General features: G+C 37.9%; 7 protein-coding genes across 7 annotated transcripts; 5 read left to right on the forward strand and 2 right to left on the reverse strand.

The window, feature by feature from the left end:
• Window positions 1-8335: 8335 nt before the first annotated feature.
• LOC117784306 (otefin) lies at window positions 8336-9958 on the reverse strand. Its single transcript, XM_034622005.1, has one exon. The coding sequence runs from the start codon at window positions 9900-9902 to the stop codon at window positions 8586-8588; it is 1317 nt and encodes a 438-aa protein (XP_034477896.1). The 5' UTR covers window positions 9903-9958; the 3' UTR covers window positions 8336-8585.
• A 256-nt stretch (window positions 9959-10214) lies between these two features.
• Window positions 10215-10891, forward strand: LOC117784308 (gamma-secretase subunit pen-2). The gene is made up of 3 exons (XM_034622007.1): window positions 10215-10421; window positions 10483-10587; window positions 10659-10891. Exons 1-3 carry the CDS (start codon window positions 10361-10363, stop codon window positions 10796-10798), a joined length of 306 nt encoding a protein of 101 aa, XP_034477898.1. The 5' UTR covers window positions 10215-10360; the 3' UTR covers window positions 10799-10891.
• Window positions 10892-11681: 790 nt separating this feature from the next.
• On the reverse strand, window positions 11682-24546 carry LOC117784304 (serine-rich adhesin for platelets). The gene is made up of 10 exons (XM_034622002.1): window positions 24181-24546; window positions 22876-23167; window positions 19839-22620; window positions 18520-18637; window positions 17262-18459; window positions 16130-17201; window positions 15804-16062; window positions 15466-15725; window positions 13239-14533; window positions 11682-13173 (listed from the first exon to the last, which is right to left on the reverse strand). The coding sequence occupies exons 1-10, from the start codon at window positions 24229-24231 to the stop codon at window positions 13100-13102; spliced, it is 7401 nt and encodes a 2466-aa protein (XP_034477893.1). The 5' UTR covers window positions 24232-24546; the 3' UTR covers window positions 11682-13099.
• A 5590-nt stretch (window positions 24547-30136) lies between these two features.
• On the forward strand, window positions 30137-30829 carry LOC117785977. The gene is made up of 3 exons (XM_034624278.1): window positions 30137-30181; window positions 30237-30389; window positions 30454-30829. The coding sequence occupies exons 1-3, from the start codon at window positions 30137-30139 to the stop codon at window positions 30787-30789; spliced, it is 534 nt and encodes a 177-aa protein (XP_034480169.1). The 3' UTR covers window positions 30790-30829.
• Window positions 30830-32057: 1228 nt separating this feature from the next.
• On the forward strand, window positions 32058-32725 carry LOC117784307. Its single transcript, XM_034622006.1, has 3 exons — window positions 32058-32108; window positions 32164-32316; window positions 32367-32725. Exons 2-3 carry the CDS (start codon window positions 32248-32250, stop codon window positions 32700-32702), a joined length of 405 nt encoding a protein of 134 aa, XP_034477897.1. The 5' UTR covers window positions 32058-32108; window positions 32164-32247; the 3' UTR covers window positions 32703-32725.
• Window positions 32726-33729: 1004 nt separating this feature from the next.
• On the forward strand, window positions 33730-34400 carry LOC117785978. Its single transcript, XM_034624279.1, has 3 exons — window positions 33730-33798; window positions 33854-34006; window positions 34065-34400. The coding sequence occupies exons 1-3, from the start codon at window positions 33730-33732 to the stop codon at window positions 34398-34400; spliced, it is 558 nt and encodes a 185-aa protein (XP_034480170.1).
• A 467-nt stretch (window positions 34401-34867) lies between these two features.
• Window positions 34868-35575, forward strand: LOC117785979. Its single transcript, XM_034624280.1, has 3 exons — window positions 34868-34927; window positions 34983-35135; window positions 35186-35575. The coding sequence occupies exons 1-3, from the start codon at window positions 34868-34870 to the stop codon at window positions 35519-35521; spliced, it is 549 nt and encodes a 182-aa protein (XP_034480171.1). The 3' UTR covers window positions 35522-35575.
• Window positions 35576-70602: the final 35027 nt, after the last annotated feature.

A 70602-nucleotide genomic window follows, 5' to 3' on the forward strand; every position in this document is an offset into this window, starting at 1 on the left:
ATTTGGCTGCTGTTGTTGCCGCATGTTGCCGCATTTTGCCCGTTTGCCTTTCACCCTGCCCTTGGGGCATAACCGCAAGTCAGTGATTTGAATTGCGTTTTGTAGCTTGATAGCTGTGTGCATGTGTTTGCGATAGTTGCAGAGTTGCATAGCTGTCCTCACATTGCGGCTTTTACTAGTCAAATTACGCTGAAAACAAAACGAAAAGAAAGTGGGCGGCATTCAAGCGCTAAAGCAAACCACTGAGCTTTCTTGTTGCCTTTTCCTTTAGCCACCGACTCTTTCCCTATCCGATTTCAGCCTCTCACTCAACTCAAGAGTTCGCGTATTAAAATACATTTTATTGTTATTTAGAGCAATATTGTTGTTAATAATATAATTAGTTTGTGTCGCTGTTTTACGATTTTCTGAATGTTATGAACAATATTTCATATAAGTACTGAGTCCTACCTCTGTTTAGCTATTTTAGCTACATTATTACATTATACTATTTATTGATCCGTTTTTAATAGTGTAAAGTGAGAGTATTTTATGAGCTATGTTTATTACTCTATAAAATACTCTCACTTTACACCATTAAAAACGGATCAATAAATAGTGTAATGTAATATATTTTTAATTCATACCTCTCGAGATTGTACAAAAAGGTTGTAATTCTTTTATTTTCAATTGAACTTTGTCAAAAAATATCTGTTATCTCATTTTGATCATGCTTTGGCGTATAAAATATTTCTGCATATAAATATTACTAATTTGGAAATATTTAAATTTTTCCCAATTTACTAAGTATTTTCATATTACACATAAACATATTTTTGAACTTTTATAGCTTTGTCAAAAGTTAAGCCATTTTCATGCGGGTTGTTTTTCTTTTTATTTATTGATTCTTCTATATATTTATTTATAATTATATATTTATTTTTAAGAAATATCAATTTTAGCGAAAGTTTTCCATAACTTATCCTTATAATGAAATAATGATATCAAACTAAGTTGCAAATTTGTTGCTTTCAAAAATATAAAACTCCTACATAAATCAGGAAATTATTTGTTATTATATTGTTATTATGTCCATTCATACACGCAATGCTTGTCTACAATTCTACAAGTGTATACAATCTTCGGCTCACACTAAATGCGTTTCTTCTTTCATCTTTTTAAGACTAGGCCATAAAATTGTATGGCCATAAAAATTCAGCCGCTTGGCTTCTCATTTATATTAAGATAATAAAATATGCAATGAGTGTAAAATATATTATTGCTATAATATAATTAATATGTAAAATTCATATTGTTTATTGAATATTAAGAAACTATAAAATACATAGTGTGTAGATGAGTATATGAGTGTGAATCTCTGCAACATGCCGGCTGAATTCACTTTTCATTCATTAGGGGCAACATTTTATGGTTTGCACTTAACACTTGCGAGTATTTCGAATAACTTGGCTAAATTGTAAATTATTTGCAATTTCTCAATTTGCAAATTGCTTAAATTAGCCAAGGCGACCGCAAAGGGGACAACGACAGCAACAGCAATAACAGCAACAACATTGCAGTTGCTTGTTGCTTGTTGGCATTGGCACCCACCCAAGTGATGGCAAATGTTGCCGCTGTTGACCGCAGCAATGAAGAAGAAGAAGAAGACGAAGAAGAGGCGAACAGTCGCAACATTTTGATGGCGCATGGCGGCATTTATGCTGATTATGTTGCATATAAATTCCGTGGCATCATTTAGAGAGAGAGAGAGAGAGAGTGAGAGGAGTCTGCTGCTGATCGCCTTGGTCCTTCTACTTGTGTACTTGGAGAATGTTTACACGCGTTCGTTGGCCGTTGTCGGGCTTCTTATTTGTCCATGGCCATGGCCGAACTGGGACGGTTCATAAATTTAGCTGCAGCTTTGACTTTAACTCGTTCAACGCACTTCAGGCCAAGACAAGGCAACAACTAAACAACCATGAACAACAGCAACAACAACAACAGCAACAACAACAACAACGACAAGCCAACGAGGTAAAAGGAAATCTCAACTGGGCAACTTGAACGCGACGACAACGAAAAATAAAGTTGCATACAAATTGTTGTTGCTGTTGCAGTTGTTGTAGCTTTTGCACCGCTTCTTCTTGGCCACTTGTGTCACATCAGCTCCCCTTGCCCCTCCTCAACTCTGTGTTCCTCTCCTCTCTCTCTCTCTGTCTCACTGTCTTTCTGTGTCTTTCTCTCTCTCTCTGTGTGGAGTGTCACCTTCTCTGCAGCTCCATCTGCTGGTCGCTGGTTAACGCAAACATTTTAGCCTTTCTTGAGCGCGTCTTGACGACAGATTTAGACGTTAAGCAGCCGCGTTAAGTGTCCCCTGGGAAAACGCGGCTAAGCATTTGCCGTGTTGACAAAACGAGCCAACAACTGAGAGATGCTGTTGTTGCTGTTGTTGCTGTTGCTCATGTTGCTGTTGTTGCTACTGCCATGTTGCTGTTGCTCAAGTGCTGTTGCTGTTGCTGTTGTTGTTGTTGTCGATATTGTGCAGCCGCTGCAATTTGTATAGCCATAGATGCAATCGCCGGCACCAAATTTTAACACCATTAGCTGACCAGCGGCAAGTTTTACCAATTTTTTGTATATTTCTTTTTTTTTTTTTAATAATTTGCTTGAGTATTTTAGCGTTTCGCTTGTTTGTCTCACTTTGCTGCATATTTTCGCGCCTAATTTGCGGCTAACCACGGCCACACCCCCAAAAGTGCAGCCGCCTCGCCGCCGGACGCTGCCACAGTTGGAATCTGTGTCCGTAACTTCGTGGGTGCATGTGTTGCATGTGCATGTGCATGTGCATGTGCAGTTGCATATGCATTACCAGGTTGCCAATTCTCAATTGCCAATTGCAATCTAGATTGGCGTTTGCACACAGCTGCACAGTGGGGCCATGTGAAGTTGGCTAAAGCAATCGATTGGCCTGACCAATTTTGTCATAAATAATTCTAAAGTAGCTGCAATTTGTTTAAGCGCACTCAACTTTATTGTTATTAATCTGTCGATTATTTATGCGGCAAATGCATGTGCCACACATTTCCTGATTTCTGAACCCGCCGTCATTCTCAATAATTGCGTTAACCGCAAAACGGGGCCAAATTACTCATGCGCCATGTGTGCCGACGAGATCGAGATCAGAGACTCATTTCAATTGTTAACCGACAATTGGCCACGTTGATTGATTGCCAGCTGATATGATAGCAGCAATTGTGGTTGGAAATTCAATCGCCCAGCCACATTAGCCACATCAAAAGGTAGCCTCATCACTCCCTGCCTTTTTACTCCTTCTGTCTGTCTGTCTGTCCGTCTGTCTGTCTGTCTGTCTGTCGCTGTCAGCAGAATTAAACACGCCAGCGCCAGTGGCAAAAGTGACAAAACAGCAACAAAATGTCATAATTGATAGCGACTAGCGACAGTTGCTGTTGCTGTTCCTGTTGCAGTTGCAGATGTTGCCGTCTTTTGAGCTCTCCGGGAATGGAAGCAGAAAGGCGTCTGTTGCGCGGATTAAGCGCAAATTGTGTTTATGTTCAACACATAGAAATTGTGACAAGTTAATATACGAGTAGCAACAAATCCGATTATAGGCATGACTTGATTTCATTTGCATGTGCTGCTTCTCATCAGCAATTTGTTGCTGTTGCTGCTGCCGCCTAATTGCAACGCATTGGGACGAGACATAAAAATTAATTATAAACTTCATATTTAGCTGAAATATGTCGCGAGTGTGGTTGACCAGTTCATCAAAACAAAAGACTTAGGCAACGAACTCGTTGTTGCAGCTCACATTTCCAACAGCTATTCGATTTAATTTAAATTAGTTTATAATTTATTTGATGGCTCGCAGACATAAACATCCATACGGCCATTATATGAACATATATACACACACAAACACACGATCTAGACCACACACAAGTCACAAATTATCTCGTAGGCTATTTAAAAGCGTCGCTTAAAATGTTTAATTTAACATAAAATCAACACACGGCGACGAAGACTGTGGCACATTTACGGAAAAAGAGAAACACATAAACAAGCACATTATTGAGAGTTAAAGACAAACAAGACAAACAACACAACACAGCAACAGCAACAGCAACAAAAATAGAAACCAATAAGACCCAATGCGATAAATTTGTACAATAAAACAAAACTGATTTCCGTCTAATGCGATTGACACCTAAAACACCAAAAATTTCAAATTACAATAAGTATACAAAATCGTCTCTATCTCTACTCACTCCCTTATCCCTTCTCCTGCTCTCTCTCACTCTATTGTTTTCTTAGTCACTCTTTCGCTCTCGTTGTTTGTGTCTTTGTTTTACCTCATTTCTGATTCCTATTAAAAACAAATACATGCACATAAATAATGTTATTAAAATAGAGACACGATGTGATTTCGGTTCTGAAAACTATCAAGGGAAACTGTGGTCCGGGTCAGTCAGTTGGTCAGTTAGCCAGTTAAACAGCTAGCTGGCCGGCGGGGCACTTGATTAGCTCATCACTTAGGCCACTGATTAGCTGTGGTCCACAACTTGACAACGAGTAGTCACCGCAGTTCGCATGCTCATTTTCAAATTATCTCTGTATATACACACACACACACACACACACGCATTACGCTTATGCCAATACCTTAACAAGTGGGCAGCCAAAAAGAGTCAAGAGTGTCTGTTTATAGGCGCACTGTCATTATTTATGGAATTAAAATGTTTAACTCAACTCTCTGTTGGCTGTCTGTCCATCTGTCCAGTTAAGCATCGACCTTTTGCATATACGAAAATAAATACGAATATCATCCCAAACGATTAATTATGTTGAAGACTTGTACCTAATGCCTCATTTAAATAGATTGCACCTCCATTCAGATTACTCGACATATTTCTTTTTATTTATTTAATTATGCAAATAATTCAACAACAAAAGCTTCACGCTTTAGCTATATGATATATGCTAAGATTTCTACATGAACTTGGAATATATTAGAATTATTATAGTTTATTCTTAGGCCTGTCAAGTGACAGGCGTTTCCAGTTTTGTCAAAACAAATATTGCATCAATTCGCAGCTCACAGCTATTTTTGATCATTTTTAGAGTTCATCAAAGGTTAAAATGTGATCATATGAAAGACTTATTAACACAAAAAGGGGATTGAAAAATTTAGAAGATATTTGCAAAATAACTAAGTTCAAAATAAATAGTGGAAGCTTTTCTTATTTCTGACATTTTTTCAAAAACTTTGATCTCTCATAACTTCATCAAATATTAACCGATTCTCATGCGGAATGTCATTTTGATCATGGTTTGGTCCCTAAAATTATTCTGCATTTAAATTTTTATCATCTAGAAAATTTGATATTTTTTCGACTCAAAGCCATCTATCATCCAATTTTCCATACCTACCCCTTGACAATTTTTCTAAAACTTTGATGTCTCATATCTTCATCAAAAATTAACCGATTTTCAAGCGGAATGTCATTTTGATCATGATTTGGCCTCTTAATTGATTCTGCATTTATATTTTTATCATCTAGAAAATGTAATATTTTTTTGCTCTTGGTCTATAAACAAAATAAAATAAAACAATCATTTAGAGTTAAATAAAAATTAAATAATTATTTTTATACTGTCCATAATTACTATACCTAAATATTTATACAACTTTAAAATTCTTGAGCAATTTCTTGACGATTTTATGAGATTTCAGTTAAGGAGTTCACATTGAGTTCAACTTTGCTTTGGGCTTCTTTTCACAGTCGCAGTTCTCACACACCAATGTGGGAGGCAAAGGGGGCGAGTTGAGCAATTAGCTGGGTGATTTATCGATTTGGAGCAGCGTCGCGTCAATCGAATGGCGAATGGCTCAAACGAACTCAAACGGAATGGCCAAGAGACCGACTCCGTAGCACGGTGCAACGGCCGCCATCGGTTACAATTTGATTTGATTTGATGTGCGCCTACGAATGTTGCCAGGTTGCACAGTTGCACAGTTGCAGTTGCAGTGGCAGGCGCTGGCATTTGTCGCCATCGTTGTGAACTGCTTCTTTTTGTTGTTGTTGTTGTTGCTGCATTGCTGTCGAAACGCATAATCGTAAAATTTGCTGTGGAATGTTGCAATATTTTGCGAGTGGAGCAATTTGAGCGTGAATTATTCCAAACGTTGCATTACAAATGATTTCGCTGCGTTTGCCACAAACAACAACAAACTTTAATTGGCCCAACAAGGAAGTGCTTGACAACCAGCAGCAACAGCAACTGCAACAGCAACAACAACAGCAACAGCAACATCCCTGCTTAGAACTGACTCTGCACAGTTCACACCCAGATTCTGTTCAACGCTTGGAAGCTTCATTTTGCATGGTACGTGATGCTGACAAAAGGCGTTGTTGCATTTGCCATCCAACAGTTGACAATTGTGTCCAACGACAGGCCATAAAATCATATTCCACTCTGTTTTCCATGAATGTCACACTTGAGCTGCGTTGCCGAGTTGCCGAGTTGCCGAGTTGCCAAGTTGCCAAGTTGCCGGTGGGTGCAGCGTCAACAATGTGTACGTCAGCGTCTACACAGAAAAAAATTATCTATTTCAAATTGCTGATATTAGCATTTACTTTTTGAACTATGTATTTAAGACATAGTTGTAAACTAAGACTCAAAATGAATGAATCAGCATTGAAATAGTAAAAAAAAACCTAAAATAATTTATTGAGGCATAAAAAATATTCATATAGAACCCCGATAATGTTAATATTCTCTAAATTCTATAAATTGCATTTGATTTTTATTTTCAAAAACAAATCAATAGTGATAATTATATGCGGTTTTTATTTATTTTTTTTTCACTCAAATATAAAGATTACTGTCAGATTTTTATGAAATAACTCAAAAATAATCATTATTATTACGGGAAATTTATAAAAATCCATAATTTTAAATCATAGTGAAACTGCAAAGATGTCAACGAAATTACCATTATTTTGTTTTTCTTTTTGAATTAAAAAAATTAAAATAATCATTATTTATGAACTTTGTAAATTTTCTTATCTGTGTTTTTTTTTTATGTTTACAAATAATAGTTCGATGAAAATTGTTTTAAGTTTTAAATTGTTCTAAGAACCATAGACAAGAATAATAAAATAAGAATCAAATGCAAAAATATTTTTCTTTTCAAGAGAAATTATGTAAATCAAAACACTTTCTTGACTAACTGTATTTCGTAGTCATTTTAAGTGATTCCGGAATGCCGTATTTGTATTTTGCAGTGCATGTATGTCTACGTCTCTATTATTGGCGTGGAGTTACGGTGTGAAGTCATCGCGTGAAACTTTTGCAGGCTTCCATTTAATTTCCATGGCCAATGGCTGGCAAATGCATAAACTGCAGCTGCTGCAGCTGCTCGCCATTGTTTAGAACGAGGACAGACAGACGAGGGCAGACAGTCGCCAGAGTCGGAGTCGGAGTTGGAGTCGGAGTCAGAGGCAGACCTGGTAAAGCAGCCATGTAGGTAATTCCTGGAAGTTAATTTCATTAAGAGCAGCTCGCAATGCGCGTCGTAGTCGTATTTATTAGCCACACGATATATTGCATAGGCATGGCTTGGCTTTGTTTTCAAGGAATCTGCCGCGTTTGCCAGACTGACAACCATCCATGTATTTGTGGAATTCATCATCGCCGCCACCGACAGGCGATTCCTGCCCCCGAACTCCCCTCTTAGATTGGCATTTCCCCTGCGTTTAGTTTTGTTTTTGCAATTTTCATAACTTATTACATTGTGGACATGAAGATCCGGTTGCCAGCTAAATAAGGCGAAAATTTCCTTAAGAAAATGTACGCGCAAGTGCGATTTCCAGTTAATAAAATTATTGCCACCCCGCCCCCCTCACTTTGCCACCCCTTTGCCATCTGAAATTCTTATTAATTCTTATCGCAAAAACAAAGATTTCTTTTGCTTCGAGCTATGCGTGTTTCAATGCCGACATCGGTATCGGCATCTGGACATGCACATGCCCACCTGTATATGTATGTGTGTGTGTGGTGTGTGTGTTTAGTGTGTGTGTGTAAGCGAGTGCGCCTTCATTTGGTCACAGCGATGCCGACAAGTGTTGTACACGCATTCCAAATACTTTTCTATCATTAGCGGCTGCTGCACGCGCAAATGTCAACGCTGCTGTTCTTCTTGTTCTCCATCTTCTGGTCTCATACACACTAACACACACACACACACACAGAGAGCGACACACAGATACTGTCAGAGAGAGAAAGATACATTGCATACCTTTGGCTATAGTGAGACACTGACAAATCTTTATAATAGTTTAGCTACAAATGCGCTTTATTTGAACTTGAAACAAAGTGAAACTAACACAACCGAATTACAAATTTAAAACATACGACTTACAGTTGTTGTTGTTGTTACAAAGTACAGACAGAATACTATATCTATTTATATATGTGTGTATGTATACTAACAGCAAATTGCTTACAAATTCGAGTATTATTTTCTAATCTATTGTTTATGTTGATGTGTTTTGCTTTATGGCACAGCCGCATTTATAAGTTCTTTAGTTAAAGTACTTATAAACAAAGTATAAGAGTATGAGCACAAACAATATGAACAGCTTGGACTTGAGATTGTAGGTTCGATCAAGGCTCTGGATCCAGCGATTAAAAGCAACAGACACGGGCACATCCTCCGGCCGTAGCGAGCGACGGGCAACGGGCTCATAGCCGGAGCCGGAGCCGGAACCGGTGCCAGTGCGAGTAATGGAACGTCTATTGAAGGGGCTACTGCGATCGCCAATACGCTCGGCGCGCAAAGTCGCCAATTTGCGAGCGAAATCGCTCTCGAATTTGACGCCCTGCGATGGAGCAGGCTCCTCATCCTCGGCGGTGTCATCGCTAAACTCGTTGGCATAGGTGCGCGGCGGAGAGCGGCGATAGTTGGCACCAATTGACGAGGATGTGGCTGTGGATGGCGAGCTCACATAGCTGGTATAGCGACCGCTGCGACTGGCGCTGGAATAGTCGTAGCCACCCAGTTGGGTGCGAGCAGCAGGAGCACGGCTAAGTGTAGGAACCTGGCTAATAGCTGGAGGAGCACGGGTAAGACTGGATGTCTCATAGATCAGGGCACGACGTTGCGAGTCCTGAATGGACTCTGTAGCGCGATGCAGTGGATTGCCAGCATATTGACTGATAAACTGGTTGTGGACTGTTTGCCTGGCTTGATCCTCGGCGTTCTGGACAGCCCGAGCCAGTTGCTCGTCCTCTTCCTCATCGGACTCCAGTATGATCAAGGAGTTGACTTCCAACACGTTTTCCGGACTGCGTTGTTTAGCCACTGCTGCTGTTGTTGTTGTTGCCCTCTCAGCAACTGTTGTTTCCGGCTTCTTAATCATCAGCTCGCGATGCTCCGTGTTGGACACGCGACGCGTCTGTATGGGAGCAGCTGCCTTGGGTGCAGACACTGCAGCAGTCGCGGCAACTGGTTTGGCTACAGTCGCCTCTGGCAGCCGTGGCAGAGCTGCAACAGTTTCCGGCTTGCGACGACGTTCCGCCTCTTTGGTGTCGCTGGGCGTGGCGGCAATTGTGCGGCGTGCCTTGGAAGATGTGGCGCCATCTCGCTTATCGCCAGACACAGGAGCTGCAGCAGCGACAGCAGCAGCAGCAGTCGCTGCCGGCTGCATCGTTTCACGGCGACTCGAAGCTTTTTTTGGGCTTGACGGCAGCGGAGAATTGCCGCCAAGTGAGGCACGCAAACGTTTTACCAACACTTTGCGGCTGCTGTCTGTCACCGGTATATTGGGCAATCCTTGGGCCAGCATCTGCGCCCGCAACTCGGCATTGGACAAGGCATCTAAATTGTCAGCATCAGCCATAATTTCAGTTTTTTAAACACAATTTCGTGCAATTCGTTGAAATTGAAAGTTGTTGCGCGTCACTTTTTGCGCGTTGCACTGTTGCTTGACGATATGCGATATGTCAGAGCTATCGATATATAATCGCAGACTTGTCGGCCAAGTAGAGTTGTTTGCTCGCTGCTTGAATTTGTAATGGTAATGTAATTGTGTCAATTTATGTCAATTATATTTTTAATTATAATAAATAATAAATTAATTATAATAAATAAATTTGTAATTAATTGTCTGGCAGCGCTGTGTATTTTTAGAGTTTGCAATGTATCATAATATTACATTTTACAACACTAACAAAATGGAGATGAAAACAAATGAATAATAGCTTAATAAATAAAGTAATACTCTTCAGATATTACGCTTATTAACGTGTAAAGTACAAAGATTTAAACTAAAGGGCAGAGAGAAGAAGGTTAACCAATATGGATATTTCAAAAGCACCAAATCCACGCAAGCTACAACTGAGTCGCACCTACTTTCTGAGTAAGTTTAGTTGTCAAAGAAAATTGAAAACTGATTTAATAAACTTATATTTCCAATTTAGCTGGTTTCGCCTTTTTGCCATTCGTTTGGGCCATAAATGTGTGCTGGTTCTTCGAGGAGGCCTTTCGCAAGCCACCATATCCCGAACAGAATCAAATAAAACGCTGTAAGTTTGCATTGGCTTTGTCTCTTTTGCACACACTTAACACTTACATCCTCTTCCCTCCTCTCTTGAAGATGTCATCTACTCGGCAATTGGGACACTTATCTGGACAGTTATTTTAATTAGTTGGATCATCATATTCCAAACCAATCGAGCAGCTTGGGGCGCAACTGCCGACTATATGAGCTTCATAATACCGCTGGGAAGCGCATAATGTATAAAACTAATTAGATAATAGTATTAAATTAACGATTGATATTATCAAAAAGACATACTAATAAATAAAACATTTTGTCAAATAACTCAATAGCCCAAAGGACAAGGACAAGGGAGTCCCCATAACTCATTAAATTACAGTTATTTAATTTTTTAAATACACTTTTTATTCACATCTAAAGCTTATTTTTTTTCTTTTGTTATATATATATATATATCTATATATGTGTACTATATTTTGAAATTTCTTAGCACTAATTATGTGTTTTGTTTTGTTTTGTTTGTTCATAATTTGTTTTGAATGCCATTTATCCATTTGTTGTTTTGTCGCTACCGCTTCGTCGTTATTCGTTATTGTGACACTTGCCGGCATTTCCGGCTGTCGGATTTCTGGTTGCTTCTTCCGGTATCCGGATTCCTTGTGCTTACATACAATTTCATTGTTTAGAATGTCATTAAGTTTGCTCTTGCTTTTGCTTTGTTTTATTCATTTAAAATACATATTTGTTTTGTAAAAAGATCTGCGCTTTTACCATTTATTTTGTTATTAATAAACTAAGCTGTCAATTTGCGATTAATCCACATTTAATCGTTAATTTGTGTCTCTATGCTGACTCCACTACGAACATTATTTTTTTACGATAATTGTGAGATGAAAATTGTATCGTCGTCAACGGGGAAAATAGTAGCACAATTGAAATATTTATATTATTGATTTTTAATATGTATATCGGTAATTCCCCTTTTGTTTTGTTTTTTAAATACATATGATGCTTTTGTGTTTATAACATGCCGCATGCCACATCTAGTGAATTGTATCTTTAATTCACGTTTGAACATCAATCGAAACTAATTTACAGTGTATATATAAAAAGACTTGATTTAAGGTATATTTACATGCAATACTTTGTGTTTTTATTGATAAATTCTAAAGAATTGTGTGTTCTTAATTTTGTTTTGTTTTTGTTTTTTTGTTTGTTTGGAGCTTAGGCTATAAAACATTAAGTGCCATTAAATCACGCGTGTAGTCTATGAAGCGGCTAGTGAACTACAACATACACCACCCACATTCATTCACATTCACATACTAGAATATAGTAAATGTAAGTTACACATATAATTATAATAATAATATTTCATCATATCATACACATACATATGTATATATATATATATATTTTTTTTTTGTATTTATATAAATATATTTAAAGTACACGTTTGATACTTAGAAACATTTAAATTAGTGGCGGCAACTGGGGCCGAGAAATTCACAAAAGGAAAATGTTTTTTTTTTTTTTTGTGGTTTTAGATAAACTACGGATACGAATAGTACACACATTACATACATACATAAGATATAAGAATGGGGCGCGCCCTTTGTCTTTTAGATGCAAATTTTGCGCTAGCTCCATTCGCAACACAGATAGGGATTAATTAATACACACTGCTAAATGCTAAATTTTGTAAGATCTACATTATATAATTGGTAATTTGTAATTGGTAATCCGATAATAATCGCTAAACAATATGCAATATTATTATTAAGTTTCGTTTTGTTTTCCATTTTTGTTTGTTTTGTTTTGTTTTTTTTTTTTACAAGAAATCAACACACTACAGGTTTTATACGTTTTGTTCATGTTCGATTTACGCCTCTCTCGTATAATATATATATAAATATATGCAACTATTATTATATTACGTTTTTTGTTTTGTTTTGTTTTGTTTTAAATGTATAATAGTAATATATGTATATAATTATATATAAATTTATAAGTATATGCAAAATACACTTAGGAAAAACATCGCTAATTTGTAGTTATGCTATATTATCATCATATCATTAATGTTTATATATATATATACTTGTATTTATATGTTTTATCTGGTAATAGTAATGATAACTTAGGCCTTACAACTACAATTATAGTTAACACGTTAAACGAAACATACAAAAAATACTTATGCATATAAATAGTCGTTTCTGTTTGTTGTTACTAGTTGCTGTGGTTGTTGTTGTTGGGGTGCTTGTGGTTTTTATAACATTGTAAAAATAATCTATTTACTATATGTTTGTGTCTGTGTGTGTAAGTGTGTGGGTGTATCTGTGTGCACACCCAGAACAATTTGCAAATGCATTTTCAGGACTATCATTTATCCTCAATCAACCACTGCCTCCCCCACTCCTCCCACTGCACATCCCATCCTGGACATTCCACCAGTTCTAGTCCCAATCCGAGTGTTCGCGTTAATTGTTTTTCACATTGTAGGCCTTCTTCTCATTGCTGCCGTTCAGTGGTTCTCATTTTGACGGTCCCGGCGGAAATGGATTTATCACAGCTACTGCAGCCGCCTGTTGGCTGGCCAAGACGGCAGCTAAAATCAAGCAACAACAACCACAATTAGCAATTAGGTTAGTCGAATCGCTGCCAATTACATACCTCCATAGGGCGCTGGGTACATGGGATACCCGAGTCCTACATGTGTGTGATGGTGTGTGTGCACATGCCTTTGAGGCGGCGGACTGCGTGAATCGGCGGCACCGGCACCACCAGGAGCGCCATTCCCGGCACCGCCGACCACACCAACGGCAGCACTACCGGTCGGACCGGCACCAAGTGGCGGCGCTCCAGGCAGTGGCTGCTTGTGCGCATCTAGCGCTGTGCCCGGCGCCACACCATGTGATTTTTGGCCAGCCAGATCCGATTTGTTGGACGGCGGACCGCCCAAGCTGCCCGGTGGTGGCTGCAGATTCAGTGGCACGCCTCCGCCACCACCTGGCGCCGCACCCGGCTGACTGGGTCCATTGCCGCCCAGGACGTTGGGCCCAGAGCCGGGTCCACTATTGCTGGGCCCGCCACCGGGCTGCGGGGGTCCAAGACTGGGACTACTGACGCTGACCTTGACGGGACCGCTGGCGCTGGTCGGGGATTTGAGAGCGCGTTCACTCAGCTCGTGTATCTTGTGCGTGGTGTAATACTGGCTGGCAGCGTGATGCAGTGCGTCCAGCGCCTTGGTGCCCGTATTCCGTGACAGATCCTCGGGCGCATGATAACGCGGTATGGGCAGATGATACGGCCCATTATAGGGACCAGCGGCCGACATTAGAACATTGCGATACATGGGATGATTGGGATCAAAGCCAAAGGGCGTCGGTGAAATGTACGAGGGATGCAGGAAATATTGCGAGGTGGGCGGCGGAGGCGGTCCCTGTGTTTCCATTGTGGGCTTCTGACCCTCCTGCTTCACCTTCAGCTGCTGCTGCTGCTGATCGTCGTCGGTCGAGTTGCCCTTTTGCTTGGGCGAATCCTTTGTCAGATTTGTGGCTTTATTGTTGGCCGAAGCGCTTGCTGCTTGAGATTGCTTAAGTTTCTGTTGTTGTTGCTGCTGCTGCTGTTGTTGCTGTTGTTGTTGTTGCTGCTGTTGTTGCTGTTGTTGTTGTTGCTGCTGCTGTTGTTGTTGCTGCTGCTGCTGTTGTTGCTGATGCTGCTGTGCCTGCTGTTGCAGATGCTGATGATGTTGCTGCAGCGCTTGCTGCTGATGATGGGCAATGGAAAGTTGCTGCTGCTGTTGTTGTTGTTGCTGCTGCTGCTGTTGTTGTTGTTGTGCACTCATGCTGGACTCATCCTTGTGCTGGTGCGGCATACCTGGATGCGGTTGCATGCCAGGTGCACCTTGTGCTGCTGCCACAGCTGCCGCATTCTGGCGCCGTTGTTGATCCGTAAACATGTAATAACTGTGCAAAGATACAAATTAATTAGTATACAATTTAATACAAATTAATTTCTATAGTAGGTAATTTTCATTTGAACTCTTATTTTTACTTCTTAATTAAAGAGTTATGAAATAAGAATTAAAATTAATATTTGTATTATAAAAATTTAAAATATAAGTTGTTTTTTTTATATAAATTGATAAATATCTTGAATATTTAATTTATATAATGACAAGTTTCTTTTGTTTAAAATTTCTTTAATAAAATAAAAATAAATTATTTCAAGATATTTAAAAACAAATTAATATTTCATAAATATAGTTATTTTTCGGCGCTATTTTTTAAAAACTACTCACCGCCGTTATACAAATTTAAAATAAAAGTGGTTTTGATTATGTAAACTGATAAATATCTTGAATTTTAAATTTGTATAATGACAAGTATCTTTTTTTTAAAATTTCTTTAATTAAATTAAATAAGAATTTTTTCAAGATTTTTAAATACAAATTAAATTTTTATAAAGACAGTTATTGCTCGGCATTATTTTTTAAAAACCACTCACCGCCCTTATAAAAATTTAAAATATAATTGGTTTTTAAATTGATAAATATCTTGAATTTTTAATTTGTATAATGAAAAGTATCCTTTATCTAAAATTTATTTTAATAAATAAAATAAGCATTATTTCAAGATATTTGAATACAAATTACAATTTTATGAAAATAGTTTTTTTTCGGCTTTAATTTTTAAAAATCGCAATTACAAAAATTTTAAATTTAAGTAGTTTTCATTATGCAAACTGATAAATATCTTGAATTTTTAATATTTAATGAGAAGTATCTTTTGTTTAAAATATCTTTTGTTAAATAAAAATAATTTCAAGAGATTTAAATACAAATTAAAATGTAATCAAGATAGTATTATATCAAGTGTGTTTTTAATTAAGCACTCACCGTCGCAGCTCCTCTTCGCGTGCTGCCGCCGCCAGACTCATGGAATGACGCTGATAGATGCTTGGATAGGCGCCCAATGCCTGCAGATCCTTTGGATGCAATGCGTGTGGTTGTTGTGGCTGTGGCGGCGGTTGTTGTTGCTGCTGTTGCTGCTGCTGATGCTGTGGCGGCGGCTGTTGTTGTCCCGGATTGGAGTTGGGCTCCTGTTTGATCTCCTGCTTGATCATTGGCTCCTGCTTGATCAACTTGTTGGCCAGCAGCTGTAGAGTATTTAATGTTAGGATTAAAGTGATTAAAGTGCTGTTTCGATGAGGATTCATTGCTGTGGCTTCACTTACCTGCTGCTGTGGTGGCAAATGCTTGGAATTCTCATGTGGACTGGGACTTTCCTTCATGCGCTCCTCCTTAATGCTGATGCCAGATAGCTGTTGTTGTTGTTGTTGCTGCTGCTGCTGTTGTTGCTGCTGCTGTTGTTGTTGCTGCGAGCTGGGCGGCAAACCAGGATGTCCACTCAACTTGGCAGCCTCCTCCGAGGCCACAATCGAAACTGGCCCAAAGTTCGGATCTACACTATACGGATAACCGGGGGGAATAAAACTGTGCAAGATAAACAGAGTTTAATAATATTGAAATAACGTAAAACTTATATATAAAATATATTTACTTGTAGGGATAAAAGTGACCCAGTGCCTTGGCCTGCGTCGGACCGCCTAGACCTGCCAGGCCGGCCATGCCAGGCGGTAAGCCACCTGGTGGCGGTCCAGTTACCGCACTGAGATTAACCGGCGGTGGTTGTGGCACTTGCACCGGCTGTGATGTTGGCGGACCCGTGTCCTTGCCATTGTTATCGGGCTGTCCAGGCTGTTGTTGTTGCTGTTGTTGCTGCTGCTGCTGTCCAACTGTTTGAGATGGCGGCTTTGTCATCAGATCCAATGGCGGCTCTTTGTTCTTGTTGCTGTAATCAGTGAGATGACCAACCGCCTGCTGTGGTGGCGGCGCCAACAGATGCGTCTGAGGCGTCTGTGAGGTAGCTGCTGGAGCGCCCGGTTGTTGCATTTGTTGTTGTTGCTGCTGCGACGGCTTATCCGGACCAGGTTGCACCATATACTGTGGCTGCGGTTGCTGTGGCGGCGGCGGTGGCTGTTGTTGTTGCTGCTGCTGCTGCTGTTGTTGTTGTTGTTGCTGGGCAGCCGGATAGAACTGATACATGCCATAGCCAGCTAGAGAGGGTGGCATATTTGGCGCTGGCGCTGCTGGCACGCCCACCTCGCTGGGCTTCTTGCCCAGCAGCTCAATGTGCTTGACCGGCTGCACCTTGTCCAACAGCTCCTGCTCTGCCACGGGCGTCGAATCGTCCGATATATCACTGTATGCAGGACTCTGCACATCCTCACGCGACACGCTGCCATCAAAGTCATTGGGACCCGGTGATTTGCGGTTCTTCTTCTGCTTGCTGCCAACGACACCAACTGCCACGGCGTTGGGTCCAAAGCCTGGCGTGCTCTTCAAGCCCGGAGGCGGCTGTTGTTGTTGTTGCTGCTGCTGCTGTTGTTGTTGTTGTTGTTGTTGGGCATAGCCAGGAGGCGCTTGTTGTACATCTTGTGCGAGGCTAGGCGGACGCAATGGACTCTGTCCAGGCGGCGATTGTTGTGTTGTTGCTCCCTGCTGCTGCTGTTGTTGTTGCTGCTGCAAAGCCGCCGCATCGGGCGGACCAAAGCGCAAAACTCCCGCTTTTACTGTAATTAAGAAAGGAATTGAGTGGAGTTCAATTTGAAGTTGATGCCATTGCTACTTACATGCACCCTGTTGCAGCAAGGCCTGTTGCTGCTGCTCGGAGAGCATTGCCGGCAGCCCAAGACCGCCCAGCAGCTGCTGCTGGTGCTGTGAGAGCGCCTGTGTCGAGATGCCAGCGGTGATGCTGCCACCAGCCACAGGCTGATTACCAGCAACACCAATTGGCGCCGTCAGTAGCGCCTGCGGTTGTGCTTGTGCTTGTGGTTGCGGTTGATTTTGTGCTATTGGCGGCTGTTGTTGTTGTTGTGCTGCAATAGCAGCGGTTGCTGTTGCCGCCGCCGCAGCAGCGACCAACGGCAGAGCTGGCAATGCGGCATCTGCAACTGCGCTGGCAACCGGAGTTGTAGTTGCTGCTGCACTTGTCTCTGCCACAGCAACTGCAGACGCTGTTGCCACAGTTGCTGCTGCTGCAATTGCTGCTGCTGCGGCTGCCGTTGCTGTTGCATTGCCATTGGCCACATTGACGGTGCTGTTGGCAGGCGGCGATGTTGCGGTTGCTGTTGTGCATGTTGCTGCTGGAGTGGCTGCTGCTGTGACAGTTGCTTGTGTCGTTGCAGCTGCTTGTGCTGCTGTTGCTGCTGGAAGCGGAGATGGTGGCGTGGCTGGCTCCTCGGGCGCCTGCATAGAGTCCTCGTCCATGGAGCTGGCGCCACCGCCACCGCTGCTGCCGCTGGCGCCGTGCGCATGCGATTGATGATAGCGCAGTCCATTGGCATGCTTGTACTTCTTGCTGCAATCCTGCTCGGGACACTCGAGCAGCACTGGTGAGATCGCGCAGGGCGAGGCAGTCTTACATTTCTTTGTGTTGATTTGCACATTCAGTCCGGTGACGGGATTGAGCAGGCTCTGCGGTTGGGTGGCCAGGCCACCGCCGCTGGCCGAGATTGGTATGCCACTGGCATTGACCATGCTCACCATGCCGCCGGTTGCATCGGTGCCATCACCATTAAGCGGTGACGGCGCCTCGTCCTTTGATTTGCGCTTCTCCGGTCGCGGCGGCAGAAATGCTGTTGGTGATGTGCTCGGCGTGGCGCCACCGCCACCACCCGCACCCCCACCCGCACCACCAGCAGCACCAGCGCCATTAGCCGAAGAGCCGCTGCTGTTGCCAGCATTACCCGATGCACTGCGTGTCGCCCCGCGTCCCTTTGTGGCGCCATTGCGCAACTTCGAGTGCACCTGAGCATGTGAAAAGTAAATCTGCCAGATAATATTCACAATTTAATGACAATTCTTTCACAAATAATTATCAGCACTTACCGAGCTTCTGGTTTCCGTAAAGTTGCTCAGATCGGGCGTTAAACCAGCGCTGCGTCCGCGCTTGCCGCGTCCCTTTGGAGTTCGAGAATCTAATTCTTCAGTTGGTGAATCACAGAATCTGCAAATATCAGAAAAACATTAATTAACCATAGAAATCGAAAAATTGTATGACAACTACATTGATTTCATCAATTGATAGTCTTCAATGCAAGTATATTCTTCAGTTATTAAATATTCATATTCATATTGAAGCAATATCATTATTTAAATTGAGACTTTACATTTTTGAAGAGCCTAGACTAGACATATTTAATTGATTGATTGACAGGCTTAAATAAACCTATATTTCTTAACTGTTTATATATTTTAGAACAAGAACTTCATCTTAAAATGAGAATTAAATTTAAGCAAACAAATTTATTTGCTTGAAGAATTTCTAATATGAATAGACAAAAATAAATCATACAAACTACTAGATATTCAACTGATTGACTGATAGATTCTTTAATCTCTATAATGGAGAAAAGATATCTGAAGATATCTTTAACAATTATGTTTATCATATGCAGATAAATCTAATGATTTTCAGAAATATCTCAGAATCTTTTTTCATTTCATATAAGGGATATTTTCAGATATCCAGAGATATAATTATTAATAATCTCTATAAATCTATCTTTGAAATTGCTCTAAATATATTTTAAATGATTGCTATTTTATGTACCAAAATTCCTAAGAATTAAGGGTTATTTTAAGATATCCAGAGATATAATTTATAATTATCTCTTTTTATATATCTTAGAAATTGCTTTACATATATCTTAAATGATTTATATTTTATGTACCAAAATTCATAAGATTTAAGGTGTTTTTTTTAAGATATTCAGAAATATAATTAATAATAATCTCTATTAATCTCTTTTAAAAATTTCTCTACATATATTTTAAATGTTTGCTATGTTATGTACCAAAATTCCTAAGGTTTAAGGGTTATTTTAAGATATCCAGAGATATAATTAATAATAATCTCTGTTAATCTATTTTAGAAATTTCTCTACATATATTTTAAATGATTTATTTTTTTTGTACCAAAATTCCTAAGATTTCTCCGAATTTGATTTATAATTATCTATATTTTATGTAGAGAAGATTTCACCAAGAATTCTTCTCTAGTTCCTTTTCAACTTTTAAGTGTTTAAAGAACAAACGAAAAAAAAAGATCGCAATCAATATGTTATTAAAAAAGGCATCTTTATTAACGGAAACAGTTAGAAAGAACGTGTATTTGCCGTTCCCCCGCCCCGAACGAAGCTACTCACCTTGGAGGAGCCCAGTCGTGTCGGGTGCAATCGAGGAGGGTGCCCACATAGGTCTTGCCGCGCCACGTCACATTGACGACGAGGACGCCGCCCTCAGTCTCGTGCCACACGATGCCCTCGAGGGTGACCGAGGTGCCCGGCTCGCAGGGACCGAGGCAGTCGGGTTCGGTGATGGTGCCGACAGAGGTGCCGATGCAGATATCGACCATGTCCTTGCTGCCATCACTGTGCTTGGCCCGTTTCGCTGGCGGGGATTTGCTGTCCTCGTCGCCAGCGGTGGTGCCACTGCTGCCAGCGGGCACTGAAATCGTGTGGTGCATTGTGGCTGAGATCATGCCGGGTGCCATTAGCTTGGCCTGTGACAGACTGGCCGCTTTGCTCTCGGCATTGCTGCCGGCTCCGGCTCCAGTTGCCGCTGCAGATCCTGCGCTGCCCTGGCTGCCGGCATAGTTGCTGCTGTTGGAATTGCTGTTGCTGCCACCGCCGGCAGCAACTCCACCAGCTACTCCACTGCTGCTGGAGGCAGCTGCTGCCGCCAGTTGGGCGGCAATGTGTGAGGAGATTTTAATGCTGGCATCTTTGCCCGGCGGACCAGGTGCATTGGCGGCACCAGCATTAACACCGTTGCCACTGTTGCTGCCGCTTGCCGACTGCGAGGCGTTTGTTGCTGCCGTTGTGGCAGCCAACAACGATGCTGCCGCCGAGACAACAGCAGCCGGCGAACCCGCCGAGGGTGTAAACACACCCGGCGGCACAGCGGACACGGAGGAGTTGCCACTGTTGCTGCCGCTGCTGTTGCTGCCGCTGCTGGCATTGGAGATGCGTCGAATGCAGGCATGATGCGAACAGGGCGGAGCAGCTGCTGTTGTTGTTGTTGCAACATCACCATTGCACTGGCAATTGCTGCTGCTGCCGTTGTTGTTGTTGTTGCTGCTGCCGCTGCCACTGTTGTTGCTGTTGCTGGCGTTCTTTTCGGGCGTATCTTTCTCCCCGGCCGCCGATGCTGCCGTTGATTTATCAACGCTGAGGCGATTGGAATGTGCATTTTTATCCTTGGTCTTCTCACGCCGATGTCCGGAGCTGCCACGTTTGTTGCCCTGCGGCGTTGACTGTGCGTTGTTGTTGTTGCTGCTGCTGCTGTTGTTGTTGCTGCTGCTGCTGCTGCCGCTGCTGCTGCTGCCGTGTGCATTGTTTTGATTGCCGCCACTATTGTTGCTGCTGCTGCTGTTGTTATTGTTGCTGTTGCTACTGTTGCTGGAATTGTTCAAATGCTTTTTGCTGCTGGAACTGGAAGAGTTGCCGCTGGCGCCGCTCGAGCTATTATTGCTGTTGCTGCTGCTACTGCTGCTGTTGTTGTTGTTGTTGCTGCTGTTGTTGTTGCTAAGGGAAGACGCATTTGCGTTGCTGCTGCTGCTGCTACTGGTGCTGCTGCTGCCACCATCATCCTGTTGGCTAGAGCTATTGCCCAGACCGCCATTCTGTTGCTGCTGTTGTTGCTGCTGCTGCTGCTGATCTGTGGCCTTGACAATCTCGTGTTTGGCCTCGGAACTTTTGGTGCCGGGCTTGGTGCGTTTGATCTTCATTTTGAGTCCTTTATCGAGCGTTGCCTGATGATCAATGGACATTTTTGCGCTCGATTTACCGCTGCCGCCTTGCGAACTTTGGCCACTGATTGTGGCGCCCCCCAAACCGCTGCCTATGCTGTTGCTGTTGTTGTTATTGCTATTGCTGGCACTGTTGTTGCCGCCGCTGTTGCTGCCTCCTCCGCTGCTGCTGCTGTTGTTGTTATTGTTGTTGCTGCTACTGTTGTTGTTGTTGTTGCTCGAGTTGCTGCCGCTGCCGCTGCCCGTTTGTGAGGACATGCCGCCAGCGGAAAGTTTGTTTTGCTGACCAGTGCTGTTGCTGCTGCTGCTGCTGTTGTTGTTGTTGTTATTCGAGGAAGACTGGCTAACACAAGAGGATACCAAATTGCCGCCCTTGGAGAAACCGGCAAATGTCGAGGATGACAATGTGCTGCTGCTTTTACTACTACTATTGTTGTTGTTTTGATGTTGATTATTATTGTTGTTGTTGTTGCTGCTGTTGTTGTTGTGATTAACTGCTGGACTGTTTAATTGTGCCACCAATGCAGACTTGAAACCCTTGGGGCTGCTGCTGTTATGATGATGATGATGGTGGTGATGATGATGATGATGATGATGTTTGCCCGCTGATGATGATGATGAACCTTTGCTGCCGGACAGCACAGCTGAGCTGCTGTTACTGTTGTTGCTGCTGCTAGTGTTGCTGCTGCTGTTGTTGCTACTGTTGCTGTTGCTGGCGCCTGTTGCCGTTGTGTTGGCGCTGCCGCTGCCGCTGGCAATGGGCTGACGTGTGAACTTAATTGTGGTTGGCGATGTGGCCGACAAATTGCTATGCAATGTAGTCTTGTGTGATTTATGAGCTGATGTTGCTGCTGCTGCTGTGGTTGCTGATGATGCTGCTGCTGCTGTTGCTGTTGTGCTGTTTGCTTGTTTAGCATTAAGCGTTGCTGTTGTTGGTGTCGCTGTCGCTGTCGTTTGGTTGTTGCCACCACCCGAATGCGCCGCCGACTTTTCAATGTCAGCGTCTAGATCGTCCAGCAGCTCTGGTATGCCGCCAATATTCCACTCGTCCTCGTACTCAAAATTTGTATCCTTCGATTCACTTGAATTTGAAGAACTGCTGCTACTCGACGTTGTTGTTGCTGTTGTGTTGTTTGTTGTCGTTGTATTTGCGTTTCCCTTGCCACCGCCAGTTGACTCTGTGACCAAAGCAAGAGAGAGCGTAAGAAACCAAAAGAGAGTTTAATTAGCAAGCAATTGAAAAAGAGTCCTATATTAAAAGTTACATGCTCTTCACTTGTTAACTCTCTTTAAAAATCAAAGCAAAGTCTCTTTTCTTTGCCTTTTTTTGATCATCAATACATTCACATATTAATATTTGCTTTGATTTGATTTCCAGTTGCATTTTGCACTATGCATGTGTGTGTGTGTGTGTGTGTTTGTGCTCTACTTACTTGTATGCTTCTTAATCGCACTGTTGCCTTGCAAATGATTCGTTGCTGTTGTTGCCTTCACTTTGTTATTGAAATTCAATGCTTGATTTGTGGCTGCCGTTGTCGATGCTGTTGTTGCTGCTGCTGCTGCGGCTGCCGTTGTTGGTGTAGTTGTTGTTGTTGTAGCCGCTGCTGTTCCTGCTGCCGATGCTGCTACAGTTGATGTTGTTGTTGCGTTTGCCGCACTTAAATTAGCTAACAATTTACTCTTAATATTGCTTTCCGTTGCTACGTTGCTGCTATTCAGGGCCACCTGCAAAATCAAAGAAAGAAACCAAAGAAAGAAGTTTAGTTACATTTCTATGTGTGTGTGTGTGTGTGTATGTGAGTTCCAAATATTACACACAAAATGCAAACATAGTGGTTGGAAAAGGAATGGAAAGGGAAGGGGGGAAATGGTATTTGTACTGCATTTTCTCAGTGTTGCTGTGTTGTTACCTTTTCAAGCCGATTTTCCATTCCATTACAAGTGCAAAAATTATTAATTTTCCAATGGCCAACGATTTATACAACATTTAAATTGAACAAATTATAAATAATAATAAAGAAAAACGCCGAAAATGTTTTTGCGCGAGCGTTCTTCAGCGTCCTTTTTCGTTTGGCAGCGCGGCGACGCAGATGAGACTGAACGAACAAGCACAGAAAACAAAAAAGAGCTCAAAGAGCAACCACCGAAAACAGCACGCACACACGCACACATTCAAGCACACGCATGTATACACATAAGAAACACACGCACACAAACGTGCATTGAGCGAGAGCGGCAGCGAGGCAAAGAGAGGAAGAGAGCAAGCGTCAACAGCAGCAGGCGCATAAACAAAAACGCCACTTTAATGCAGAGTGTTGGTAAACGACGTAAAAATAATTTAGTTTGATTTACGCTGTGATTAAACATTCCTTTCTGTCCCGTTCCAGTTCAATAATAAACAAAGACAACTTTAAGTAATTGTGATTGTATGTTCTTTAGCCCAATAAATCAATCATCACAAAATTAAGGCTACTGCTGCGACCATAAAACAACAACTACATAATATGACTGTGTACAATATTAGTAGTAGAATTTTTTGCTCAACGTTATCAACACACATTTTTTTTTATGTTGCTTTATCTGCACACTCTGTAAAGTGTAGTGGCCACTTGAGAAATCGCCCACTTGAGGGCCAGGCCAACAGAAACAAATGACAATAAAATAATTACGGCTCTTATCACTCTTATCAATGGAGGAGGTAGGGGGATGGGGTAACTACAAGTACAAGTACTACTCACCTTATTCGGGTGGTGGCTAGTGTTCGCCTCGTTACGTCTCATTGACTCCATGCAGACGCAAACGATCGGGCGGCCGCACTATGCGGGCCCAAAGTACTACCAATAGTGCCTAGGAACGTACTTTTCAATGTGCAGCAGCCAGTGTTGCTGATCTTCTTTTTGTTGCTGTTGCTGTTGCTGTTATTCTTACGTGCGAGTGAGACTGGAGCTGGAACTTGAACTTGGAATTGCTGCTGCTTGCGTTGTTGCCGCACTGACGAGTTTTCCAGGCAACGGCACAGGGAGGAGACGCAGGGCCTCGGCCCTCGGGCCAAACAGTTCATTTTCAAAACTGCAACGAAAGAGTAGAACACATAAATTATTAAGAGAGTGTGAAATAATAGTTGATTAACAAGAGAAGTAGAGTAGTACAATTCAATATAGCATTAAGAGTTTCAAGTGTTTCCACTAAATGCTATAAATAAAACATGCAAAATAACAACAACAACAACAAGCAAATACATAAATAACAATTTTGTTGGCTTTCAAGTGTTGCGGCCTTTCGAGTTTTGCGATTAGCCGCTACTCGCGCTCTTATCGCGCTCTCTGCCTGACTGACTGACTGACTGTTGGGGGGCTGGGAAGGTTAAGTTTAATGCAGTGTTGCTGTGATTTGTGATTTGCTATACGGCCTGCACTTGGCAGACACCTTAACGACTTGGCAATTAAAACACTTTTGCAATTTGCTGATAACCCAACTCAAGTGCTTGAAATATATGATTTGGGAAATGTACACACATGTATATATGACCACGTTAACGGTAGCGATTCCCGATTAGATAGCAACCGATATCATTGCAAGCCAAAAACCAAGTCAGAAAACTATTTATCACACAAATAACAGTCACGCACAGTTGAATAGAGACACTTTTGTAGATAGACATAAGCTAGCTATAAATATAAATAAGTAAATAAATAAAGAGAGCATTAGCCGGCTTATTAGCTGCTATAAAATTTGACAAGAGCGAGCTTTTGATGTGTATGATATGTTCATATTTAAGTGCTTTCCACTGTATGCATGACGTCATGGGTGACAGTGGGGGAAAGGAGGGAGGCAACGACAGCAATGTAATTAAGTCGTTGTCACTTTAAAAACTGCTTACACTCACTCTCTCTCCCACTCTCTGTCTGTCTCTCTCTTAGTGGCTGGCTATTGAGACTTACTTAAAATACATACAAACACACGTATAGTTTATATGTTAGTATGTATGAACAAGTTGTCAGCAGCTAATCGCTTTTTAGTTTCCTCTTTGCTCGTCCACTACAAGTATGTAAGCCGCTTTGTCAGACACCACACACAGATACAGATACTACTACAACTGCACAGCAGCCACCCCACGTGGATTAACACACACACACACACTCTTGCAGAAAAGCTCTTTGTGCTTTATGGTTATACGTATGTATGTATACAGATGTATGTGTGCATTTACTACTATCTATGACAGTTTCATAAATTGGGTCGCAACTTCCAACACTTTATGATCGTCATAACTCCCACGCTGTCTTTTCCACTCGCAACTGGAACTGTTGGAAAGTCGCTGGATTATTTTTGTGTTAAATTCCCATTCAAACGACGCGCAAGCAATTAAATTTGCATGTGGTTAGCATTTTTTACGATAATTAAGTAACGCACACACACACACACATATATATATATATAAATATACATATATGTACGTATATATGCATTAATAAACACACAAATGACATACGTTTATTTCAGTTTGTTTTTATTTTTTTTTACTATGTGGGTTTCGCTATTTTGTTGGTTGGGTGTAATTTTGCCTTTATATTTTAATATGGATATTTAATTAATTGAGTTGTTGCGTTTATTGTCATTATTAAAAGCGCCCACGTTTATCAATAATTGGTTATTCAGGCTTGTTAATCTATTTATGTGTGTGTTTTGTGTGTGCGTAATAGATTTGTAATTCAGTGAGAAAATAAATCAATTTATTACGCTATCTATACGTATCTAATGGTTACTTGTTTACAATACTAGTATTATTTGTTAAAATTTCCTGCAGGGAAATGATTAATTTAAACAAATCAATAAATATGACATCAAAATAAAAGCTAGACCTAGAGTAAAATAATTTTTTAACGAAATTTTTAATATTTGAATGCAGAATTTATTTAGAGGCCAAATGATGATCAAAATGACATTCCGCTTGAAAATCGGTTAATTTTTGATGCAGTTATGAGAGATCAAAGTTTTTGAAAAAATGTCAAGCGGTAAGTATGGAAAATTGGATGTTAGATGGCTTAGAATCGAAAAAATATCAACTTTTCTAAATGTTAAAAATTTAAATGCAGAATTAATTTAGAGGCCAAACCATGATCAAAATGACACTCCGCTTGAAAATCGGTTAATTTTTGATGAAGTTTTGAGAGATCAAAGTTTTTGAAAAAATGTCAAGGGGTAAGTATGGAAAATTGGATGTTAGATGGCTTAAAATTGAAAAAATATTAAATTTTTTATATGATAAAAATTTTAATGCAGAATCAATGAAGAGGCCAAATCATGATCAAAATGATATTCCGCTTGAAAATCGGTTAATTTTTGATGAAGTTATGAGAGATCAAAGTTTTTGAAAAAATGTCAAGGGGTTAGTATGGAAAATTGGATGTTAGGTGGCTTAGAATTGAAAAAATATTAAATTTTTTATATGATAAAAATTTTATGCAGAATCAATTTAGAGGCCAAATCATGATTAAAATGATATTCCGCTTGAAAATCGGTTAGTTTTTGATGAAGTTATGACTGTTGAAAGTTGGTCAACTCTTTGAGCTAGCAACTTTACCACAACTGCAGCGGTATAAACGTTTCGGTATTCGGTTCTTGACAGAGAACTTATTTCGGCTACGGTTTCAGTTTCGGTACTAAAATTGAAACGGTTCTGGTACCGGTTCCAGTGTTATTCCCTGGTATCTGTTAACTGATTAATAATCACATACATATTTGTATTTTTATTTCATTCTAATTGCAATCGTTCTTCATGTTCACTTTTTTGACTGTTTAAAGTTACTTTTTTGTTTGACTTCCTTCGAGCAACTCTCTAGGGAAAGATTAAAACGCTTCGAGATTAACGCCACGTGCATGGTGGGTGGGCAATGCGTAGCGTAGCGACGTGGCATGTGGCATGTGGCATCAACGTGCCAAAGCAAGGTTAATGGTGTTGCAGCCATAACAAACAAACAAACAAACAAGCCGATTGAAACACTCCATAATTTAGACAAATCAATAAATTACTAATAGCCTGCCGACGATTTCGGCTAAAGAGCGCGTTGTTGCAAGGGACGCACAGTGTGGCAGTAAGGAAGTAAAAACAACAACAGCAGCAACAAGTAAGAAGAAGCTACCCCAGGCAGTTTCCAGTCTACAATCTACACAAAGGCAGCGCCGGTCATCGTTCAAGTCGTGCTTTAAATTGAACTTCAACTGGAGAAATATTTATATGTATTTTTTATACTCTTGTTATACTCTTGCAACGCAGAGCGTATTCAAATCTATGTTCAGAGATGCAAAAGTGACGATTAGTAGAAAATCAAAGTGTAGTATAAAAAACATTCTTGTTTCTGGAAATATCTCATAGATTGTGTATTGGACAGTCGGTCATAGAAATATTCAAAATAATTGTTCGAAACTGAAATTATTTTAGTAAAATTTATTTCTTTTTATGTTAGATATTTTAAGAAAATCGAAAAAAATCGATTTTTACGCATTTTTAGTCAAAATTCAAAGTTTTAAGACAAAAATAGAAATTTATAGATATTTCTTAAAATTAGAAAAAACATCTTAACGACTTATTTTAGAAGTTTAAATTTTTTTCTCTCACAAATAAATAAAATTTCGACAAATAGTCTTTGACAGACATTTATTTATTTATTACTATATTTTTCAAATCTATCCACTTTAGCAAGAGTATTACATTTTCGGCGTGCTTAATAAAACTCTACTTTTGTGTATTTTTTTTCCATTTAAAATTTTATGTCTGCCTTTACTTGAGGAGCAGGGGATTGGGATGCGAGGCAAGTCTTGTTATAACCAACGCTCGCAGAGTCTCTGACTCTGTACTAAACATCGAGAGTGGGTAGAGAAGTAGATCGGGAGTGAGCTGGTGACTGGACGAGGAGAACAGAGACAGGGGGCAGGGGGCAGCTGGTTCAAGATTTACGACCATGTCGTCATCTACGTTGCGGTCATCTTTGTGGTTGTGGCTGTGGTTGTAGTAGAAGATCGAATCGCTGCTGTTGTTGCCGCTAAATGAACGCCTCGAGGGAGTTGCCAGTTGCGCTTTTATTAGCAAACCAACCGCAAAAAGGGGCAACCAAGGCAACCAACAACAGAAACAACAACAACAACAAATGCATAGTACAAGTTCCCTCCCTTCTTTTTCTCATTCATTCTCTGCTGGCCACAAATTGAGTTTCGTTTATAATTCCGTTGACTCTTATTTTATTTTGATTCGTTGCATGGCGCGTTAATTTGATTTTATATTCACAATATGCAACACACACATACACACACATGCATCAATATATATGCAACAATATAAATGGATTTTCAAGTACTTATGTTGAGTATCTGGTTGCGTTGGTGGCTCAAATTGTTGCCGCGGTTCGTCGTCGAGTTCAATTAAATTAAGTGCAGCCTCGCCTCTTTCCCCTTTTGCCTGTTGCTGTGGCTGCCACACTCTGCAAGAGAACGGCACACTCGAGTGGCGATCATGCCACTTAAGAGCAGGGGAAAGGGTAGAAAGGGAAGTGCCTCGCACTGCGGCACATCATTCAATTGCTTTTCCAATATCGATCACTGCAAATGGTTGAAAAAAAACTGAAGTGCCTTTGTCTCTGACTCTTAACCTCAAGTGGTTGCGCTGCCCAGATAAGCGTGGAATTATACCCTTTGATCGGAGGAAATCAAAAAGGGTAACATGGACTTATAACAAAAGGTCTGTTAAACCTTTTAATCTTTGTATCTTACTTCAAACTTAAAGAAAGTGCTAACAATAAATCCTGCTTAACAGCAATTGAACAGAAACTGTTAAGTAAATAAATTATTTAACACACTACTGTTAGTAACAGCGTTCTTATGGTAAACTTACTAACATTTCGAGTACATATGTTAAATAGCATTCTTGTCACAGTTAAAAATAAAAGTGCTAGTAACATTATGTGAAAGTAGTTAACATATTTAAATCACTCCACTTTGTAGTTATACATTAAAAATATAAATGTTAGTAACAATATGTGAAAGCAGTTAACATATTTTCTTCGTTATATTTTCTATGTTTTATTCAGAAATGCCTTTTGCAGTTTACACTGATAAAGCTGAAAAATTAGTAATAACTATTTTAAGCTTTAATTTAAATAAATATTCTTTAACATACAGTTGTTACTAACAAAGCATAAAATAAGTATTTAAACTAAAAATTTGATTCATAATGTAATACATTTGTAACATAACATACTATTGCATATAGCAGGACATCTAAAATTAGTTTAACATATGTTAGTCTACAACATTTTTCTGTTTGGAATGCCACGCTTGTTTTTTCACTGATAATACTTAAAATTTATAACTCTATATTTTCCCCAGACCACTGTTATTTGTCTATTTTTTTTTGTGGACAATTAATTTGATGTGACATTGTGTTGCATGCTGTAAAGTGAGTCTCAATGGGAATGGTTTTAATAATTTGTTATTATCTGAATAATAGATGACATACATGTTTATTGATACCAAAAACCAGAGCTTGTTAACAATGTTAATTGGAGTGAAGCTAAAGATCTACAACCAACATTGTTGTTTTTGGCCTAAAAATAATACAGTAAACTGCACTATAAAATCCAGAAGTATTAGCTATGAGAGCTGAGTCGAGTTTAAATATTGAAAATGATTTGTAAATCCATGTTGCCCGTTTTATTGTTGCTGTGCGTTGTCTGTGATGGAGCGGTAAGACATTTAGACATAATATACCAGGATAATACAATTCAGCTTGTAATTTTAGCGCAAGTGGGATTACGAACCAATTTCAATGGAGCCGCATACGTCGGATCCCAAAAAATTTAGTATCGATTTGCGAATTAAGAGAATGCCTCGAGGTGAATTTGCTTACGATGGTTATTTGAATTTTGCTTATGACGTGGATGAAAACACAATGGTGGGTATTTTATAATCCCCTAAGAGTTATATTTAACTATATTTGTATATATATTTCCATTTAGGTTGAGGCCGTGGCCTATCGCAGCCAATCGGGCAGGGAAGAGGAATACGTACTGATGCCATGGAGCATCGAGAAGCAACCGTATACAAAATATGTCGAGGACTTTTATGAAGATGTGGTTTATTCGAATTTTGGCAGCTGCACAACTCTGCCTACACCGGAGAAGGCAAATCCTTGGCAAAGGGGGAACTATACATTTAAGGAGTGTGTTGTCGAGGGCAAAGGAATGCCCGAAATAGCACCGCAAGGCTTCTATAAAGTCATTTTTACAGCTACTGGGGAGGTCGATTGGGGAATCGAGGCTGTCGTCAGGATAACCGATAAGCATATGATGTAAAAAGAGTATATATATATGCAACTATGCAATATTGACAGAATATTAATATCCTGTATGATATAAATTGAAATACATACATATCTCTTGAAATAAGCCTTAAAGTTTTGGTAACATAAAATATATTTTAAGATTTTAATGAATGGTGAACAAGTAACTTGTAAATGTTAGAAACATGTCCAAAAGTATCTCAAAGAAGGTAACATATGTGTTTATTATTATAAGAGGTTCGGTTAAGTATTGAAAATTTGTGACTGTTCTAATCTTGACCCCGATCGCTGTTATTCGTCTAGTAATATGTGAGCATTACTCCCAAATCAAAATAATACTCTAACGATAAAGCCAGTTAAACTGCTTAATAGCAAGAAAATGTTAATCAATGCATAACAAATACATACATATTGATTTTATTGAGGGATTTTATCATAGCACTGTAAGGAATAGTATATTCATTATACCCATTACTTAAAAAATAAGTAAAAGGGTATATTGTGTTCGTTGGAATGTATGTAACAGGGAGAAGAAGCCCTCTCCGACCCTATAAAATATATATATTCTTGATCAGCATCAACAGTCGAGTCGATATAGCCATGTCCGTCTGTCCGTCTGTCTGTCTGTCTGTCTCTCCGTCCGTGTGAGCGTCTAGATCTCAGCGACTATAATAGATAGAGCAACCAGTGTTTAAAAAACTGCCAACAGTTTTTGCAGTTCAGACAAAATTTTACGACTGCTGCTGCTGTGACTGTCAGCTTTTCAAACACTGAGAGCAACAATATTTGGCATGCAGATCCCAATGGCGTTGAATCAGGTCGAGTTTGTTTTAAATTTTTAATACGCCCCCTTCCACCCCCGTAAATCGCGAAAAACCTCCACTCTTAAAGTGTTTAAGATAATACGTTTTTTATGGTAATTAACTTTATCTATAATTATTATCAAGTATCTCACTTAACTGCAGCAAGCTCGGACTATTAGAACGGCAGTAATAGTTAATCAAAGTTATTTATAAATATTTCAATACATGTTGTAAAGTGACTCTCAATGTTGATAAAGTAACATTTCGAAATTACCTAAATGATAAATGACACACATGTTTATAATTACCAATAACCAGAGCTTGTTAACAACGTTAATTGAAGTTAACTAAGAATCTACAACCAAAATTGTCGTTATTGGGAAAAACTAAAGCTGGAAACTGTGCTATAAAAACCCGGAACTATCAGATGATCGAGTTAATTCGATATTTAATATTGACAATGATTCGCAAAACATTGTTGCATTTGTTTCCAGTGCTTTTGTTGCTCTGCTTTGGGTGTGATGGAAAAGTAAGGAATTAATACATAGTATTCCAGGATAATACCTTTCTGATTTCAATTTTAGCGCAGATGGGATTACGAACCCATCTCGGTGGATCCGAATACATCGGATTCAAATAAGCTTGATATTGATATACGGGTTAAGAGGATGCCTCGAGGTGAATTTGCTTATGATGGATATATTAACTTTAACTATGACGTAACTGATGATACAATGGTAAGTATTTCATTATCTTGAGAGTGTTTTTTATATGTATTTTGTTTTAGATTGAGGCCGTGGCTTTTCGCAGCACTTCGGGCAGAGATGAGGATTACACTCCACTGCCTTGGACCATTCCAAAGCAGCCATTTAGCAAGTTTATTGAAGACTTTTACAAAGACATGATATATGAGAATTTATACAGCTGCTCGAATCTACCAGAACCGGATAAGGTGCTTCCATTTCAAAGGGGAAACTTGACATTAAAGGAGTGTGTTGTCGAGGGAAAAGGAATGCCTGAAATGGCACCACAAGGCTACTATAAAATAATTTTGAAAACTACCGGAGAGGTCGAATGGGGCTTTGTGTCTGTTGCTAGGTTATTCGATAAATTTATGCCCTAAAAGGAGTATATTTATCGCAATCTATAAAGAATATACGACGCATACGTTCGCAAGCTTTTAATGAAATATATTATAACTTCTTTAGTCAATAACTAGCTTTATTATCTAAAATAAAATGTTTTATTTGCATTTTGATTAATTTTTTGTTGTTATATATAATACATAACCTCCATTTTTTTAAGAAAATTGTCCAAAATATAGAAAAACTGAATTTAGTCAAAGATGATGTCGCTTTATTCATACAAGTGAATTAATTCATGTGTAAATTGCTTAAATACATAACGTGAAAATGTTTCTAGAAGAAAATTTCGTAAGATGTGAGTTTTTAACAAGTTTTTAGATATTGGCTCTGGTTAACATTTCTGTGGAAATGCCCATATAATATATATGTAAGCAATAATATCTGAAAGAGTATTTTGAAAACTTTTAAGTGATATTATTATAGACATATTATTGACGAATATACTATATATCTAAACAATAATTTTTATAAGAATATTTGGAAACCTTTAAGACATTGTTATTCTTAAGAATCAAAAAAAAATTATAGCTAAAATAGACGAAATTTTCTAGGACTCTCCGATCAGATTAAATTATATGCGAATTTATTTATTTAACAAAGGCAAAATGTAACATAAGATACAAAAGTTAACAATGCGGCTTTACAGAGTAACTCAATGTTATATCAACACAAAGTTATGTTTGGAATTCCATGCTTCTAATATATTTTGTGGATTATTTTTAAATTGTCAACTCTGTTTGTGCGTATTTGATATGATAATGTTTTGAGTGTTGTAAAGTGACTATCAACGTAGATAGAGTAACATTTAATAAATACCTAAATAATAAATGACATGAATGTTTATAATTACCAAAAAACCAGAGCTTGTTAACAACGTTAATTGGAGCTAAGCTAAAGATCTACAACCAACATTGTCGTTATTGGGCTGAAACTGATGCTGTAGACTGCGCTATAAAAACCCGGAACTATCAGATGATCGAGTTAATTCGATATTTAATATTGACAATGATTCGCAAAACATTGTTGCATTTGTTCCCAGTGCTTTTGTTGCTCTGCTTTGGGTGTGATGGAAAAGTAAGGAATTAATACCTAGTATTACAGGATAATACCATTCAGATTGTAATTTTAGCGCAGTTGGGATTACGAACCCATCTCGGTGGACTCAACGTCGTCGGATTCAAATAAGCTTGATATCGATATACGGGTTAAGAGGATGCCACGAGGTGAATTTGCTTATGATGGATATATCAAATATAATTATGACATAACCGAAGATACAATGGTGGGTATTTCATTATCGCCAGAGAGTTCTATAAACGTGTATATGTATTTTGATTCAGATTGAGGCCGAGGCTTTTCGCAGCAATTCAGGCAGAGATGAGGATTACACTCCGATGCCTTGGACCATTCCAAAGCAACCATTTAGCAAGTTTATCGATGACTTTTACAAAGACATGATATATGAGAACTTTCACAGCTGCTCGAATATGCCAGCGCCGGATGACGGGATTCCGTATAAAATAGGAAACTGGACATTTAATGAGTGTGTTGTCGAAGGAAAAGGAATGCCTGAAATGGCACCACAAGGTTACTTAAAAGTCATTTTTAAGATTACCGGAGAGGTCGAATGGGGCTTTGTGTCTGTTTCTAGGATATTCGATAAATATATGCCCTAAGAGAAGTATATTTATCGCCAGCTGTAAAGAATTGTCTATATATTATTATATACATATTGTACGGAAAAATTGGCCAAGACATTCCGATAAGATCTAATTATTTATATACCGACTATAAGGTATATTTTTGGCTAACAAATGTGAAATGTAATACAAGATACTAAAGTTAATAATACCGCTTTACAGAGTAACACAATGTGCATGCTTCTAGTTTTTTCGTTGATTATTTTTAAATTGTCAATTTTGTTTGTGAGAATTTTATATGATAATGTGTTGCATGTTGAGGGTTACAATTAAAAAAAAATGTAACATTTTGGAATTACCCAAATGATAAGTGCCATACGTGTTTATAAATTCTAATAACCAGAGCTTGTTAACAACGCTAATTGGAGTTGAGCAAAGGTTTTAAAACCTATATAAACCAAAATGATCAACTTTGAGAGTTGAGTCGAGTTTTAATATTGAAAATGCTTCGTAAATCGTTCTTGCCCATTTTATTGTTGCTCTGCGTTGTGTGTGATGGAAAGGTAATGAATATACACGTTGTTTTTCAGGACAATACCATTCAGATTGTTATTGCAGCGCAGATGGAATTACGAACCCATCTCGGTGGATCCGAATACATCGGATTCAAATAAGCTGGATATCGATGTACGGATTAAGAGGATGCCACGAGGTGAATTTGCTTATGATGGACATGTCAACTTTAACTATGACGTGGGCGATGATACAATGGTGGGTATTCCAAAATCGCCAGAGAGTTCTATACATGTATTGCATTTCAGATTGAGTGCACGGCTTTTCGGAGCGTTTCGGGCAGGGAAGAGGATTACACTGCACTGCCTTGGGGCATCCCAAAGCAGATATATACGAAATTTATCAAAGACTTTTACCAAGATTTGATATTTAAGAATTTTCACAGCTGTTCGAATCTGCCAACGCCGGATAATGTGCTTCCATTTAAAAGAGACAACTATTCATTTGTGGAGTGTGTGGTTAACGGCGACGGATTGCCCGATATAGTGCCACAAGGCTACTATAAAATCGTGGCAACAGTTACCGGAGAGGTTGAATTTGGCTTCGTGACTATCTCTAGGATAACCGATAAATTTATGCCCTAAAAAGTGTAACTTTACTGCCCTAGTTGGAATATATATATTGTTTTTGAAGTTAGAGTTTAAAAAAATTTGTTACTTGTTTATAACGCTTTTAAAATTACATTTCTATGGTGTTTAATAAACGGTTGATAGATAAATTTCTAAAAGTTGAAGTCTGACCTGGGAATTTATGATCGTTTTGTTCGGAAACGGCTCTATTTAAAAGGGTTTAACCATTTCCCAGCTGCTCTAAATACGTGAGCATATGTACATACACATTTGTGCCCTTGTTTGTGGGCGTAACGCACTTCGTGCTGTGCCGACAATTGTGCCACATGCCAGGTGAACTTGAATTTCAGCCTGAATTCGTTACACTCACCGACTGGCGACTGAAGAGTGCCTGTAGGAAAGCAGGGGGGATAAATGTGCCAGCCAGGTAGAAATACGAAATTAGTGTGCGACAGCCGCAACAGCAGCTGTTGCAGTTGCAAGTTGCAAGTTGCGAGTTGCAAGACACGACGTTAGATCGAGTGTGAAATTGTCAAGACATGTTCGAAATTGTGTTGTGGTAAAAAGTGTTGACTCTCTGACAGAGTCAATGGGGAATTGTGGGGAGGGACTGCACAGTTTAACGGTAACGTTGCATACTAAAAAATACAAAAAAAAAAAAAAAAGAAAAGCGAATGAAAACTCTGACAAAATGTCGCCGTGCAAATGCAATTCGAATCGCATTTCAAGTGAAAACTCGACGCAGTTGCTGGTTAATTTATGGCAAATTGTTAAAGTGATGGGAGGAGAAAGGGGGCACACAAGAAGAGGAAAGAGAGCAGCGCAAGGAGGTTGCAGCTACTACTTTGATATTGTGGCACGTTGTTGTTGTTGTTGCTGTTGTTGTCGTTGCAACCCCGCTGCGACTGTCAGTCGATGACAGGCACACTGGCTGTCTGCCTCCATGTGTTGCAAGCCACCAGGCGCAATGTGGCCGCTGTTTATCATGCGAATGCGAATATAAAACACTTAAGAGTGGACCAAAAAATCATTTGGAATTACAAATTAAAATAGTTCAAATACTTGTGGCCATACTAATACATTATTTATTTGTTAAGTGTCAACTAGCAATAGTTGACTTAAGTGAAACTGTAACTATGACAGTTTCCATTTGAAAAATAATTCCATCATCATGATCATTTGAAACACTAGGCAACTGCCCTCCAATGTCACTTTATTCTAGCTAAATTATCTTTCCATAGGGAATTTAGGAAGCACATTGCATTAAACCATTAAGCCTCCAAAATTTTTTTAAAGGTTCGGTTCGGCGGTTTAAGCCCTAGAGCAAGGCATCGGTTCGGTTCGCAAATTGGTTTGTATACCCGCTGAACCCAAGGTTTGGTTCGAGCCTTGTTTCAATTTTATACAACAAAATATTTTTATTGTTATAAATTGTTTCTTTATTTTGAACTGATTAAATTTTTTTTTTTTTTTTATATCAAATTTTGATGGTAATTTAAATTTATTTGAAGATTTTAATATGATTTATTTTAATCAAAAGTCTCAAATATTTGCGTAATTTTAGTAACCATAAAATTTATGTAATTATTTTTTTTTCGAACCGAACCTTTTATTTTAGAAAGCGGTTCGGTTTAGGTTCGGGTTCGCAAAGTAAATAATTTCAAGGGTTCGGTTCATGATCCGGTTCAGGCTGCTTTAAAATACGAGCCGAACCGGTTCAGGCTGCTTAAAAACACGAACCGAAGCGGTTCTACGAGGTTCGGTTCAGAACCGGTTTGCAGCCTTGCATTAAATAATAAAAAAAAAGGTTCTCCATGGTCACATTAATCTATATTTTTGTTTTTAATATCTTTCTCTAAATTCTCTTTAATTCGCAGCCGTTTCTCAGCTGTTTAATTGCCACTTTACGCCTCCATGGTCACTTTATTGAGATACCAAGTTGCACAGCTGGTTCGTTATTATTATCTGCACTGTGTGCAACCAAACGTGGCTTAGATTCGTTGGCCAATTTGCATACACGCATGTGCCGTTGCTCGGCCAATGCCAATCCCCTCCCCTCCCTCCCCTTACCAGTCCAGTACGGTTTTGGCCAAGTTAACAGCAAACACGAACATTTTATAGAGCTGACAATATCAAATTGTTATCTGGCATAAAATAATTACAGCGTTTTAATGCAGACAAAATAGTTGCCGCTGTTGCACGTTGCCAGTTGCCAATTTTCAGCTGGTTGTCGGTTGCCGTTGCCAAAGTTTTAAGCTGCCACATTGAGTGGCAATCAAAGCGCGTGTGCGATAGAATTCATTTGCAACGCTGAACGACGACAGCAACAGCAACAGCAACGAAGCAGCTCGAGTTGCGCTAATTAACCAAAAACGCAGCCAATTAGTTTGGCTAACACCGCAACGAAAGGTGGCAAGGAAGGAGCGGGAGGGGAAGAGAAAGGGAAGGTGTAGAGCGCAGTCAAATGCAAACGTGTTGGCATGTGTCAAATATATAAAAGAAACTTGCTAAACGAGCCACAAATTGAGGGGGCAGCTTTACAGTTTGCGAGAAATGGGAAACGAGGCAGTGTTGTTAATCGGCATGCTACTGTGACAGTGTTGGAGAAGGAATAATAAAAAATTAAAAGACAGCATTAAAGTTGATTAATATAACAATTGTATTATGTATGATAAAGGCAAACAAATAGCTAATGCTGGCATTTTTAATCAGCAATATGAATTTATAAATATACATTTTGGCTTTAAATGTAGTAAAGTATAATGTATGGGTCTGTTCCGGTTTACTTACGGCCAGATTTATCGGAAGTGAAAATTTTTAGGCTGTTCATTTTGCGTATTGAATGCACTTAGAGTTGTTGAATTTAATTCCAATAAAGTGATAAGATATAACTACAAAATTTAAGCCCCAAATGAAATGTAAAAAATTACATTTTTTGAAATCCAATAAAGTGGGAAGTTAAAACCGAAACAGGCCTGATAGTGTTGATGAAGAAATTTGGCAAGATTTATTTTTAAAATGAATAATATTATTCAGGTCTCTTTGAACTTAAAATTATTATATTTAAGTATTAAAATTAATATTTAAAATAGGCAAATCTACGACTAACAATATAATGCAGAGTCATATCACTCTCAAGTATAATAAAATGCAGCCACTTGGTAAATTGGTGGTTCTAATTTAACATTTTCATAGAAATCAGCATGAAAATGGGAACATCACGTTATAAATCAAAATTGCAAGCTCCATGTAGCGTGTAAATTCATGCAAATTATGAACGCTCTGCATTTGCAAATTATATCAATTTTCAAGTAAATTTTTTGCATACACACATGCGACGAAATGCAATGCGGCTATAATAAACAACAACAGAGGCAACAGGATGATGGGCGGCCAAAAGGGGGCGTGGTGTTGTAGCCAGAACAGGCAGTAGAGACTGCAAAGCTTGTTAAAATTCATGTAATGCATTAACTGAAGAACAACAACCACAAATTACACACAGTCGGTCGGGCAAGCAACAGAGATGACAGTGGAATGGGGAGAAGGAGGAGAATGAGCAGAGGGAGGAGAGGGGAAGGCAACGGAGTCTGATGCCGTCATTTTGGCCAAGCAATGTCCAAACGGCCGACGGGCTGCAATGAAAAGGCAATTAAAGCGCAGCAGGCAACAGACTCAAACACAAGTTCGAAGCCAGAGATGGAAGTTGTTGTACACTGAACAAAAAGAGACCAACTTCTAAAATCAAGAACATTCATCTTATATCTTTTGTTTTTAAATTAAGAACACTTTAAGACCATATTACTAATACTAAGATTATTAAGCTAAAAAATTAAAGTAGGCGCCGGTTCGAATCCCACTCGTTACAATTTAAAATAACATTTATAAAATTTACAAGACAGAATAAAATGTATAAAAGTGAAATTATAAAAAAAGAAGAATTATAGTAAAAAAAATCATTTTAAATTTTTTAAATTTAATTTTAAGAACATTTATTCTTAAAATAAGAACATTTATTCTTAAAATTAGAACATTTATTCTTAAATGTAGAACTTGGTCTTATTTGAAATGTTCTAACAACCAAGATGTATTTGCTTTATCTAAGAATTGATTTTTTAGATCAAAATTCTTAGTTTTGAAACCAAAATCTTGATTTCAAAACATTTTTTTTTATCAGTGTACTTGCTGTAGTTGTTGCTGTTGTTGTTGTTGTTGCAGCAATCAATTGCATGCTTCAATGGACAAATATACGAGCATAGCAAGAGAGTGAGACAGGGAGAGGGAGATGGAGAGAGGTAGAGAGGTAGAGCGAGTCACAGATAGACATGGCTGATATGAACGCAACGCTTCGTCGTTTGTCCAAGTCGGACAACTGTGGACGGACAGCGCCTAGATGGACTCAACTAGATAAAGGCTTCAGTCTCAGCCACAACAACAACAACCACAGCAACAACAACAATAACAGCAGCTAGCTAAAATAAAACTATGCGCCGCATTTGGCATGCTTGACTGAGAAGTTGGCCCAAGAGTCATGCTCTCTGGTCTCTGAGTCTTCAGTCTCTGAGTCTTCAGTCTCTGAGTCGCTGCATCTCTGTGTCTATTGGATTGCGTCTCCGTTTGCGTCTTCATTCGTTGCCAGTTGTTGCTGTTACTGTTGTTGTTGTTGCTGCTATTGTTGCTGTTGCAGTCAAGTGGAACGGCAAAAACTTGTTAACTTTTAGCTGCAAAAGGTTTGGGCCACGTTGAGTCAATCAAGCGTCAGCTTCAACAACTTCAACTCAGTTTGTTGTTGTTGTTGCTGTTGTTGTTGTTGCTGTTGTTGTTGCTGCTGCTGTCGGGGCGTCAATTAATCAAGTTCGCAGGCATAATCATTGCAATCAAGTCATTTTTACCTGCTGCATTTGCGTTGCAGTTGTTTAAAAGATTGCTTAATTGTCACTTGACAGCAATTAACACAATTTTGCCGTAGTCTCAACAACTTTGGTTACGCCCCAAAAAGTCCGTCCGTGTGTGTGTGTGTGAGTCAATTTAAATGTATCTAATAATGCAAATTGTTATACAGTTTAACTTTGAACCAGCTTTAAATGCAAATTTTTCAATTTATATATTTTGTCTAAAATTGGATATCAGTAATTTTGGGGCATGCAAAGACTTTCGTCATTAGACTGTTACCTCGTGAAGAGGTTCTTTTTGAAGATGTGGCCTTATTAATATCCAAATAAGTTCATCTAATAAATAATCGATGAAATCTAAGCAGCTGAGATTCTCTACAACTCTAGCTAGTACGAGTAGGAAATATCGTAGTACAGTTAAATATTCTCTTCTTGGATTCTTAACTTCTATGCATTTCAACTGAATTCCAAGTTTGTGTTATTTGCCGAGGCAAGTTTGTATTATCTCTAGCAATAAACGACGGCAAACTTGCTCCATAAACAACAACAACAACAGCAGCAACAACAGCAGCAACAACAACAGCAGCAAATAATGCTGAACATTTTGAATCTGAGAGTTTGCAATTTGCATGCCCTTTAAAAAGAAACTTTATTAAAGGGGTATATTAATTGTGAATTAGAAAAGATAAATTAACAACTGAAAACTGTTAATAGTAAGAATATTTTTTAACATGCCTACACTCTGTTAAACTGCTGTAAAAGTGTTAAATTTTGATTATTTTTAATTTATTTTTTTTGTAATTAAAAAATTTTAGTTCAAAATTATTTTGATTTATTTAATTTCTCATTAATTTGCATGATAATTTCCACTGATTTTTATTAAGTTAAAAAAGTATGTTTCTTTTTAAGCTCACATCTAATAATTCAGTCATCTTTAATTCATTTTATAAATATCTGATAAGCCTTATAAGCAAATAAAAAAGTCGAAATCCACATTCTCAAGTTGCTAGTCATGAATTCTTTACAGATTCCATACGCTGGGTATCCCAAAGTTGGCAATGCCTAAAGTGTTTTTACTTGTACACAATTTCTACCCCCTCCACTGCCCCTCCCTTGCCCCATCGTGGCCCCATCATGCCACTCGTTCTGTTGAAGTGCTTGGTTTGTATCCTCGGGGCCTTTTGGCTGCAGCATACTTTTGGTTTTATGTTGCAAAAAGGGCATAAAAGCCAGACGAGGCAGACGAGGCAGGCACAGGCAGCAGACCCAGTGCGGGGCAGTTATATGTTGCACAGACGTTGGCAGGCAACAGACTTGCCACACACACACAGACACACACACACAGCAAGATAGATATACATATAATACATTCAGTTGCCTTGGCTGATGAAGTTGAACAATTTGCGAGTTGAAGACAGGCACAGTGGCACAAGGGGCACAAGGGGCAGCATGGCCAAACTGGCAACGTACATTTTGTTGCCGCTGTGGCAGCTACTAGTCAAGATTTGCATAGCGTTGCCCCCTTTTGGGGCAGCAAGCAATCAAACTGCGACAAGTTTTTCTGGCACTGGCGACACGCAAATTTTCTACGCTAATTTATGATAGAGCGCCCATAAATTTATGAACTCGCCTGTGCATGTGAGTGTGTGTGTGTGTGCGTGAGTGTGTGTGCTGTTGGGGGATTTGCCACACTTGCCACAAGCAATTAATTTTCAATTAAGTTGCTGAAATAGTTAATTTACTTTTAAATTATATGGCATCAAAAGAGAGACCCTAAAATTACAATTTTCTCTTCTAATTCGCAAGCAGTTTAAGCCACAAATGCTACCAAAAATAAAAAAAAGCTGTAACTAGCTTTTAAAATTCGAGCTTAATTGCATTATAATTTAATTTTTGCCCGTTTTTCTTTGGCGATTTTTCGTTTGCTGCTCCTTGACCGTAATCAAGGCAATGAGCCAACCCAACATAGCCATACCCATAATCTGGCTAAAGAGTTTTGCTGCTCTTTTCGACTCTTTCACTTTGGACCCTGTTGCTGTTGTTGCTGTTGCCACTCTCTTGCCCAATTGCTTTCGGCCTTTCTCCTCTTCACATTGTAAAGATTTATGAGCGCCTTTTGCGCTTTAAATTGAATTCAATATTTTGCCAACGCTGCTGCAAGCAATTTTCATGTTGTTGCAACACCAACACCAACAACAACAAATTGTTCAACAACAAAGTTTTCGTTGACAGTTGCATTTTATGGCCTGGCACATTTCATTGCTTTCTTTCTTCTTTCTTTTATTTCTCCCTTACTTTTGTATTTTTTTTTTATTTCTGAAAATTGATTTTCCTTTTACCTCGAGTGTGAGTGGGTGGGTGTGTGTGTGTGTGTGTGTGTAAGAGACTGTAAGAGGTGTGAAAGGCGGTGTCGAGTGTCTCCACTGGGAAGCAGACAATTGACTCGTTGTTTTTTCTTCTTCTTGTGATTTAAGTGCCAAAAATACCAACCTGCAAAGATAGTTGAGAAAATATAAAGTTTTAGTACTGGTCAAAAGAAAATTAACAGTCAAATAAATTTAAAAAAAAAACATATAGTAAAGGGAAAATATTGTCAGTTTTGTTAAATCTTATTGTGAGCTAAAATTCGTACAAAATTTAATGAAAAAAAATATGCAATATTAAAAACCTAGTTTTGGGTACTGAGCTTATAAATTCGATTGTTCTTCAATTTTTTTTTCAAGATTACTGTGCACTTAAAATCTTCAATCAACGTGTATAAAAAGTAACATCTAGTTAACAATGTACATAACACAGTTTGATCTTTAGGTATATTTAGTTACAACAAATTTGTAGAGATTTTTCCTTTGTTTCGCACAGATTGACAATTGAAGTTAATGTGTTGCAATTGCAGTTGTTCAGTTGTTGTTGTTTATGTTGTTGTTGCCGTTGGGGGCAATCATCATTACAAAGTGCTGAGGTGCAGCAACCCTGTCGGCTGTCAAGATAAGTTGCGCTCTTCTGGTTTTCTCCATTTTTTTTCTCTTGCCTTCGAAATCTGCAAAGCAGGCAAAGTCAGGCAGTTAAGCAGCACAGTTGAGTTGAGTCGAGTTGAGCTGAGTTGAGCTGAGTGGAGTTCAGTCAAGTTTTGTGAAGTGAGGCGTAAGGTGTGTTCTCCCTCCTCCCCCCACTACTCGTTCTGCTTTCAACTTCCTATATAGCTATGGAGTGGTAACAACAACAACGACAACAACAATGACGCCTCACAGAAAACTGAAAATGTTTTCGTTTGAGTGCACAAAACGCCGACGTGATGATTGCTGTTGTTGTTGTAGTTATTGTTGTTGTCGCCTCGCCTCGCCTCGCCAGAGGGCGCTACACTGTCGAATTTGTTGTTGCTGTTGTATTTTTTGCTTTGTTGCTTTTTCTGCTTCATCTCTTGTTCGCCAGCTGTCGCTGTCTCTGTCTCTCCTATGCGCCCGTCAATTCAATTTAAAGCCATTTAGCATCAATTTGCAGTAATTTGACGTATAAATTATGTCAAATTGCCGAGCAGCTTGTCATTGAGTGTATTCTGTATATATTTGCTGTTGTTGTTGTTGTCGTTGTTGCTGTTCTCACTCACTCACTTAATGCTTTGCTGTTGTTGTTATCGCTGCTGCTGCCTTTGCACCTTTTTTCAATGACCGCTCACACACAGATTGGCTCAGGTAGAGAATGAGAGGGGAGAGGGAAGAGTAGAGCAGAGAGTGAGTAGCGGCATCATCATCGCTTCGTGAGGAGGTTCCAGTTCCAGCTTGTTTCCATTGTATATTTGCGACTGGGTTTTTTTTTTGCTCTTCTTATTTTGTCTCTCGCTTTTATATTGGACACGTTTCGCACTGTGTGAATTTTATTTTCGCTCGTCGTCACAAAAGAATTTCACTTAGCACACACACACACAGGCGACACATGGATGCCGAAAAAAGGGTCCAAAGACCCGAACAAAAGACTTGAGAGTCCGACACTAAAAGTGCTCATAAAAAGGTTCAATATATGTATGTATCTTTGTATGTATGTATGTATTTATGTGTGTGCGTAAGGGGAGAAAACCAGCAGGGGCAACAATCTTTACGCTTTTGTGAATGTTAACATTCAAAGATATCATCGAAAAATTCACTGGAAATATGCCTTGCTACAATACAATAAAAAAGGTAGCAAGCAGAGGTAAAGAGAAGAGAAGCAAGAAGAGCAAGATCAATGTAGCTCCCCTGTGAGAGCGTTTATATGTGTAGGTCTGTGTGTGTGTGTGCTGGCTCCCCTCAAGTTAAGGCTCGGCTCTTGTCCGTCGTCGTCGTCGTTCTCCCTCGTGTATTTTGTCGCCTCTTTTGTGCGGATGAGTTGCCGTTCACGCGTCGTAAACTCGGTAGCAGTTTCCCAACAGGCGCTACAACAACAAAGACAATGGAGGAACAACAAGTACAGCAAAGAGAAGCAGCGCCGCCGCCTGTTCGTGTGCTTGTGTGTGGGGGAGAGAGAAGAATGGCAAGCAAACATGTCATCATCATGTCCAGCCTCTATCTCGCTCCAACTCACACACCCAAGCGTACTCGCTTCCCTTTACACCCATTTATGGACCCTCAAGAATGCACACATTTGTTTTTGGCTTTCATTTCCAGTAATTTGAAGAATTTTCATTTGCATTTTAATTAAGTGAACGGAGACCGAAAGCGGGTAGACTTCTCTACTTCAACTTCAGCGAGTGATGAAGAGGGGAAGAGGGAGAGGGAAGTCAAGTTTGCTCGAGCAGCAAAACTTTATTATCTGTACAAGCAATTATGCATATCATAAAACACTTTAAACATTAATGAGCCTCAACAATGCCAGGGAAAAAGCCCAAGTCGAAAAACCGGGCCCAAAAGCCAATTCATTGCCCAGTTGGCCCAAGCGACGCTCGTTTATTCATTCATCCACTTAGGCGCAGCAGCAGAGACAGCAAAGAGTGCGAACGAAGAGCGGTAGAGTGGAAGCAAGAGAGAGGGAGACCGAACGCCCCCAACTGTTTCGGTTAGTTATGGCAAAGTCAGCATGTTGCCACTTTATTGCCTGCTTTACATTTCTGTTAGTTTAGTCCCGCGCCCAGAGGCTACTAACTGCTGTGTGTCTATGAGTGTGTCTGTGTGTGAAATCGTGTTATGTTTTGCGGCTAAATTAAAATTCGACTTAATCGTTTAAACATTTCAGAGGCAAGGCAAGGCCTCAAAGCAAAAGGCAGCAGCAACAACAACAACAGCAACAACTAAATAAAAACTACTCCACTACTCATTGTTGTAGTTGTTGCCTTTTTATACTTCTTCTTCGTTTTCTGCATGCGCAGCGCAGTCGCAGAGGCCAAAAACAGCAGCAGCAGCAAGCAACATTTGCTGTCTCACTTGAACGCGCTGTGAGCGCCATAAACAAACATGGCTGCTGCTCCTGCTGTCGCTCACTCTTTAACCAAGCAAGTGCAGCGCGGGAGAGCAACGTTTTGAAAGTGGAGTGTGTAAAGAGCGTGGAGTTGAAGAGAGCGTAGAGCGTGGCGCATTTTCACTTTGGTCGTTCGTTGTTGTTGTTGCTGTTGCTGTTTTTGTTGGCCTCGAGGGCCGCACAATTCAAATGTTAATTAAAATTTAAAAGCTTAAACTGTGCAAATTGTAGCACAGAAGCTACAGAGACAGAGAGAGAGAAACATAGGCGACAGCAACAATGATTTATTTGTTTGCCTGTCAACGTTGACTTTTGTCATTTTAATAAAATGAAATAATTGCATTTATGTATTTTTATCTTGTTTTATTTATACGTCTACACTTAGTCAAGAAAGTGTTATATTTGTTATATTTTATTTATAAAAATAGTTATTTTAAATCAAAATTATTTTTCTATTTTTTTAAACTTGTTTTAAGAAGCAAAGCCAAGAATAATAAAATAAGAATTAAAAGAAGTATCCAAAAAAATAAAAATGTATATATACTTTTAACAAGGGAAAATGTGTTTTTATTTCGTCAAAGGACTTTCTTGACTAACTGTAAGATTGTTTGTATGTTTTGTTTGTGCTTTAGCATTAACTAATTAATTGCATGGCTTGCTGACAGCACAAGTCAACGTATTTGCCAGTTAACAATAAAAACCCAATGGGCCAAGAGTACTGCACGTGCTAAACATATAAATGAAGTTAAACATGTTGCCAATACGTATAAGTACATGCGATTTACGTTTGGCTTAAACCGTGAGTGAGCCAACAAATGCAACGGGCCATAAACCGTGGCAAGCAATATGAGCATGTGCTAAAAAAGCAACAACAACAACAACAGCAGCAACAACAGCAACAACTGTCAACTACTAAGCAATTGGCCAGCAGCAGTGGCAACAACAACCACAACAACTACAACAACAACAACTTGTTTCCATTTCAATTAACTGCTGTTGCAGCGGTAGCTATAAAACTCAAATGGCTCGCAATATATACAAATACAAATACAGATACAAATACAGATACAAATACAGACACAGATACAAATGCACATAAAATACAGTATGCACCAAGTAGCAATAAAATTGCCTTTACAGAGATTTATTATGTACATATGTACATTTTATGCCGTTTCGGTTTTCACGAAAAATATTGAACGCAAAGTAGAGCAAAGTTTTCACATTTAATTTGCCGTTTGCTTTGAGCCAAATCAATTGAATAACTCGACCGTTTTAGTTTAACTTTAACACACTATTTGCCTTGATTAAGAGTGTACATTTGTTGCAAATAATACAGGAATTACCATTGGTAATTTGGTTATTAATTTATTAACTTAATGTACCTAAACTTTTACGTGAAAAAATTAAAGAAAATAAACAAGAATCGTAACGATTATAGCATTTAAAATAATATAAATTACATAATAAATATTATTTGTAGTCTTTTATATTCAATTTAGCATTTCTTAGCATTTGTAGTTTATTTATTTATTATTTACATACAAAATAAGAGTTAAAATGATTGCTTATATTGTTATATCTGTGATTCCTCCATTAATTCAGATAATTTCTATAAGGCTTAACTTATGCTGACTTTGAGATTCCTTAAAACTAACAAAATCAATGTTGATATATGTATTTTTTTTTTTTTTAATTATTTACAACATTTCTTAGCTTGTTTCATGCTAATCAACTGCAAGTCTTGGCATCTCATTGCACGTCCATTGCTTTCTTTTTTGGGGACGCAGTTAACGTTGCAACGTTGCATGCAACCAAAGCGTTGGGCGTGTCAAGTCGCCTCGGGTTGGCGGATTGGCGGATTGGCGGATTGGTGGTTGGGTGAGGTGGGCGTAACAACCATCTTGACAACGTTTTGTGTTTGTTTCGCTTTCGATTTAGTTATTATTTAAGTAGCAACATTTTTTTGTTATCCATAATTTGCAACAGTTTAACGCGACTTTGACATGCAACATTTTGTTTGAGGTTACAAGCCAAAAAAAAAAAAATCAAACAGAACTAAAAAAACTAAATAAACAAAAAAAAAGCAAATCGAAAGCACCGGCAGCGGTAAAGAAAAGAATTCTAATTGTGGTGCCACAACATGCGAGCCAAATCAGCAGCAGCAACAACAACAACAACAACGACGGCAACAACGACGGCAACAACAGCTACAACGAAATGTTGCTGATAGCCATCAACATCAATTAAAGCAGCTGTCTGTCTCACAGTTGTTGTTGTTGTTGTCGTGTAATTATATTTGCTGTTGCGCCTTGGCCATTATAATCATCGTCATCGTCATCATCATCATTATCATCTTCGTGGACTAAGCACTGATGCATTGCAATTGCTGCTGCTGCTGCTGCAGCCAGCAACATGTTGCCGTTGCTGCTGCTGTGTGTGTGTGTGTGTGTGCTTGTTGCTTTTCGCCTGATGGCAACTACCGATAATTATAATCCGCTTGTGGTTAAAATGGTGTTGCCTACCTTACTGGCGATAAGCTCGCATGAATAATTATGTTGCCAGTTGGCAAGTTGTTGCTACAACTCCTGTTGTTGCTGCTGCTGCTGTTGCTGTTGCTGCTGCTGTGGTGGCTGCTGCCTGTCACTGTTGCTGGCCAATGCGCGACAACTCATGAATAATTAATGCACTGCCTGACGTTGCTGCTGTTTCTGTTGCTGTTGCTGCTGCTGTTGCTGCTACTTTTGCTATTGCTGTGGCACGGCAGCAGCAACTTGTTCTTGTGCCGCGTTTGCTCGTTGAAATATATTTTCAATTATAGCAGGAAATCGTGAATTACACTGGGACTCAGTTGTTGTTGTTGTTGTTGCTATTATTGTGGCATTCACTGATGTTGTTGTACTATTTTGATTAAACTTGACACAGTGCCTCCTAAACGTTGTTGTTGTTGCTGTTGCTGCTGTCATCGCATCATGCAATTATTTAATATATAAAATACTTTCATAAACGGCATCAACAAAAAGCGCAAAAAATGTGCTCTCATCGCTGTTTGAAGCTGCCGACAATAATTAACACTTGAATAGCAACAACAGCAACAGCAGCAACAACACAAAGGGCAACTACTTGTGTGTGTGTGTGTGTGTGCGAGTATTTATTATCAACTTAATTTGCATAAAATGCAGGCACATCACATTGAAATTCCCACCTTAAATTAAATAAGCATTCAGTTTGTCTAAACGGCAGCAGCAAATAAAAGCGAGAAAAAAAAAAAAGAGAAGAAGGTTCGGGCCACAAATCGCACAATTGGCACTTCAAAGACATCTGAGATATACAATGGCAACAATTGCAGCAGCAACAACAGCAACAACAACAAGCTTAACAACAGCAGGCAACAAGCTAAACACGTCTTGTTGCTGCGAGGCAGACAAAAGAGGCAACAACAACAACATGCAGCTTAGTCTCAGCGATGCGCTAAAGCTTCTTATTATAAGGGATTTAAGTGCAGTTGTTTTAATACAAGTTAATGGTTTTTTTTATTAAAAATATCTATTGGTATTTTCTTGTAATAAAATGTAGTAAACTTTTGCCTGCTAATCTCTTTGTGGCTACTTGTGCAGCACTTAATGTTTTTAAAAGTTTGCAAGTGCTTTTAAAACACATTTTAATGCACTTTGTTTAACGATTAATACTAATCTGCACAGCAGCAAGTGTTGAAGTTTATAAATTTTGCATTAAATTGTTGTTTAAGAAGTAGCATTTACTAATTTAATGATTAATTCTTATATGCACAGCAGCAAGTGTTGAAATTCATAAATTTTGCATTAAATTGTTGTTAAACAAGTAACATTTACTTATTAAACGATTAATTCTAATATGCACAGCAGAATTTGGTGAAATTGATCAATTTGGTTTTAATTAGAACAGAATTTGTTTTTATAGAAATTAATTAGAATTGTAGAAGTTTTAATTTTTAATTAGTAAGCTTAATGTATATAGTATTAAGCTTACATGTGCTTTTAAAGCTGAGTACTAAGCAGCTTTGAATACTAAGCTCTTGTATTCAAAGCTGCCAAGACGCTTTAAAAGCACATGTAAGCTTAATACTCTATATACAATTTTATTTTGACAGTCTTTTACAAGCTTGTCAAGCACATTAAAGCTTTTATCAAGCTTTTATTTTCAATTAATAGAAATTATAGCGAAAAGCTCGAATTGATTTTAATATACCACTCATAGGATTATTTGAATCTATTCACCTCACAGTCCATGGAGCATTGTTAACAATGAGCTGTGTCCATAGCACTACTGGGATTTGCCAAGAAGAAGTAAAAGAAGAAGCCTCTGATGCTTTTGGACATTGAATTTCAATTCATTTCCATTCCATTCAAAAGAGACAACGAGAGCTGCTGAAGCCAAAGTCAAAGTCGAAGCTGTTTGTCATACCAAGTGAAATGGCTTACATGCATTTCTCCTGCTTCATTTCTGCTCTGCCTCTTGGCTCTTCTTCCTCACGTCTCTGCACATCGTGTTGAGGTGTGCTGGGCGATAGCATCTTGCATAAAATTACTGACAGCAGCAAAGGAGGCAAGCAAGCAGTCAGCCACCAGGAGCAACAACAGCAGCAGCAACAACAGCAGCAACAGCAGCAACAACAGCAGCAACAGCCACCAGCAGCGTCGAGTTGATGCTGTGCCACTGATAGCCTCGAAATTGTTGGCAGTTGCAATTTGCTGTTTGGAATTTTAAGCGAGCCAACAATAAAGCTGGTCAGCACAGTGCCGATGGGGCTACAGACTACAGATAGCAACATCATTCTCATGCTCATCAGCAACAGCAACAGCAGCAACAACACAGCAGCAACACAAGCAACGGCAGCAACATCAGAGTTGCGAGTTAAGACGATTGCACATAAAAGTCAGCAGGCGGTGCTGATGTGTTGCTCCTGGCTGACTGCCTCACTGTTGGCGTGTCCGACTGTCGGACTGTCTGACACCCCCTTTTACCGCCCTCTTCTCCATTGGCTTAATGTTTCCTGCGCCCTGCTGCTCTCAGTTGCTGCTGCTGCCAGCTTCGTTTGCATTTTATTTCAGTACTTTATATATTTTTTTCTTGCTTTTTGCCTTTCAGTTTTTTGCTGCGCTGTTTTGTTCATTTCAATTCAATTTTTTGCGCTGTTGCTTTTTGCATAAACTCGAAAAAAAAAAAAAAAATAAAACAACAATAATAAATGCTGTGCAAAAATCGAAATAAGATATAGACGGAGGCAACAGCAGCAGCAACAGCAGCAGCAGCACGATTTATGTTAATCAGACAACAGCAGCAGCAACATAGGCAGAGAGAGAGAGGAAGGGAAGCAGGCGGAAACTGTGGCTGTGACTGTGACTGTCAAGGGGGAAAGCGGGAAAAAAAAACAGCAGACAGCGCCAGGCAAATGCATTCAATCATATTTTATCTTGGCACAGTCTTCAGTCTCTCTCTGTCTCTCTCTCTCTCTCCTTCTCTGTCTCTTTTTGGTTATTATGTATCGCTTAGATGCCTTGGCGCACTTTCCGATTGCTTTGAACTCAAGGGGAAAACAGGGAGGAAAAAAAGGGGGGCTGCTCATAGTGGACAGTTTGCTGGGGCAGCGCCAAACAAACTCCTAGACACAATCTTTGGCCACGTTTTTTATTGGCATTTGTTTGCGGTCGTCGTCGTTTCGAATGCTTTTGTGGCCTGTGGTGAGATTTCAATTTGATTCGATATCGATTTGATTTCAATTTGCCAAATGCTTTGCTGCCATTTGTTGTTGTTGTTGTTGCTGTTGTTGTTGCTGCCGTTTGTTGTTCACTGTCGTTGTTGTTCGGGTGAAAGTTCGTTACTTTGTTAATTTAAATGGCATTGAGAATGGGAAAGTAATTGACTGTAGATTGTACAAAAAAAAAAATGCCAAGTCCCTAGCAATTGAGCAGCTAAAAATTGGCTATATTATGTCTTATTTAGCTTATACAAAGGCAAAATCTATGCAAAGTCGACAGTCAAATGTTGAGCTCTAAAATATAATTTAAATTGCTTACAGCTATTTTATACAACAGAGCAATATATTTAAGTGCATTGTGCATTGTTGTTTTCTGATATATTTCTTCACTTTTTTCAAAAATGTTGCTTCATTTTATTATAAAAATAAAACAAATATTGGTGCACAATTATCAAAAGTAACAAAATTAATTTCAAATATTTACATTATTTCCTGATATATTTCTTGAATTTTTGTAAAAATGTTCATTTTATTCAAAAATTTATTTTATTATAAAAATAAAAAATACAGAATTGTCGAAAGTGAAAAAATTAATTTCCAATATTTACAAAAAAAAAAAATATTAACAAAAATTACACAAGAAATTTGAAGCCTGAATCGATTTATAAGTATAACAATGTTCAAAAAAAAATATTGTCCATCGAAGTTATTTAGGTTTTAAAAAAGTTATGAGAGTTCAAAGTTTTTGAAAAAAAGATCAAGGTTAATTATGGAAAAATGTCCAACTAAATGTCCAAAACTTGTATATTTTTCAAATTCTAAACGAATTCTCAAGCAAAACTATTATTAAATTTGTATTCCGCATGGACAACGAATAAGTTTTGACAAAGTTAAAAATTAAGGCGTATTTTCTATACTTTTAAAATTAATTTCCCACAATTTACAGTTCTGTCAGCACATTCGTTATCAAACAGTTTGTAAGCTGACTTTAATTAAATTCAAATGAGTTGTTGTTTTGTTTAATCCTCGCAAAATGCGTTGAATAAGCCACAAAATTTAGCAAACTGTCAGTTTGCAATTAAATAATACATAAGCTCAGTTACAGATGTATCTATCAAAATGTTGTTTGTCATCATTTGTGCAACAAAGCGTTGGGTTTATATTGATTATGATTTAAATTGATATGCAGATGACAAAATATAATCTCATTTACTTACAATTCAATAAGGGGCGGGCAGACTGAGGGGCGTATGATTCAATTAAATACGAACCTGCAATGAAGGAGGGAAACAATGATAATTATTAATGAATTCTAATTGGCATATTGCATACATACATTTTATAATTGTACATGTGTGCTTATTTATTTAAATATAATGCTTTGCCAAATGAATTGTTTACATTTCGTTGGCAATTCAATTTCGCGTCAAGTGAACAAATGTATGTGACGCACATTCGAATGAAAGCAAATAAATGTGGCATTAAATTCCCTTAGCAACTGCTTCAATTTAATGCACTTTAAAATGTGAATTGCGGCAACGTTTTTAAAAGGGCAGCAGCTCGAGGGAATGACCAAGAACCACGCCCACACCCACGCCCACGCCCAACGCACAAAACTGACATAAAACATTTAACATTTTGTGCTTTTTGTGCATTTTACTGTTTGCCAGTTTTTCTTTTTACCATTCCTTCTTTTCTATTCTTTTTTTCGTTCTTTTTTTGGCTAAAGGCAAAACAAGCACAAAACGTAAAACAAACTGCAAAAACTAACCTAAAACCCCTTTAAATTTGCATAGGGTGATTCAGTATGCGAAAATATAAAATAGAATCATAACCGAAATAAAAGAAATGTAAAGACATGTTCATAATGTTAAGTTAAACGCGCTGTTACACACAGTTTTATGTTTGCAACTAACATAATGTTAGCTGCACTGTTACTATTCGTATTAAATGTTAGTGTTAAGCTTTCTGTTAAGTTAAAGTAAAAATATAATGTTTCGCTAAAAAGGGATGTCTGACTTTAACATTATGTTACTTAAGTATAATCACGCTGGTACTAACAGTTTTTTCTGACTGTTAACATATGTTAACAGTATGTAAAATAAGTTATTTAATTTAAAAATATTTTCATATGCCAGTGACGATTTTTCTGCTATTTTCATGTCTTGAATCACCCTTTAGAATGGTCAAACATGCAACATGGGCTATCTAACTGACCAACTGGCACTTTGGCAAACTAACCAACTGACAGCAAGACGGAAAGACAGAATGACAGACAGTCGGACGTGTTGGCAGACTGTCTGACTTGTTGTTCTGCTGCTTTTTCTTCTTCAACTTTTGCTGTGTGTGTGTTTGTTTTTTTTTTTTTTTGCTTCTGTTTCTGGTCTCCGCGCCCCGAAAATGATAATAATAAAACAAACCAGAAGCGCAAGAGAAAAAAAAATACAGTTGTACTATTTTTTCTGCATTTCATGCGCTTTTTGCGCCGGATGTGCTGCATAAAAATGCAACACACACACACACACACACACAGAGAGAGAGAGAACTGGGCAAAACATTTTAAGAAAAACGTTGAAAAAAATGTCGGAAAATTTGTAATTTCAACAAAAGCAGCAAAAGAAACTAGCACAAATAAAAAAAAAATGACGGCAAATGCTCCTCTTCCCACCTCTTCCACCTCGTTCTGCTTTCCACTCTTCTTTCTTTGCTACCCACTCGGCAACCCCTTCAACTACCAACCCCTTTGGCTGCCTCTCTTGCTTCCCCATTCGTTGCTGCTTTTTATGTTTTTGTTAGCAACTTGGCAAAACTTTTGGCCCAGCAAAATCGCCGAAAGCGAAATGCGTTTTTGATGCTGTTGCTGTGGCTGCCACGCCTTGTCCCGTTGCCGCCCCCTGGTGGGTGGTTGCTTTGGATGGTTTACTGGTTGGTTGCATAGCTGCTGTTGGCTGTGACCAAAAACTTTAAGCATTAAGCCGCTGTCAATTATGTGACTCTTCTCTTTCTCTTTCTACTTCTATTTTTATTTCTCTCATGCAAAACCACAAACGCATAGAAAGCGATTTTTCCCAAAAACTCCTTTCCCCCCTTTTTCTGCTCCCTTTTAAGCCCGCTGAGCGTCTTGGAAAATTGAAACAACTTTTGCAATTACTTTCCGCAAACAAAACAAATGTGCGCGAGTCACGCAATCTGCCCCTGCCCCTGCCCCTCTCTTCACCTACCTGCCACAAGCACTGTTGCATGACCGTGGGGGTCATGAAGGGGACACCAAAACAATAATTACCCAGCATTGTTCATGCATACCTTTCATATAATGCTAATGACAATAACGAGACACAACGGACTCCACACAAAAGGGATGACACCAGCTGCTGAGTGGTTCGGTGGTTCCGTGGTGCGGTGGTTCAGTGGAGCGGGTGTTGCGATTATGGTGGGAGTGCTACGATATTCAAACTGTTATTTGTTGTATTAAGAGGCATGTGTTTAAACCGCAAATGACCTAAACAAGCTGTTCATTTGTTAAGAGACATACACAGAATGAACCACGATTTTATTTGTAATTTAAGTTATCCAGAATTTAAGCAATCCAAATAAAACAAATTTAATTAGAAAATACCTTTTTAATTCGGCTCTTAATTTAAGCAGACAATAAATTCAAATTTTGTAAGCATTTTTTTTTTTAATAAAATTGTGAGGATTTATTCGAAACATATACACAATGCAGTCGATTTTATTAATATTTTGAAATACCAGGGACTGTAATCATTATAAGTTTTATTATAAAACTCAAGAAATAATCATTATTTATTTTTTTTATCAAATTTAATGATTTTTTCTGATTTTTTTTTGTTTATGATTATTTCTGGGTAATAATGAAAATCATAGATCTTAAGATCGTGGTGAAATTGTGTAGATTACCCTTAGAGAAAAATCTTGGTACATTTCACGTTTATTTACAGCTACTATAAGTAAATGATTTTTTTATTGAAAAAAAAAACCAAATATTTATTTTTTTCTGCCTCTGTGAAATACTAATCCTTATGATTGAAATTTCCAAAGCTGCAAAAAGTTTTATTTTTGTTTCTGTTGGAAATTAAAAATGGAATATCTTCTTGTATTAGATATGAATTTATTTTGTTTGACGCAAACTCATAGGTTATATTAAAAAAATGTTTAAGGCAAATAATTTAAAATACATTTCTTATTAGACATTGTTTTAAAAATTTGTTATTTATAATATTTGTTTTATTATTATCAAGCATTGCAATTCATTTATTTTTAAATTCATTTTTTTACGTATTTTAAAATGGTTTTTGTATTTAAAATGCTCGGACTCTGGCTAGGCAAGTTTTACTGTACCATAAGTATTACGCCACATATTGTTCGTTTAATTAAAATGTCATGTGTGATAGTGTGTGTGTTTGTGTGTGTATTGCCTTTTCAATTCGTTTGCCCAATTACACTAACAATAAATTCAAAGGAAATTGTCCAAAGAGTTGAATGCATTTTCAGTATTTCAGTTGGATAAATGTGTGTACGTACATTTTATGAAATATACACACACACACTTACACTCAGTTGCCATACAATGTGTGTGGTTATTCATAGAGAGAAATGTGGCTATAATATATGTGTGTGTTCGCAAAAGGACTAAGGACTAAGGCAGTCCTTGTCCAGCGCTTGCAAATCAACTTTTCTGATCCTTGCGGCGATGCTACAATTTTATTATTGCGTTTATTTAACTTGACCCAATGGATCTGCATACATAAGCAGTTTGCTGCCAACTGCCAACCAACAACAACAACAACAACAAATTCAGGCTACAACAACAACAATTTTTGCATTTTGCCATTTTCATTGTTTGTTGCTGCTGCTGAAGCGACTGCTGTGAATGGCTCGTAAATCCTTTAGCCACAACCACACCCACCCACAACCACACACCACACACACACACACCATATACACACTCACACACACACCCACATACAATGAATATTTGCTGATTGTCTGACTGTCTGTTGTGGTTGGCAAATTGAGAATGTGAATGTGCAGCTTTTACCTGAAAGCTCTTCCAATCTCTCTCTCACTCTCTCTCCCACTCCCACTCTCTCTCTGCCTTTCTTGCATTTATCCGATCTCTCTACGTCTCTGTTAAATTGCATTATGCAATTCCCAACGAGTTGAACATTTGCCTTCAGGCTCAACTTCACAACCAACTGCCCACCTGTCTCTTGGCCAAATGGAGCACGCAATTCCATTAAGTCCTTTGTTTCTGTGTGTCCTTCTGTGTGTTTACTGCTTTCATCCCCTTTGTTTCTACCTCCCTCCATTCTCGTTGAATAATTCAATTATATCACAACACATTTAATGTGCCAAGCAAATTTGCTAATTTCAATTTGCCATCAATTTGGTGACCATAGAAACAACACATTTGCCACAGGACTTCTTGTAATTAAAATTGCAATAGAGTTGAGTAAGCCTGCAAAATCAATGAGCACCATAACATTAGCGGTATTCCTTCAACTATTTGATATTAAACTGCAGTTACTTTAAACAACAATTTTAATAAGTATATAAAATATGTAATTTAATTAGAAAAATATTTGCGGTCATAACTTTGTCAAATCTGAACCGATTTTCAAGCGGAATGTCATTTTGATCATGGTTTGGCCTCTAAATTGATTTTGCATTCAAATTTGGTTCATTTAGAAAAATTAATTATTTTCGACCAAGATTCGATTTGGATGGTAAGGGTCCCCCCTTTGAAATATTGAAAATTCAAAATTTTAAATATCAAGTTTTTACTTTTAATAAACTCCTTATATCATTATTAGTATAAAACAACACTTTAAACTTGATTCTGAGACGTTTCATTTTCTTGACAAAAATCATAGAAAATTGAACGAAAATTTTGACTTGCTAGATTCAAAGTCTGACCAAAGTCAAACCGTCATAACTTTGTCAAATCTGAGCCGATTTTCAAGCGAAATGTCATTTTTGTCATGGTTTGGCCTCTTAATTCAATCTGCATTCAAATTTTTTAATTTCTTAAAAAAAAATGTTTTTCTAGAATTCGATATTAATGGTAATACGGATTAATATTGATGATAAAATTGATTAAGAATTTAATATCTGAGCAACTTATCTGTGATTTTAATAAGAGCATTCAAGTATAAATATCATTCATTAAAGTTGAGAAATATTAGCGGTATATCCGAAACTATTTTATATTGAACCACAAATTATGTCCAACTTTATATGTAGTTGAAATATGCTTAAAAATTAATAAAAAATTATCGGCTTAAAAAGAGTAAAGAATTATTTGTTATATTTCAAATATAATTACATTTAAACACTCTTTAGTTTCCAAGAACAATCAAAAATCATAATACGTATTTTAAGCACAATTTTATTATAAGCTATAAACAGGGTAAATATAAATATTGCTTAGCTGTTTATTGCTCCCATTTTTAGAAATCGTTTTGCTCAGCAAATTGTTTTATTTTTGCTTGTTTTCTGGTCGATTTTAATATTTTTTTGAATAATAAAAGCCGCCGCCCACATTGAGTTCAATGTCTTTGGCTTTAACCAAAAATATATATTCAGCGCAATAAATTGTTGAAACTGTCAACTAAATGAATGAATGGATGACTGACCGACTGAATGAATGAGTGAGTGAATGAACGAATGAATGGCTACTAAATTTAAATTAATTGCAAAATAAATTCAAAACAAATTGTTTTTATTCATGCACAACACGTGGCATATTAAAACACACACAAAGAGCATTGAGTGTGTGTGTGTTGTATGCTAATTGAGTTTGAGGCCACCCAAAAGCCTGACTAAAAACTTAGCTGCAGCTACTACTACTTAATATAAGCTCTCGTTTAAGTGCTCAACTAAGTATTGCTCTTGTTGTGTTTGCATTTGTGCAACATAAATAATGCAAATTAATTAGCTATGGAATTTATTTCACACTGCCCACTAACTATATATCTGTATGTGTGTGTGTGTGTGTGTGTGTGTGTGTGTGAGCTGGCAATTTACGCCAAAATGCTGGGGTAATTTAATTGAAAATGGCAGCCTCAGGGGGCGCACAACAGACAACGAAGACGGACAACAAACGCAGACAAAGGCCAATATAATACACACACAACAACAACTACAACACGTACAACAACTACAACCTGCACATATGCTATTCTCATTGCTGCTGCTGTTGTTGTTGTTGGCCTGGGCACTTGGCACGTTCCGTGCCAGCAAAAAAATTCTCATAATAATTAAACGAAAAACGCGTTGATTGCATGCAATTTGCATTTTACGACTACGCGACGAGGGCAGAGCCGGCCACACTCTCTGTCTGACTGTCCGACTGACTGTCGGTCTGTCTGTCCGTCTGTCTGTGTGTGTGTGTGTGTTTTTACCTGTCTTTGTAGTACCTGTGTGTTAGGGTAGGCCAACAGCTGCTTGGCTCACAGCAAAGAGCTCAATTGTATACTCAATAAGGCAATGCTGTTATTATAATGCCCAACAACAGCAACTGACAGACAGACAGACGGACAGTCAGACAGACATTCCGACAGACAGCTCACACCTTTGCCTGTCTTCTGCACACACAGCTAACCCCTTCCAACCCCTTCACACACACACAGCAGATACAGCAACAACAACAACAACAACAACATTGATTAGCTCGATTAAGCAAATTAGCTTGGCAAATGAATAAGCACAACAAGACAGTTTCACTGGGTGCGAGTTAATTTAATTGTGCGAAGCGAGTGAGAGTTGGAAGGGGGGGGAAATACCAACTGCCCCACCTCCTTATCAATCTGCCTGAGGTGTGAGGAAAATGACAGCTGTTAACCCTCTTATCAATCTCACCACACAAAGCACACAAACAGTTCGCTTTAAGCACTTTAATCATTTGCTAAGCTTTTTACAAATTTACATTAATTTATGTATTTAACTTTGTACTTATATATTTTTTCATATATTTATTTCAATATATTTTTATACCCGTTACTTAAAAAATAAGTAAAAGGGTATATAGTGTTCGTTGGAATGTATGTAACAGGGAATGTATGTATATATATTTTTGATTAGCATCAATAGCCATGTCCGTCTGTCTGTCTGTCTGTCCGTCTGTCTGTCTGTCTGTATAAACAAAAGGATCTATATAGCCCACGCAGATCAAGTTAATTTCAATTTTAATTTGTCACGTCCTCCCATTAATAACCTCATTACCGGCAATTAAAATTAAGTTGTTCTTTTATGAACTGTGCAGAAATATATTTATTTATAAATGCAACCAAGCAATAAATTAGTGTGTGTGTGTGTGTATAAAAAGTTGTTTAATCAACAGCTACAAAAAAAAGATCAAAGAAGTTTCGCAGTTTCCATTTGCATAAAGAAAATCGTTGAGGCGCAAAAAAGCAACACACGTTAAATTGGAAACAAACAAATAAATGAAAAACCAAGAGAGAAAAAGCGAAATCCGCAGCAATTTTAATTGGACATACGCTATATTTGAGCTCTGTTGGATTGTGGGAGGTTTATAAACACTCGTCATAAAGCATTTAGTTCAAGAGTTTACGACAATCGGTAAATTTTATAACAATTCAACAACTTTTAACATGTTGTAGGTATTTTAATAACTATATATATATGACGTGACACTTTATTGATACATTTTTATCTGAATAATTTAAGCAGTTTATTTTTAATCGATTGACTCGATAGCAATGTTCTATCTAAAATATTTATATGCTGCACAGATTATGAAAACTAATTTATTTGCACAACAATCGATATATTCGATAACAATCAGTCAACTTAAACACTCTTCTTGTTTCTATGTTTTTTTTTGATGTTTTTATTTAATTTCGCTTATCAAAAATACAAACCATAAACTAACGTCAATTACAGTCACTTAAACAGTTATCAATAAATTCGATAATTATCGATAAAGTGTAAATTCACACTTTTGGCTTGTCACATATTGACCAGGCTAACCGAGTTGCCCTTAATATGCAATGATAAGTGAGTATAACTTTCTACCTCTCCCTCTCTGTCCCTCTGTCTTTCCCACTCCCTCTCTCCCCACTCTTTGACAAAATGTGGGCGTTGCCTTCTGCCTTCTGTTGGTTCACTGCCAATTCTTGGGAAGAATTCTTAATGCAAGATTTATATCCGTTTGGCGTGAATTCAACGTACAAAATTTGTAGCTTGCCAAATATTTTCGACACATTTTGCGCCTGACTGAAATTAGCAAATAATAATGAAGATGATGATGATCATCATCATCAGCGTTATGATCATTATTATTAATGCGCTATGATGAAGTGCCAATAATTTTCTGGCATTTTGTAAAACTAATGTACTTCCATTCCTCTAACAGCAGCCACTTGGCCATAATTTATGGCATACATTTTCAGAAGATGGAAAATTTTGTGGCAAATTTTCATTTCTTTTGACGGTGTTTCTGCTGTCAGAATCGATTAACAGTGTTGATTACTTTTCGACTTGCATTGATTGCTACAATAAATGAAATAGCTTGCCTAGAAATTTTCCTAAAGATAGGTACACTTCTTCTACTGAAAATTGAATGTATGTATGCTTAAATTAATTTATTTTTTTTTAATTTATTTATGCACGACTAAAAGCAGTCGGCAACGAAAAAAATTACCAAGTCTAAAAATTAAGTTAAAGATTAAAAATATAAATAATATTAAATATAAATTATGAATTGTTAAAAAAATAAATTAAAGCTAAAATTAGAATTATAAATCGTATTGCTAGCGTATTTAATCTTTGTTGTTCATTAAATTTTTTTTATTGTGTATCATAACTTATGTGACCATTAGGGGGCGTGGCAAACCGCATTTTATTTATTTGCTGTTAATTAATGTCAAGTATTTCAATAAACAATTAAAGCAATGGAGGAGAGGAGATGGGGTTTTCTTGTCAAAGAAAATGTGCAATTGAAATTTATGAATGTTGCTTGTTCGCTTTCATTTATTTCATTAATTTGTGCTATGCATTTGTTTTTGTTGTTGCACATTTCGCGAGCTGTTTCATGCTTCGTGGGGCATGAAATGCAATGGCAACCAGCTAAATACAACAACAACAGCAACAACAGCAACAAAACTGCAGCAATAATAAAAAGTAATTTTTTGCTGTTTTGTTTTTGTATTCAATAAAGCTGCAATAGTTGTTGCTGTTGTTGCCGTGTTGTTGTCAAACAATGGACGTTCATTGTATTCATGTTTGAAAACCATTTTAAGCGTTGAGTTGCAACAACAACACGAATAACAGCAACAACAAATTGACTGGCCCGTCGGTCGGTCATTTCGCCTCACCTCTAAATTGTGGGCTTTGCGGCAACCGGAACACGCCCATTACACACGCACACAGTGTATACATACATACCCTGTATGCGTACATATGTATATGAGTGTAGGTTTATTCATTTCGCTGACCGCCTCCTGCGGCTTTCCATTGCGTGCCAAAGTTGCCGCCTCTGTCTGGCCGCATGTCCTGTTACGGGCAACAGCAACAACAACTATAACCCTGGCTCAAAACTTGCAGTAGAGAAGACCAATGAGGCTACTCAACTTCAAATATACCCTAAGAGAGAAAGCTACTTTGTTAATTCCGCAAGAAATCATGTTATGTTAACTAAATATAACAGAAAAATGTGAATTAGAACGCTGTTAATTGACATTATTTATTAATAAAGAATTTTTTTTAGTAAAAAAACAGAGATATCAACAATTATGATTTAAAAAAAAGTATAAAAATATTAATTATTATTTAAAATAGGTATTTCTTGATCTAAATTAAAAAATTTTCAAATTAAATGTATGTTTTATAATCTGAATTATTATTTAAAAGTGCTATTTCTTGATCTAAATTAAAGAATTTTCAAATTAAATGTATGTTTTAATTTTTTTTATAACAATTTTCTAATTGCTCTTATATTTAATTAAACCATTTTTAAATATTATAAATTTAAATTTGTAGTTTTATTTTCGATTTATATTTAATAAAACCATTTTTTTAATATTTTGAATTTATATTTGTAGTTTTATTTTCGATTTATTAAAATCAAATAAAGAATATTATTTTTTTAATATTTATACGTAAACATCAAGTTAAAAAACTATTGCAGGGTATTAGCGCGTATTCATGCATGTAGAGAATGTTTGCATTGCATGCAATTAACGTAACAGCAGCAGCAGCATAAATGAAATATGCATGAAAACAATAATCAATGCAAACACAAATAAAAAACGCACAACAAAACAAAGAGAGAGCGCAGACTGAAGTGAAGTGTAGAGGGGAGAGGGAAGAAGGGCTTTAAATTCAAACCAAAGTGACCAATGCAATGCAGTTTACTCGATTATATTTTTAAGTGCTGTGTCATTAAAATCGCGTGCTGCATGTGTGGGCGTGGCAAAAGCAACGATTTGACTGGACTGCTAAACAGCCAACAGAAAAAAAAAGAAAAAGGCAAATTTAATATTTATAATTACTACAAAAACTCAACACAAGACAACAAGCTGCCAATTGGCGTGGCAGTTACAGTTGAAGGAACTTGGAGAACGAAGGGAAAAAGCAGAGTGAGAAAAATGTTGTATTAATTTCAGTTAGCTCAGCTCTGTAATTAACCGGGCTGGGACAAAAGAGGGCTGCAACCTTAACGCCCTCATCATTATCATTATCGTCATCATCATTATGATCATCATGATTATTAGCTACAGCAAATGAAAGAAATTGAAATGGGTCGTCGTCATTAGCAGCAAAAACATAAAAGGCGCACTAATTAAAATTACAACAAAAGAGAGACGAAAAGAGAGAGAAAAACAGAGAATGTCTATAATAGATAAACAATAACAACAGCAACAGCAACAGCAAACAACACACAGAAAACATAAAAAATAGAAGCAAAGTAATTGAGTTGGCAAAAAGGACAAAAACTGAAAAGGAACACAAGGCAAATCAGTAAAGGGAGCAAAATGAAGGGGACCAGAAACAATTAGGTCGCAACAGCAAGAAGCATTCATTTAAATTTAAATAAACAATTTCCGGTTTATGCTCTTCGCAAATTGAATTAAAAATGTGATTGTAAATTTGCTATATGCACATAATTAAAGCACAAACTGAAGGAATCGAGGCGGAAATAAGGACAAACTGTGGCAGAGGAACAAGCAGCTAAAAGCGTCATATTAAAGCTGATTTGCCGCTTGACTTGTCAGCCAAAAAGGAGACACACACACACACACATATACACAAAGAGGCAAATAAGCAAACAAACAAATAAACGAACAAACTGAAAGCTGGTTTTATTCGCGCATTTCGCATTTTATCAGGCATTACGTATACGACGTGTATGGCTTACGTTGTGTATACTCTGAGTGTGTGTGTTTGTGTCTGTGTAGGTGGCAAGAGCTTAGCACAGGAAGCCGGAAGGCAGCTGGAAGGAAAGAAATACCAACGAAGCGTATGAGCGCTGCACAGTGGAAAAAACTTTTAAAAATAAAATTAACGAATAAATATTTAAAATATTTCAATATTTAAATAAATTCAAATTCTTAAATTATAATCGTTACACTAGGCAACAAATTTGAGCTTTTCGGTTAATCGGTTAATTTTTGATATAGTTATGAGAGATCGAAGTTTTTGAAAAAATGTCTGGAAAATTGGCTTAGAATCGAAAAAATATCAAATTTTCTAGATGTTAAAAATTTAAATGCAGATTTAATAAAGAGGCCAAATCATGATCAAAATGACATTCCGCTTGAAAATCGGTTAATTTTTGATGAAGTTATGAGAGATCGAAGTTTTTGAAATAATGTCAAGGGGTAAGTATGGAAAATTGGCTTAGAATCGAAAAAATATCAAATATTCTAGATGATAAAAATTTAAATGCAGATTTAATTTAGAGGCCAAATCATGATCAAAATGACATTCCGCTTGAAAATCGGTTCATTTTTGACGAAGTTATGAGAGATCGAAGTTTTTGAAATAATGTCAAGGGGTAAGTATGGAAAATTGGCTTAGAATCGAAAAAATATCAAATTTTCTAGATGTTTAAAATTTAAATGCAGAATTAATTAAGAGGCCAAATCATGATCAAAATGACATTCCGCTTGAAAATCGGTTCATTTTTGACGAAGTTATGAGAGATCGAAGTTTTTGAAAAAATGTCAAGGGGTAAGTATGGAAAATTGGCTTAGAATCGAAAAAATATCAAATTTTCTAGATGATAAAAATTTAAATGCAGAATTAATTAAGAAGCCAAATCATGATCAAAATGACATTCCGCTTGAAAATCGGTTAATTTTTGACGAAGTTATGAGAGATCGAAGTTTTTGAAAAAATGTCAAGGGGTAAGTATGGAAAATTGGCTTAGAATCGAAAAAATATCAAATTTTCTAGATGATAAAAATTTAAATGCAGATTTAATTAAGAAGCCAAATCATGATCAAAAAGACATTCCCCTTGAAAATCGGTTCAGTTTTGATCAAGTTATGACATTTTGAAGTTGGTCAACTCTTTTAGCTAGCAACTTTACCACAACATTATATTCATTATTTACGTTAAAGATTTATTATTAGATATTATTCGCTTAATTTTATAGGTTATTATGATGAATCGTATCTTTTAAGGGTTTGTAAATAATTCAATGATAATTCTGACATTTTATTTATGTTTGTTTAAGAGTTGTACAAATATTAAATTGCATCTATTGCCTTTTTCGCTGGTGTTGGTTGCACTGTGCAGTCTGTAGAACTGAAGCATGTCCAGGCTTAAGCCCAGGGCAGACCAACCGCAGCACAGAGCATATCCTGCCATTCTGTTGTACTGCCAGAATGCTCAGAGAACGTGGCCCGAGATCGACCCAGGGCCATATTTTTATGCGCGTTCAGTTCCCTGCATGCCATATCCGGTTGAGAAGGAGCAACAAGGAACGTGAACGTGAATGTGAATGTATCGTGCAATGCCAGCTGGAATTTACAATGGTTGCCCTTCTCTCTCTCTCTCTCTCTATCTGCCCTTGTTTCCCCTCCATGAACCTATGTATACCTTCCCTATGGCTACTGTGCTGTGTCGTTGCCGCTGTCTGTGCCTTATATAAAATATCCTGCCAGCTTGTGTGGCGCTTCCTGTGGCGCACACACACCATATACACACACACGATATACACACACCACATATACACACACGCCCACCCTTTTACCACTGACGTACGTTGATTTTGTCGCAGTGTCGCAGCAACAACAAAGTGAAACCCCTTCTACGTACCTCCCACTCCCCTCCCACCCTACGCCCGTGGTATTGTCACCCTGCTCTATTGCTGGGCGTTGCTTTGCTCTGTTTATTGTTTTTGCCACAGGAAAACCTTTGCGTGGCATGTTCCAAACTCTTTTGTTTCGCTGCGGCATGTATGTATGTGTATATATGTGTGTGTTTCGACATTGTCAGAATTTATGCAACCACGTCGTCCTGCCGCATACATATACTTCTTCCTCTCTTCCTTTACCAGCGACTTTTTAAGCAAAAAAAAAAAGAGGAATAAAAATAAAAACATAACGAACTTTAAAAGGTTGTCGCATGAGTTGATGGAAATTTGTGCTTAAATTATGCACAGTGCATAAATTAAATGTCAATTTTAATAAAGTCATTCGGGCGGGGAGTTGCCAAATCAAATGTACGTGCAACAGCAACAAAGGGGAGTGTAAGAGGAGAGTGTGTGTGTGTGGTGGGGGGGGAGGTCAAAACGTGTCTGTGGTCGACAGACTGCCAAAGAAATTAAATCTTTATGAATCAACAACGGCAACAACTTGAAGGGAAGACATAATGAAGTTTAAGTGTAATATAATGGGCATTGGGCATGGGCGAGGGCCAGACGTTGTGACGCCCTTGCCTGGCGACAACCCCAAAAGCAGCAACAACAACAGCAACAACAAGAACAACAACAACAGCAGCAAAAACAACAATTTCACATTGTGTGCATGTTCAGGTTAAAGTGGTTAAATAAACGCACGCGTGGCGACACAAATGAAACGTGACGAGTGCCACTGACGACGACAACGACAACGACGAAGATCGCACCCACCCTCAAAAAACAGGCAACAGGGGATGGAGCGGGGAGGAAGCGGGCAGAAGGTGGCAAGCAGCAGGCATCAGGCGGCAGTCATTCGTGCCTCGCATATGCAAGTAGACAGAGTCGCACATAGAGAAGTCGTAGAACCGAGCACACGTGCCTCGCACTTTAAAGAGCGTCTTCCACATAGACCAACTAAACAATAAAATGAGTAACAAGTATGACGAACAAAACTATCTATAATTTTTAAATTTACTGGTTTTGTATCTTTTCTATTGTCTTAACAAATTAAAAGAAAATCTTAAACTTAATCTTATATTAAATAATTTTAAATGAAATTTAAATCAGAGATCACAAATGTCTACTTGCAAATAAATATCAAGTATGACGAACAAAACTATCTTTAACTGTTAAATTTACTGATTTTGTGTCTTTTCTATTGTCTTATCAATTTAAAAGAAAATCTTAAACTTTATCCTAACTGTAAAGCAAATAATTTTAAATGAAATTTAAATTAGGGATCACTAATAATGAATATTTAATTTTTTTTAATTTAAAATATCAACGACAAGGAAGAAAGATGATATTTTTTATGAAATCTTTGCAAAATTCACAAATTTGCCGATCAAATTTGTCCGCCTCTATCTCATACAATTATTTTCCATTTTTATAGATAGTCCTTAAGATATATTTACTATAACCAAAAAGAGAAAGTCTTTACAATACCATTTATAAATATTCATAAATTACATATGATATATAAATGGTCCTTAAGATATATTCACTCTAACCATATTTCTAAACGAGAGAAAGTCTTGACAATACCATTCATAAATTTTCATAATTTAAGTGCTTTACATATAACAAATTAGAATTGTTAATTGATCAACTTTGTTGACTTTTATTATTTCTACATGGTTTTCCTATTAATTTTTATTTTTCTATAACTCTAACTTAAATCGCAGTCCATATCAAATATCAATGCAAACCACATTTTCCAACTTTTCCGTTTCTATGCTGCGAAACTTTATTAACTTTTTCAACTTTAGCCCACACACAAAGAGCACACCAATGTTGATTTAACTGCTGACAAATTCCCAAATGCGTTTGACTTAACAAATTAACCCATGTGCTTGGAAAACATTTTCATTTCCCTTTTGTGGTTTTTCAATAATTTATGGAACAACAACGTCAACAGCAGGAGCCACATTTATAGCAAAATGACATTGCATGTTTAGCTCCAATTAACTGAAAGTATTTTCAACTTATTACCCCGATACACATACACACACCCATACATACAGGCATGAAATAATAGCTTATTTGTGGTGTAGTCTGTCATGTTAGACTGCCTGATAATAAGGCAACAGTCGACAATCAACAACAAATATAGCACTGACCCTTTATGATGTATAATAATCACAAATTGCTTCTGACTAAGCAGTGTTGATTAACGGTGGCAGTAAGGAATTACAGTAATTTTGAGTGTAACATAACAGAATTAATGTCAATAACAGTAAGTATAGGTATATGTAGAAATTGAAGTAACATTAACATAACATTAAGTAACAGTAAAATATATTAGCAGTAGCTGTAACAGTGTCTGTTAAAGTCACAGTAACAGCAATGTTAATTAGCAATAACATAAATATAGGACTGTTTATAATTATAAGAGTGGAAATAGCAATACCAAAAGCTCTAAAATTCATGTCAAGCTCTGTTAATGAACAGTAACAGCAAACATAACATTCTTTCTTATTTAACAGCTACTGTTTACGTCACACTAACAGTTAAGGTAACAGCAACTGTAGTGCAAAGTTTAACAATACATTAAAAAAAAGTAGCTTTTACAGTAAAATGAATCGAATAAATGTGTAGTTTAAATTCTAAGCTGATTCCCATTTCAAATATCACTCAAAATCTTCACAAAAACTTGGAGCTATAATATTTAATTTGAGGAATGTGAATGCCACAACTTGAGTACATTCCAAAACACATTCCCATTTGTACTCGTATATTCTAAGTTTACTGTGGCTTTTGAACAAAGTTTTACGCATTTGTGCACTGCATTTTGTTAATTAAAAGCACAAAACTATGCTGAATAATTAAATGAGCAAAAGCACAGCATGTGTGAGGGAGAAACAGAATAACATAGAGAGTAAAAGAGCTGGAGAGTAAAAGAGTTAGAGACTTAGACATGTGTCAAAGGGATTTTCAGATTATTTCAGGTGGACGGATATTTAGGAAAGTTTTATGCAGAGACTTTTGCCTTATTCCTCGAGGTGCTGAAGTTTGTCTAAGTGCGACGAGCAAGTATTACGTGTGTGCGTGTGTGTGTGTGCGTGTGTGTGTGTGTGTGTGTGTGTGAGTTTGTGTATCTATGTGTGGTATTTACTGTATCTATGTACTAAAGGGATATACTGTGCTATGCATAGCAAATACTTTTGTGGTAGTTGGTGTGGCAGTGGCAGTGGCAAGACAAGAGCTTGTTGCAAATACAGCTTCACTCCCTCGACTGTAATGAAGGATTGTTGTCGTTGTTGGTATTGTTGTTCTTGTTGCTGCTGTTGCTGCTGTCGCTGGCAGCAACATTTGCCTTTTACTTTTGGCCCTGCGTCTTCCAATCAGTTGACGCCCACAGAGAAACTTTTGTCTGCAACTCCGACACGTTTAAATATATGCAAATCAGCAGCAACAAGAACAACAACAACAACAGCAACAATAACTATGTTCGTCGTTGCCAAGTTGTGAAAATCAAATTAAGCAGCAGCAGCCCAAAAAAAAGAAAGAGATGTTGTTGCTGCTGTTGCTGTTGTTGTTGTTGTTGTTGCTCTTGTCGCATGTCATGTGGCGCGTGGGCGTATCCAGAAACTGTTTGCAATTGTTGTAGCTGCTGTTGCCATACTGCGACAAATGCAGACAGTCAACAATGTTGCTGTCGCCTGGGCTGAGTGCCAACATTTGGATAACTTTTGGGCCAAGCTCAAAGGCAAAACTGCGACTGCAACACTGAAGTGGCAACTTAGAGGAGGCTGCTGTTGCTGTTGCTGCCACTGCCACCAGCAACCCACACAAAAAAAAAAAAAAAGAGAAACAAAACCCCAGCGATAAAAAGCTTGCAACTGTGGAGAATGGCAAACGAGAGGAAAAACTTGGCAAACTTTGGCTGGCAATTTTCTTTTACTGTTTGAAGTAGTTCTCTGTGATTTTGGCCACCCCGATACGAAAGGCTTACGAGGCTAAAGTATTTGACGCTAGCAACAACAGCAACAACAACAACAACAACAAAAACAACAGGGTTCGAAATTGAATTGAAGTGTGCTTCAGTTTTGTGTTGCCAGGCAGAAGGAAGTAGTTAAGTGAACTCAAGGGAAAAGTTTTCTGTGACCGGATAAAGTAAGAAAAAAAAGCTGCGGGAAATGAAAAACAGCAGCCAGAGTGTGCACTTCTGCTATAAATACCCTGCAGCATAAAGTCTTATTAAAGGGGGTATAATGTTGGGCAACCTGAAACTCTTTTTTGATGACAGTATCTACAACTTTAATTCGTACTTGCAAAGCTTATATTAAGCATAATTTTTGGCAGCAAATTTATGCATATACCCTTTGTTTAAAATGAGTTTAATAAAGGGTATAGCACACTTGTAATTGCAAAGCAGAAGACATTTCCGACCCTTTAAATTGTCTTGTAGTTTACGAGTACTTAACAACTTTGTTTTCTCCGCATTGCAATTATTTTTATAAGGATAAAAACCTTGGTTTTTAAATTTATTTGTTTACTCTTAGCCATTGAGTTGCATTAAAAAATTATGTTTATTACTCTTTAATTAAAGTGTCTGATTAGTATATAAACTTTTCTGTTGTTCCTAATTAATTAAATATTAATTACAAAAGGAGAATAATAAAGTTTAAAAATGTTTTTTTTTATGTAATAAAAT

This window comes from Drosophila innubila (genome assembly GCF_004354385.1).
Source record: "Drosophila innubila isolate TH190305 chromosome 2R unlocalized genomic scaffold, UK_Dinn_1.0 1_C_2R, whole genome shotgun sequence".
NCBI lineage: Eukaryota > Metazoa > Arthropoda > Insecta > Diptera > Drosophilidae > Drosophila > Drosophila innubila.

What these genes read in the sequence shown, in the direction of transcription:
- LOC117784306 (XM_034622005.1), bottom strand. Translation starts at nt 9,902, where the DNA reads ATGGCTGATGCTGACAATTTAGATGCCTTGTCCAATGCCGAGTTGCGG.
- LOC117785977 (XM_034624278.1), top strand. Translation starts at nt 30,137, where the DNA reads ATGTTGCCCGTTTTATTGTTGCTGTGCGTTGTCTGTGATGGAGCG. An exon ending in GCGTTGTCTGTGATGGAGCG is followed by an intron (nt 30,182 to 30,236) that starts GTAAGACATTTA and finishes TTGTAATTTTAG; the next exon opens with CGCAAGTGGGATTACGAACC. An exon ending in ACGTGGATGAAAACACAATG is followed by an intron (nt 30,390 to 30,453) that starts GTGGGTATTTTA and finishes ATTTCCATTTAG; the next exon opens with GTTGAGGCCGTGGCCTATCG.
- LOC117784304 (XM_034622002.1), bottom strand. Translation starts at nt 24,231, where the DNA reads ATGGAGTCAATGAGACGTAACGAGGCGAACACTAGCCACCACCCGAAT. An exon ending in GGTCACTTTTATCCCTACAA is followed by an intron (nt 16,063 to 16,129) that starts GTAAATATATTT and finishes TATCTTGCACAG; the next exon opens with TTTTATTCCCCCCGGTTATC. An exon ending in CGCGAAGAGGAGCTGCGACG is followed by an intron (nt 14,534 to 15,465) that starts GTGAGTGCTTAA and finishes ATCTTTGCACAG; the next exon opens with TTATTACATGTTTACGGATC.
- LOC117784307 (XM_034622006.1), top strand. Translation starts at nt 32,248, where the DNA reads ATGCCTCGAGGTGAATTTGCTTATGATGGATATATTAACTTTAACTAT. An exon ending in ACGTAACTGATGATACAATG is followed by an intron (nt 32,317 to 32,366) that starts GTAAGTATTTCA and finishes ATTTTGTTTTAG; the next exon opens with ATTGAGGCCGTGGCTTTTCG.
- LOC117784308 (XM_034622007.1), top strand. Translation starts at nt 10,361, where the DNA reads ATGGATATTTCAAAAGCACCAAATCCACGCAAGCTACAACTGAGTCGC. An exon ending in GAGTCGCACCTACTTTCTGA is followed by an intron (nt 10,422 to 10,482) that starts GTAAGTTTAGTT and finishes TTTCCAATTTAG; the next exon opens with CTGGTTTCGCCTTTTTGCCA. An exon ending in ACAGAATCAAATAAAACGCT is followed by an intron (nt 10,588 to 10,658) that starts GTAAGTTTGCAT and finishes CCTCTCTTGAAG; the next exon opens with ATGTCATCTACTCGGCAATT.
- LOC117785978 (XM_034624279.1), top strand. Translation starts at nt 33,730, where the DNA reads ATGATTCGCAAAACATTGTTGCATTTGTTCCCAGTGCTTTTGTTGCTC. An exon ending in GCTTTGGGTGTGATGGAAAA is followed by an intron (nt 33,799 to 33,853) that starts GTAAGGAATTAA and finishes TTGTAATTTTAG; the next exon opens with CGCAGTTGGGATTACGAACC. An exon ending in ACATAACCGAAGATACAATG is followed by an intron (nt 34,007 to 34,064) that starts GTGGGTATTTCA and finishes ATTTTGATTCAG; the next exon opens with ATTGAGGCCGAGGCTTTTCG.
- LOC117785979 (XM_034624280.1), top strand. Translation starts at nt 34,868, where the DNA reads ATGCTTCGTAAATCGTTCTTGCCCATTTTATTGTTGCTCTGCGTTGTG. An exon ending in GCGTTGTGTGTGATGGAAAG is followed by an intron (nt 34,928 to 34,982) that starts GTAATGAATATA and finishes TTGTTATTGCAG; the next exon opens with CGCAGATGGAATTACGAACC. An exon ending in ACGTGGGCGATGATACAATG is followed by an intron (nt 35,136 to 35,185) that starts GTGGGTATTCCA and finishes ATTGCATTTCAG; the next exon opens with ATTGAGTGCACGGCTTTTCG.